General features: G+C 37.2%; 1 protein-coding gene and 3 pseudogenes across 3 annotated transcripts; 2 read left to right on the top strand and 2 right to left on the bottom strand.

Moving 5' to 3' along the window:
• The first annotated feature begins 30,606 nt into the window (after positions 1-30,606).
• LOC141673719 (phytochrome C-like) lies at positions 30,607-40,774 on the top strand (annotated as a pseudogene).
• A 469-nt stretch (positions 40,775-41,243) lies between these two features.
• Positions 41,244-42,965, top strand: LOC141673718 (inactive TPR repeat-containing thioredoxin TTL3-like; annotated as a pseudogene).
• A 3,467-nt stretch (positions 42,966-46,432) lies between these two features.
• LOC141670496 (uncharacterized) lies at positions 46,433-52,807 on the bottom strand (annotated as a pseudogene).
• Positions 52,808-54,305: 1,498 nt separating this feature from the next.
• LOC141670495 (nuclear intron maturase 1, mitochondrial) lies at positions 54,306-57,856 on the bottom strand. Of its 3 annotated transcripts, XM_074476373.1 has the most exons (4): positions 55,576-57,856; positions 55,372-55,479; positions 55,013-55,172; positions 54,306-54,817 (listed from the first exon to the last, which is right to left on the bottom strand). In XM_074476373.1, the coding sequence occupies exon 1, from the start codon at positions 57,781-57,783 to the stop codon at positions 55,666-55,668; it is 2,118 nt and encodes a 705-aa protein (XP_074332474.1). In that variant the 5' UTR covers positions 57,784-57,856; the 3' UTR covers positions 54,306-54,817; positions 55,013-55,172; positions 55,372-55,479; positions 55,576-55,665. The 3 variants fall into 3 exon arrangements, with proteins under 3 accessions (XP_074332474.1, XP_074332475.1, XP_074332476.1); XM_074476374.1 differs by lacking the exon at positions 55,372-55,479; XM_074476375.1 differs by lacking the exons at positions 55,013-55,172; positions 55,372-55,479.
• Between the last annotated feature and the right edge of the window lie 14,233 nt (positions 57,857-72,089).

Raw genomic sequence — 72,089 nt, 5'->3', positions numbered from 1 at the left:
TGGGATGCGTGCAATATCTCCACCAGGATAAAACAGCTCGGAGTTAATGTTAACAGCAGCAACAAAACCTCCACCCCGACTAGCACCTCAGTCGCCGGAGAGAATGTAGTGTAGTGTGTAAAATACATTCACTTTAGCCTCTATTTATGGGAAAGAAAAAGTGAAACTGCCCACACAATTAATGTATGAATTAAATTGCTCCATTAATAAATAAAATCAAAACTGATCAGATTTTGAATTTAAAAATATTTGTAACAGCTTTTCATTTAACACCCACATTATTATCATATTTAAATTTTAATTGAATATATTAGTTACATATCAGATTATATTCATGTCCAGGTTCAATGAATTAGACTAAGCCTACTAACAAAGTGACTTAGCCCAATTCAGTATCGAACCCAGCCCAACAATTGTAATAATAATCCAGTCTTCTAATAAATAAATTTGAATTAAAATTAATTCTCAAATAAATAAAATCCTCGCCCGGGTAGCCTCCCATACGCGAGACGCCGAGACATTCGTCCAAATCGCCCTTCGACCCGACTCGGTGCGGTGCGTGGCGTGTGTGTGTGTGTGAAACACACAACAACACAATGGATCATCACACAACAACACAATGGATCATCACACACCTTAGTAGTTGTATACTACTCATGTGTGTGATACCATATAAAGCACACAACTCTCTTTATTTATTTCAATGTGGGACAAAAATATTCTCAAAATTTCAAGCTTTTTCTAGCTACTTTCAACTCTCATTTCATATGGATTTCAATAAGAAAATTCTTAAAACCATACATGAAAATTTAAGTTTAAATATCATTGAACAATTTCCAATCATTAGATTTTTAGATTAATATCAAGAACATAATTAAAATTAACCTCTGAAATCCTAATTTTCTAACAATCCCCCACAAATCCATACAGCAATGCGATTAATTTTCCATCATGACTTATTTTTCAGAGTAGGTACTCTTCCGGGTTTGAACCCTCCTAAATCATCTACTTCAATGGCTATCGGATTCAGATGGAATGTTTCACCTTAAATCTTAATCTGTTTAGTATAACCATATCATATAGACGACGACAAGTCAAAGGCTATGGTGCCAATCTACGGCTTTGAGACATTAATGGTCATATCTCGATCTGTTCGTCAAATACTTCTAGGATTAACCCTGTAATAACCCCCAAATTTTGAACTTTTTGTAACCCTTGTGAATAGTATTTTAGTTGAATGAGAAAATTTTTCATGTCATACTATGTAGGGATTCTGTTATGGATATTCTGAGATTTTATTAGTACTCTACATGGTATATAAGTGTATGTAAAGATCATCAGAATCCAATTCCGAACACTTTGATTTTTCCCGGAAATCCATTAGATACGGAAAGAATTGAGTATAAGGTAACAGGATAAAAAGGATTTAAATTAAAGGATTATAAGAGAGGATCATAAAAGGAATATAATATATTGAGAAAGGTTAAGGGAACCTAAGTAATAAGATCCCGGGTATGATCCCTCAAACGATAAACGAAAATGAAAGTTAAGCGAACCGTATAACAGATCAGCGCTCATTAGGCAAACAATTAGGAAGTTAATCAAAGAGATTAGTGGGGATGATGTCACCCAACCAATGAGAAGAGGACAAGGAGGGAAAGATGACATCATAGCATGACATAAGCATGACATGGGAAGGAAGGAAATGTGGTGGATTATTAACCACACAAAATCAAGGGCAAATAGGTAATTTACCAAAACAAAAACAAAACTACAACCAACCAAGCCAAATAATTCATTCTTCATCAAAACAAAAAAAAACCAAGGCATTATTTCTTCATTGCTCTCGGCTTTTACTATTGTAAAGGAAGAAGAAATTCAAAACTCAAGATCAAGGCTTCCTAAATTGGTAAGATAATTCCCTAGTATTCCTTATGCATAGTTATGGCTATATTATGAGTTTAAGCCACCAATTCATTCTCTATCTTCTCCAAGAAATCAATGAAGAAGACAATGAATAGTGATTTCAAGAATTTTAACTTGATTTTCTTGTTTTTCCTTTAAGATCCAAGCTTTCCTAAGACTCCTCAAGGCTTCCTAAGGCTTCCTAGCTACTCACACCACTTCAAGGAAGGTATACCATCTCCAAATCCTAGCTTTAATTTGTATATTAGGTTGATTATGGTTGTGAGGGTAAAGAGTAGCTTGAAACTTGTTTGTTTAAGAGTTTGGGTTGGAATGGTGGTGATTGATTTGTTGAAATCTTAAGATTTGGTTAAAGAATGTAGTATAGTTTAAATTCAAGTTTCAGGAGTAAGTAAATGGATTATAATGAGTTGGTTTGGTGCTGTTGTAATGTATTTTGGATGGAGTTTTGATTGGGTTGTGAATTGGGGTTGAATTGTGGTTGTTTTGAGTTGGTTTAAATTTGGGAAATCGCGTAAACATAGCCGTCGTAATGTCCGATTTACTTTAGACTGCTTTTGTTCATAACATTAGGACCCGAGAACCCCCTGCTATATGTTGACCATTGCCATTTTTAGATAGTTCATGTTACGAGCTTCGTTTTGATATGTAGTTCGTTTGATTCCGATGCACGGTTTAGGAGAAACGACCGTTTTAAGTAACGGCGTTTCGCGAACAAAATATTTCCCCTCGCCTTACTTTGAAACATAGGTTAAAGACGAAAAAGGGTTAATTAATGTATGAAACAATTATGGTAAGAGTGTTAGGCAGTTGGTAAGACACTCGCGAAGGAATCGCCTTAAAACTCGTAATGGTTAATTTATTAAAAATGGTGGAGCCGAGGGTACTCGAGTGACTTAAGAGAATCAGTAAACGCAAAACAAGCGTTAGAGTCTAAGTTAGTTAAAGTATAGATTTACAAGTGACTTTGGTTTAATTCCAACTTACTTGTTGTTTATAGGTTACCAAACTCGTCCCGAGCCTTTTATCACCCCCAGTAGCTCAGGCAAGTTTTCTATCCGTTATACTGTTGTTGTGATGTATATATGTATATGCATTGTCTTGTGATAAATGCATATTTGTTAATTAGCAAATTCTTGCGATATATTGTGGCATGTGATATGGTATATATGCATGCCTGTTTCGTATTCTTGATTATATATATGTTGGTTCAATGCTTACAGTTGCATAATACCTATGCTAGAGATAAGCGGTATTGAGTTTACCCTTAGTATAGGGGATCAAAAGGTGAACATATTTCTAAACCGAGAGTCGATGTTCCCGAGTATAATATATACTTAATATATATATGGTTATAGTTTTCAAAACTATTAATCGAATAAGGTTTATTCGATAACTTTATTTTATTTAATGAATATTATTTTGAATATTCATTCGAGGACTTATGACTCCGCTTATTTAATCTAATGAATATTATTTTGAATATTCATTCGAGGACTTATGACTCTGCTTATTTTATTTAATGAACATTATTTTGAATATTCATTCAGGACTTATGACTCCGCTTATTTTATTTAATGAATATTATTTTGAATATTCATTCGAGGACTTATGAATCCCCTCATTTTATTAAATAATATTCTTTATTTTATTAAAGAATAATGTTTCGATAATCAAACTTATTTTCGATTATTCAAATAAAGATCGTACTTTCGTATAAGTATATCTTTGGTTATTTATTATTCATTTCAAGTATGAGTTTTAAAACTTCTACTTCAATTATTTTTATAGAGATTATCCTTTATGGGAATATTATTTAAATAATAATATTCAGATATTTTCTAATATATCGGGACTGATTTACTTCATTAAATCAGCATTACTCCAAACACTCTTTAAAGTGTTTTCGAGTCTTCAAAATGATTTTTAAAAGTTAGAGCGGATCCCAAAACTCATTTTTATATTTAAGATCTTCCTTTTAAAAAGGGGATTTAAATACTCGCTCAAAACCTGAGGGATCCGGCTCTATGGTGTATTTTATATTCGCAACAAGGTTGCAGTTTTGGTAAATGAATTGATTACTTACCCAACGTTCGGGAAGTAAGTCCATCTATCGAGTCGGCATAAGCAACATGGGCTCAGTGGGCGTCTATGATAGTGTAAGTGGCTCAGTGGGAGTCCATCAAATGCATAAGTGGCTGAGTGGCAGTCCAGCATAAGGTCCTATTGCGACCAGGGTGATGACCAGTCGGGAATTCGTCCATCTACTAGTAGAAAAGGTTACTTATTGGTATCTTTGCCTGATCAGCAAGATATCGGGTTTATGCCACAATTCTTTTTCCCTTCCAAAAATTCATTGGATGTTACAAACTCTGTTCATACTTTACATGACAGAGGTTTTCAGGGACTGTATAAGGAAGATGTATATGTGGATATATATATATATATATCGGAACTTAATGAAGTATATCATAACTTCATTTCCTTCAATACTACTTCAAAGATTTAATCTATTCAAATCTGTCTTGTAGTCTCATCTATATGATGAACTGTTGAAAGCTCGTTATACTTTGAACAGTGGTAGTTCAAGTAACTTTATAATTGATATAAGTATAGTGAAGTATTTGGTAACTTCATCCCTTGTTTTTACTTATATCTAGTAAGTAATTATCTTACGCATGATAAAAGATTCTAGTAGGTATCCATTTAGATACTTGTATTATTGTTATCACTATATATTATCTTGCGAGCTGTAAGGCTCACTCTTGCTTTATTTCTTCATCACACAACAACAGTTAGGAAAGATGACCAGACTCCAGCAGACCCAGCGCAAGCGCGTGGGAAGCGTCCCGCGTCTTCCCGTTGATGTTGTAGCTGCCATAGCTGCAGAGGTAGATCTATTGGTAGATCAGGCATTCTACTTTTGAGAATCAATTATGTATAATTATAACTTGTGGCAGATAATGGCAATTAACTGTAAATTTATCAAGTAATCATTTTGGGTTGTAATAACTTTTAATTGTGGATTCAAGGACTTGTGCTTAATCCAATTTCATCTCTGAGACTATAACGGGTTGTGGTGTGTGTTAGTGGGGGGGTCACAACATAAGGTTATTTATTATTAATCAAGTGAAGTGATATTGTGGAAAGAAAGACCGTGACGACCCGGATCCCTGACCCCGGATCTGGGGGTGTTACAGAAATGGTATCAGAGCTAAGCGTTATAAACCTCAGAGATGATGCGACGATATAATAACAAACTCACAAAGATAATAAGAACTCTTGCCAAGTTCATGATCGGACTACTTAAAGTAGTGCTGACAGTTAAAAACCTTACGGGAACCCTTATAAGTATCATAATAGTAACTTAGCTCATTTAATGTGTAGGCGCCTGAAATAGAGGACCCTGAGATGTTCGAGCGTGAGCATGATGAGGCACTGCTAGATGTTGAGGATCAAGAGGAGCCTGAGATGGAGGAGGATGAGGAGGACCCCTCAGAGGAGTCAGAGACGGAGGTCATTGCTATTTCAGATGAGGAGGACCCCTCAGAGGAGTCAGAGACAGAGGTCATTGCTATTCCAGATGAGGAGGACCCGGATGACGTCCCAGTAGCTGAGGAGCGTGTCAGACTTATGGTAGTGTATGCTAGTACCCCTTTACCCACACTTCCGGTGGTCAGAGCTCCTACCCCTCCACCACTATCTTGGATCCCCTATGATGACAGCTCAGAGACCCATACTTCCGAGCCTAGGCAGACTGACGAGGCACCCCCAGCGGCTCCGGATTCACCACCTCTTGACCCTGCCCACAGGCAGTCTTTGTTAGCCCACGGCTATGTTCAGGATGTACTGAGGACCCGAGTGGCTGTTGCTGAGGCCCGACTGGATGAGGCCAGGAGGGAGTTGGATGCGGAGAGGGCGGGTAGGCGTACCCGAGCTTATGAGACTAGGGCTTCTATACCCCGATCCTTGAGGAGGGAGCTTACGGGGATAGAGCTCACGTCCCGAGCGAGGCTCAGATCGCTCCAGGGGGACAGGCATGGTAGGATCTCCAGGCGGCAGGCCGACTATATCTTCCGTCGTGCGATGGAAAGGGTATGGGAGCTAACCCGCTCCGGTGTGTGATTCAGGACTGACGATGGGATAGTCTAGTTGTCTAGTTAGCCGAGGCCTTAGTAAGAGCCAATTTTCCGGGATAGTTGACTTGTATATTGCATCCCTTTTTCTGACTAGACAGATAGACTCTTGTGTATCACTTTTGGGACAGATGGCTGTAGCACTGTTGTACTTTTGACCAGATCAGACTATGTATTTCTCGCATTATGTATATATTTGTTTCCTTTCGGTTCAGTTCCTTAGTGACGAGATCACTGTTTTTATCATTATTATTACTGCACTTCGTATTAGAACTGTCATAAAATAATAGAATTACGATATACGTTCTCCTCATTATAAGAGTTGTGCAAGGCACAATGTTGTATATGATTGTGACCTAACGTTGAATTTCCTAATAATATTTTTTTATCAGAATCATGCCGCCAAGAAAGATTGGAACTAGGGCGAACCCTGGATCTGAGGACCAGGGAAGCCATAACCAGGATGATAGGAACCAGGAACACAGTGAAGAGGAAGACGAGGATTATGTGGAACAGGATGATTCCCTGTATGAAGAGGAAGAGGAAACATATGATGTTGAGGGATTTGAGATAGAGGCTGAAGAAGGAGAAACTGAGGTTGAGCAACCAGTACCAAACCCAGGCATGGATCCCATGGGCCAGTTCATGCAACTCCTAAGGCAGAACTTGGAACGTCAACCCAACCCACCCCCTCAAGGAAATAACAATGTTGTGGCAAACTCTTTCAGGGCTTTTAAGTCCCTTAAGCCCCCTGAGTTCCACGGATCAGCCGACCCAGTTGAGGCAAGGGCATGGTTAAAGGAAATGGAGAAATCCTTTGAGATTCTGAGTATCGATGAGGCACAGAAGACTGTATTTGCTACCTACCTTCTGAAAGGAGAGGCTAACTACTGGTGGGAGGCCAAGAAAAACATGGAGACAGATGCTATTATAACCTGGGAGAGATTCAGTCAGTTGTTTCTGGGAAAGTATTTCCCGAGGTTTATGGAAAACCAGATGGAGCTCAAGTTCTTGGAGCTAAAGCAGAATAACTTATCAGTAGCAGAGTACGAAGCGAAATTTACTGAGTTATCAAGGTTTGTGCCGGAGTTTGTGAGCACCGAGGAAAAGAAAGCTAGGAGGTTTCAGCAGGGACTGAAACCGTGGATTCAGAATAGGGTGGCAATCCTTGAGCTTACGGATTATGCCACTCTAGTGCAAAATGTAACGATTGTAGAAGCCGGAAGTGAACAGATGCAGAAGGAAAGAGAGAAGAAGGGAATAAAGAGGAAAAGTATGAGCATGGGTGGAGGTGGAGGTTCCGCAGGAAGAAGCTTCCCAACTAGATTTAATCGAGGGGCAGTGTCCCTACCGGGAAAGAACACTGGGTTTAAGCGGCCAATGAGCGTGAGTGTGAGCCAGAGCGGCCAGAAGTCAAGAATGTCCTATTCCAACCACCACTTGTCATCAGTGTGGACGCCCGGGTCATTGGAAGAGGGAATGCCCAATGAACAAACCCGCAGCTTCGGGAGCAAGCAGGGTTGCCTCCAATAAGCCACATACTGCAAGGACTTTCAACATGACAGTCCAGGATGCTATGAAAGATTTAGATGTGATAGCAGGTACCCTTTCTCTAAATTCAGTCAGTGCAAATGTTTTATTTGATTCGGGAGCAACTAAATCTTTTATATCAAGGGACTTTGCGCGTAAATTAAGACTTAAGGCTGAACCCTTGATAGAACCCTTACAAGTAGAAATAGCCAATCATGAGATTATTCCTGTTAATCAGATTCACCCCGCCTGTGAGATAGGCATAGGGGAGCAATCTTTTAGTGTTGATCTGATTCCTTTTAAATTAGGGGAGTTTGATGTAATTTTGGGAATGGACTGGCTATCTAGCAATGATGCTCAGATAGACTGTAAAGGGAAGAAAGTTAAGTTAAATATCCCAGGGAAGAAAGAAGTTATATTTAGAGGAAAGAGGCAGACGCAGAAATTTTTGACTATGGCCCAGGCCAGAAGGATGCTACGAAAAGGAAATGAGGCCTACCTAGCCTATGTGGTGGACACGCAGAAGGAGGTGCCCAACTTACAAGATATTCCAGTAGTCAGCGAATTTGAAGATGTATTCCCACAAGACCTTCCGGGATTACCACCCGATAGAGTGATTGAATTTGCTATTGAATTGGCCCCTGGGACGGCGCCAGTTTCAAAAGCACCTTACCGGTTAGCCCCGTTAGAAATGAAGGAATTAGCTATCCAATTGCAGGAACTCTTGGATAAGGGTATGATAAGACCCAGTGTGTCTCCGTGGGGAGCACCAGTTTTTTTTGTTAAGAAGAAAGATGGGAGCATGAGGCTGTGCATCGACTATCGAGAGTTGAACAAGCTAACCATAAAGAACAGGTACCCATTACCTAGAATAGACGATCTGTTCGACCAGCTAAAGGATGCTATTTATTTTTCCAAGATCGACCTGAGAACTGGATATCACCAACTAAAGATTAAACCCGAAGATATTTCCAAGACAGCGTTCTGTACCAGATATGGGCATTATGAGTTCTTGGTAATGTCCTTTGGATTAACCAACGCCCCAGCAGCTTTCATGGACTTAATGAACAGAGTATTTAAGAAGTACTTGGACAAGTGTGTGATAGTTTTTATCGATGATATTTTGATCTACTCAAGGACTGAGGCAGAACATGCAGAGCATTTGAGGATAGCTCTCGGAATACTCAGAGAGGAACAGTTATTTGCCAAATTCTCGAAGTGTGAATTCTGGCGGAATGAAGTACAGTTTCTAGGACATGTGATCAATAAAGAAGGAGTATTGGTCGACCCCTCCAAGATAGAGGCGGTCTCAAATTGGGAAAGGCCAACCACACCCACAGAGGTAAGGAGTTCATAGGATTGGCCGGCTACTATCGTAGATTTGTACAGGACTTTGCGAAGATCGCAGCCCCTTTGACACGACTTACTCGTAAGACAGAGAAGTTTGAATGGACGGAGAAATGCGAGAACAGTTTTCAGGAATTAAAGAAAAGGTTGGTAACGGCCCCGGTGTTGGCATTGCCGGACGGAAAAGGAGATTTTGTGATATATAGTGACGCGTCGCACAAGGGATTAGGGTGTGTGCTTATGCAGCACGTTAAAGTGATTGCGTATGCGTCGAGATAACTGAAGGAATACGAGATTAGATATCCTACTCATGACCTTGAGCTCGCGGCAATAGTATTTGCCTTAAAAATTTGGAGGCATTACTTGTATGGAGAGAAGTGCGAGATTTTCACAGACCATAAGAGCCTCAAGTACATATTTACGCAGAAAGAGCTCAACATGCGCCAGAGGAGATGGTTAGAACTAATCAAGGACTATAATTGTGAGATTCTCTATCATCCAGGGAAAGCCAATGTGGTGGCTGATGCCCTTAGTAGAAAGGAAAGACTCAGAATGATAACGACTTCGGAAGAATTGATAAGGGATTTTGAGAGAATGGAAATAGAAGTAAAGGTAACCGGAACCGGAACTGAAAAGCTGTTTGAGATATCAATGCAGCCAGAGTTATTAGAAAAGATTAGATTATGCCAAGAAAGAATAATGAACGAGGGCAGAGAGTCAATGACTGGAAAGGAGGCCCATACGGAGAAAGATGATAAAGGGATAATGAGGTACTCTTACCGGATTTGGGTTCCGAACGTTCAAGAGCTTAAAGATGAGATTTTGGATGAAAGCCATAGTTCAAGGTATTCCATTCACCCGGGAAGTACCAAGATGTATAGGGATTTGAAGGAATATTACTGGTGGCCCAACATGAAGAGGGACGTAGCAGAATGGGTAAACAAATGTTTGACTTGCCCAAGGGTAAAGGCAGAGCACCAGAGACCCAGTGGACTTTTACGACCCCTGGAGATTCCCGAGTGGAAATGGGAACAGATAGCGATGGATTTTGTTGTAGGCTTGCCAAGGACGAAAGCCAATCATGATGCCATATGGGTAATTATAGACCGACTGACAAAGTCAGCTCATTTCATTCCTATCAATGAGAGATACACAGTCAATAGACTGGTGGACATTTACCTTAAGGAAATAGTGACGCGACATGGAGTCCCAGCGTCCATTGTCTCAGACCGAGACCCCAGGTTCAACTCCAGATTTTGGAGGAGCTTTCAGGAATGTGCGGGGACCAAGTTAAATATGAGTATCGCGTACAATCTCCAGACGGATGGGCAGAGTGAAAGGACCATCCAGACACTAGAGGATATGTTGAGAGTCTGTGCAATAGACCTTAAAGGAAGTTGGGATGACCACTTACCGTTGATCGAGTTTTCTTATAATAATAGCTTTCATGCTAGCATCGGAATGCCGCCTTATGAGGCCCTGTACGGAAGAAGGTGTCGATCTCCCTTATACTGGGATGAAGTGGGGGAGCGGAAGATGCTCGAACCCGAAGTGGTCCAAAGGACCAAAGATATAGTGGATCTTATCAGAGGGCGACTTGTAGCAGCCCAAGACAGACAGAAGAAATATGCAGACCTAGCCCGAAAGGACAAGGAATATGAAGTAGGGGACTTAGTACTGCTGAAAGTATCCCCTTGGAAGGGATTAATGAGGTTCGGAAAGAAAGGAAAACTAAGCCCAAGATACATTGGACCTTTTGAGATATTAAGACGGATTGGAAAGTTAGCTTACGAGCTAGCCTTACCCCCTAAATTGCAACAAGTTCATAATGTGTTCCATGTGTCAATGCTAAGGAAGTATCATCGGGATGCCAGACACATAGTGGAGTACGAGCAGGTGGATATGCAACCAGATCTGACTTACATGGAGAAGCCAGTAAGGATTATAGATAAGAAGGAGCAGGTGCTTCGGAACAAAGTGATCAAGCTAGTCAGAGTACTATGGCAGAATCATAATGTGGAAGAATCAACTTGGGAACTAGAGAGCGCAATGCTAGAAAAGTACCCCCATTTATTTTCTATTTGATTCAGGGACGGAATCCTTTTAAGGAGGGGAGACTGTAATAACCCCCAAAATTTTGAACTTTTTGTAACCTTTGTGAACAGTGTTTTAGCTGAATGAGAAAATTTTTCATGCCATACTATGTAGGGGTTCTGTTATGGATATTCTGAGATTTTATTAGTACTCTACATGGTATATAAGTTTATGTAAAGATCATCAGAATCCAATTCCGAACACTTTGATTTTTTCCGGAAATCCATTAGATACGGAAAAAATTGAGTATAAGGTAACAGGATAAAAAGGATTTAAATTAAAGGATTATAAGAGAGGATCATAAAAGGAATATAATATATTGAGAAAGGTTAAGGGAACCTAAGTAATAAGATCCCGGGTACGATCCCTCAAACGATAAACGAAAACGAAAGTTAAGCGAACCGTATAACAGATCAGCGCTCATTAGGCAAACAATTAGGAAGTTAATCAAAGAGATTAGTGGGGATGATGTCACCCAACCAATGAGAAGAGGACAAGGAGGGAAAGATGACATCATAGCATGACATAAGCATGACATGGGAAGGAAGGAAATGTGGTGGATTATTAACCACACAAAATCAAGGGCAAATAGGTAATTTACCAAAACAAAAACAAAACTACAACCAACCAAGCCAAATAATTCATTCTTCATCAAAAAAAAAACCAAGGCATTATTTCTTCATTGCTCTCGGCTTTTACTATTGCAAAGGAAGAAGAAATTCAAAACTCAAGATCAAGGCTTCCTAAATTGGTAAGATAATTCCCTAGTATTCCTTATGCATAGTTATGGCTATATTATGAGTTTAAGCCACCAATTCATTCTCTATCTTCTCCAAGAAATCAATCAAGAAGACAATGAATAGTGACTTCAAGAATTTTAACTTGATTTTCTTGTTTTTCCTTTAAGATCCAAGCTTTCCTAAGACTCCTCAAGGCTTCCTAAGGCTTCCTAGCTACTCACACCACTTCAAGGAAGGTATACCATCTCCAAACCCTAGCTTTAATTTGTATATTAGGTTGATTATGGTTGTGAGGGTAAAGAGTAGCTTGAAACTTGTTTGTTTAAGAGTTTGGGTTGGAATGGTGGTGATTGATTTGTTAAAATCTTAAGATTTGGTTAAAGAATGTAGTATAGTTTAAATTCAAGTTTTAGGAGTAAGTAAATGGATTATAATGAGTTGGTTTGGGGCTGTTGTAATGTATTTTGGATGGAGTTTTGATTGGGTTGTGAATTGGGGTTGAATTGTGGTTGTTTTGAGTTGGTTTAAATTTGGGAAATCGCGTAAACATAGCCGTCGTAATGTCCGATTTACTTTAGACTGCTATTGTTCATAACATTAGTACCCGAGAACCCCCTGCTAGATGTTGACCATTGCCATGTTTAGATAGTTCATGTTACGAGCTTCGTTTTGATATGTAGTTCGTTTGATTCCGATGCACGGTTTAGGAGAAACGACCGTTTTAAGTAACGGCATTTCGCGAACAAAACATTTCCCCTTACCTTACTTTGAAACATAGGTTAAAGACCAAAAAGGGTTAATTAATGTATGAAACAATTATGGTAAGAGTGTTAGGCAGTTGGTAAGACACTCTCGAAGGAATCGCCTTAAAACTCGTAATGGTTAATTTATTAAAAATGGTGGAGCCGAGGGTACTCGAGTGACTTAAGAGAATCAGTAAGCGCAAAACAAGCGTTAGAGTCTAAGTTAGTTAAAGTATAGATTTACAAGTGACTTTCGTTTAATTCCAACTTACTTGTTGTTTATAGGTTACCAAACTCGTCCCGAGCCTTTTATCACCCCCAGTCGCTCAGGCAAGTTTTCTATCCGTTATACTGTTGTTGTGATGTATATATGTATATGCATTGTCTTGTGATAAATGCATATTGGTTAATTAGCAAATTCTTGCGATATATTGTAGCATGTGATATGGTATATATGCATGCCTATTTCGTATTCTTGATTATATATATGTTGGTTCAATGCTTACAGTTGCATAATACCTATGCTAGAGATAAGCGGTATTGAGTTTACCTTTAGTATAGGGGATCAAAAGGTGAACATATTTCTAAACCGGGAGTCGATGTTCCCGAGTATAATATATACTTAATATATATATATGGTTATAGTTTTCAAAACTATTAATCGAATAAGGTTTATTCGATAACTTTATTTTATTTAATGAATATTATTTTGAATATTCATTCGAGGACTTATGACTCCGCTTATTTAATCTAATGAATATTATTTTGAATATTCATTCGAGGACTTATGACTCTGCTTATTTTATTTAATGAACATTATTTTGAATATTCATTCAGGACTTATGACTCCGCTTATTTTATTTAATGAATATTATTTTGAATATTCATTCGAGGACTTATGACTCCGCTCATTTTATTAAATAATATTCTTTATTTTATTAAAGAATAATGTTTCGATAATCAAACTTATTTTCGATTATTCAAATAAAGATCATACTTTCGTATAAGTATATCTTTGGTTATTTATTATTCATTTCAAGTATGAGTTTTAAAACTTCTACTTCAATTATTTTTATAGAGATTATCCTTTATGGGAATATTATTTAAATAATAATATTCAGATATTTTCTAATATATCGGGACTGATTTACTTCATTAAATCAGCATTACTCCAAACACTATTTAAAGTGTTTTCGAGTCTTCAAAATGATTTTTAAAAGTTAGAGCGGATCCCAAAACTCATTTTTATATTTAAGATCTTCCTTTTAAAAAGGGGATTTAAATACTCGCTCAAAACCTGAGGGATCCGGCTCTATGGTGTATTTTATATTCGCAACAAGGTTGCAGTTTTGGTAAATGAATTGATTACTTACCCAATGTTCGGGAAGTAAGTCCATCTATCGAGTCGGCATAAGCAACATGGGCTCAGTGGGTGTCCATGATAGTGTAAGTGGCTCAGTGGGAGTCCATCAAATGCATAAGTGGCTGAGTGGCAGTCCAGCATAAGGTCCTATTGCGACCAGGGTGATGACCAGTGGGGAATTCGTCCATCTACTAGTAGAAAAGGTTACTTATTGGTATCTTTGCCTGATCAGCAAGATATCGGGTTTATGCCACAATTCTTTTTCCCTTCCAAAAATTCATTGGATGTTACAAACTCTGTTCATACTTTACATGACAGAGGTTTTCAGGGACTGTATAAGGAAGATGTATATGTGGATATATATATATCGGAACTTAATGAAGTATATCATAACTTCATTTCCTTCAATACTACTTCAAAGATTTAATCTATTCAAATCTGTCTTGTAGTCTCATCTATATGATGAACTGTTGAAAGCTCGTTATACTTTGAACAGTGGTAGTTCAAGTAACTTTATAATTGATATAAGTATAGTGAAGTATTTGGTAACTTCATCCCTTGTTTTTACTTATATCTAGTAAGTAATTATCTTATGCATGATAAAAGATTCTAGTAGGTATCCATTTAGATACTTGTATTATTGTTATCACTATATATTATCTTGCGAGCTGTAAGGCTCACTCTTGCTTTATTTCTTCATCACACAACAACAGTTAGGAAAGATGGCCAGACTCCAGCAGACCCAACGCAAGCGCGTGGGAAGCGTCCCGCGTCTTCCCGTTGATGTTGTAGCTGCTATAGCTGCAGAGGTAGATCTATTGGTAGATCAGGCATTCTACTTTTGAGAATCAATTATGTATAATTATAACTTGTGGCAGATAATGGCAATTAACTGTAAATTTATCAAGTAATCATTTTGGGTTGTAATAACTTTTAATTGTGGATTCAAGGACTTGTGCTTATTCCAATTTCATCTCTGAGACTATAACGGGTTGTGGTGTGTGTTAGTGGGGGGTCACAACATAAGGTTATTTATTATTAATCAAGTGAAGTGATATTGTGGAAAGAAAGACCGTGACGACCCGGATCCCTGACCCTGGATCTGGGGGTGTTACAAACCCTATCCTCTAATTGCGACCACACAATTACATTCGCTTCGCTGGGCATCTCCCAAGATATACTGCCTCTATCTCGTCAAATGACTTAACCCCATTCAGAGTTTTAACACTCTTGATTTTCTAGCAGTGTCAGTACCTTCTAGGTTTATAGGGGATATACTCAGATACTATAGTATCATCTATGTAGCAAAGGTACTACCAATTCATCCTTACAGCTTGTTATTACCCATTGAATACATTTCGAGGGATCTCCTCTCATGTATATTGGGTTCCCACTGTTGATGAATTATGATGGGTTGACAGTCCCATCCCCAACCTTGACTTCAGGACCACTGCAGGCTCCAGTCCTTTAGTAAGAGGATCAGCTATATTATTATGAGTTTATATGAACTCTATAGCTATGATCCTATCAGTCACTAAACCACTTATAGACTTGAGTCTAACTTGGATGTGTCTCTTAGTTTTAAAATTATGCTTTTTACTGCTAATCTTGTCGATGGTTGTTCGACTATCACAGTGAATAGCAATAACAGGAAGCGGTCTTCTTACTACAGGTATCGCAGACATAAGTCTGTGTAACTATTCAGCCTCCGTCCCTGTGACATCAAGTGCACACAACTCAGCCTCAAAAGTAGACCGAGTAACTATAGGCGGTCTGTTTGACTTCCAGGATATTGCTCCACCAGCCAAGGTGAACACGTATCCAGTCACTCCATTGGAACCAGACTTCTTAGCTATCCAACTTGCATCACTGTACCCTTCAAGCACACCAGGAAATCTCATGTAGTGTAAACTAAGGTACATTGTGTCTTTTAGATATCTAAGTACTCTATCAAGAGCATCCCAATGAGTTCTTTTTGGACAGCTTGTATATCTAGCCAACTTAGACACAGAATATGAAATATCTGGTCTAGTACAGTTAGCAAGATTCTGCAAGCTCCCAATAATATGAGAATACCTTAATTGAAACACAGGCACTCCTGAAGTATTATTTACAAGGGCACCTTTAGAATCATAGGGTGTATTAGCGATTCTACACTGTGAATAACCATATTTCTCAAATATAGATTTCTCTATATAATGAGATTGAGTCAAGGTTATTCCTTCAGTGGACTGAATCAGTTTGATTCCAAGAATCACACTTGCCTCACCCATATCCTTCATTTCAAAATGCCTTTTCAAGAATTCTTTAGTCTCGTTAATAATCTCAATATTGGTTCCAAACAGTAAAATGCCATCCACATATAGGCACAAAATAACACACTCATTACCTTTAACTTTAGTGTAGACACACTTATCACTTTCATTAATCTTATAACTAAAAGGCAATACAGTTTTATCAAACTTTTTATGCCAATCTCTGGGAGCTTGTTTCAAGCCATAGATGGACTTGATCAACTTACATACTTTCCTTTCATTTCCAGATGTAACAAATCCCTCAGGCTGATCCATATAAATCTTTTCTTCAAGTTCACCATGAAGAAAAGCTGTCTTTACATCCATTTGATGGATGATAAGACCATGAACTGAAGCCAATGCTATAAGCATTCGGATTGTCACCATTCTTGCAACCGGAGAGTATGTATCAAAGTAATCAATTCCTTCCTTTTGCTTAAAACCCTTAGCTACCAGTCTAGCTTTGTACTTGTCTATTGAGCCGTCAGAGTTGAACTTCCTTTTAAAGACCCATTTGCACCCAATAGTAGAACACCCAGAAGGGAGATCAACCGACTCTCATGTTCCATTAGAAACAATTGAGTCAATTTCACTCTTCACAGCGCCCTTACAGTGCCTTGACTCAGAAGAATCCATAGCTTGTCGGAAAGTTAAAGGTTCGTCCTTGATATTGTAAGTGACGAAATCACCTCCAAAATCCTTTACTACCTTTGCACGCTTACTTCTCCTTGGTTCCTCTACTTCCTTAGGAATAGAGCTACTAATAGGTTCCGCCCCCACATTTGTCATCTTTTCCACATGATCAGGAATAGAACTCGATGTGTGAGTAGGATCTTCCTCAGAAGTCGTTTCAGGTATTCCAGTCTTCATAGGGTAGACATCCTCAAAGAATGTAGCATCTCAAAATTCAACTATCGTGTTTGCCACTATGCCATCTATGTCAGATTTTAATACTAAAAATCTCATAGCTGTAGTGGTCTCAAGATAGCCCAGAAAGATACAGTCAACAGTTTTCAGACCTAGTTTCTTTCTCTTGTGTTCAAGAACAAGTACCTTAGCAAGGCACCCCCACACATGAAGATACTTAAGACTAGTCATCCTGCCTTTCCATAACCAAGGGTGTTTTATCCATGTGTTTCAGAGGGACTCTATTCAAAATATGGCAAGCCGTATTTAGACCCTCTCCCCACATATATTTAGGCAACCCAGAGTTAATCAGCATACTATTAATTATGTCTTTAAATGTTCTGTTCTTTCGTTCAGCAACCCCATTAGACTCAGGTGTATGGTGGAGTAACTTCATGAACTATGCCATTGTTTACTCAAAATTCATTAAAAGCGTTACTCGTATACTCACCACTTCTGTCAGATCTCAATCGTTTAAGTAACTTACTAGTTTGTTTTTCTATTTCAGTTTTATATATAATGAATTTACTAAGTGCTACATCCTTATGTCATAACAATATCTACTACTATCATTTATAAAATTAATGAAGTATCTAAACTGGTCCTTGGTCAATAAACCACCAAATTCACAAATATCAGTGTGTACTAAATCTAACAAGTCTGAATCCCTAACAATGTTATGAAAAGGTTTCCTTATTTGTTTAGCAGACACACATACTTGACATTTAGAATTATTTTCAAAGGTATATTTTGGAATCAACTCTAAGTTCATCATATTCTTAAGAGCACCAAAGTTTAAGTGACCTAGTCTAGCATGCCATATATCTGAGGATTCAACATAGTTAACAGAAGGAATAATATAATTATTCAAATTCCCCAAAACGGGTTCAACATTAATAACAAATAAACCATTTGACAAGTAACCCTTGCCAAAAAATGTACCAGTATGAATAAGAACTACTTTATTACACTTGAAAAAAAATTCAAAACCACTAGAAACTAAACAGCTTCCACTTATTATATTTCTACGCATGTCGAGAACATGATGCACTCTAGTCAGAGATAGTATACGTACTGAAGGGAACTTCAGATCCATATTTCCAACTCTATGTCCTTGAGCAGCACTAGCATTCCCCATCTTCACAGTCAGGCTATGACTCTGTTGATAATACAAATAAACTAATATCAGCACAAATATGTACATTAGCTCCAGTATCTATCAACCATTCATTTGACAGATAGGTAGAAAATATTACAGGGTTGTAGGATACATAGCGGTCAACATTGGTTTCAGAAGCCGTAGCCTCACCAACGACCATGTTCACTACAGGCCCACTTGCGATTCCAAGCACAGCATTCGCTTGCGCTACCTCGGTTTTCTTCGCTTTCTTCGTAGGGCAGTCCTTACTCCAGTGCCCAACCTGCCCACAAGACCAGCATGGTTTGTTTGCCTTGGGTTTCTTGGCCTTGTCCTTTCACTCTTAGATTTATTACTATTAGCTTTCTTAGCAAAATCCTTCCTCTTCTGTCCTACAGTTGCTATGTTTACCTTCGAGGTACCGTGCTCAGTTGGCATCACATGTCCCTGTTTGGACTTGTGTTGTTCTTGGATCGAGATGTCCAACATAAGGTTGGTCCAGGTGATCTCTCCTTTATGTCTCTTCAGGGAGAGAGAGAACTCTTCCCAAGACTTCAGGAGCTTTTCAATCACACTCATCACCTTGAACTTCTCCGGGAGGTCCATTTCAGAGTCCTTCAAAGTATGCATTATCATCTCGAACTCATGCACCTGCTCAGTCATGGACTTATTGTCCACCAGCTTGATCTCGAGGAACCTTTCCACAAAATACTTTTCTAGACCTTGTGAGTTAGTATTATGTGTCTGGTCCAGCTTCTCCCAAAAGAGTTCTGCGGAGTAGGCATTAGAAGAATAGACATCAAACAAAGTGTTTGTTAGAGCCGCCAGAATGGCCGCCCTAGCCACTCCATCCTTCTCAGCCCACTTCGCAAAAGCCTTAACTGTATCAGCCTTCTCTTGATCCACTACTGGTTTCTCATATTCCACAACCGGCCACAGACCCTTTATAGTCAGCCACAACTTCATCCTTTTCTTCCAGCGAGAAAAGCTAACGCCACCGTTGAATTTCTCCGGTAAACCGGTTTGTTCAACAACTTGTGGGAAACTATAGGTGGTCCAGTCAGTGGCCCCAGCAGTTGCACCTGAACCGCTACCACCACCAACAATAACCTCACTTTCATTAACCATTATGCTAAATTCTAAATAACTAATATTCTCTTCAAGAATGTTGTAAATATCACTAACAAATATAGCAACATAGAGGCAAATATATAAAAAATTTAGCAAGTCCAGGCCAAGACCAGAGTTAACAAAACAAAACATTCATGTAAACAAAATCAGTGACTGAAATAACGAAGAGAAAAATGAAGATGTACCTGAAACCATAGCTTTCAATAATGACTGAAAATAATGGTTGTGCACATATACAGAACGCCAAGAAAAGAAGATCATAGCTGAGTCACCAGGCCTTGCTCGAAGCCCTGGCTGCTCTTGGAGAGAATATTGCCCCCTACCTGCTGTGTTAGGATGCGTGCAATATCTCCACCAGGATAAAACAGCTCGGAGTTAATATTAACAGCAGCAACAAAACCTCCACCTCGACTAGCACCTCAGTCGCCGGAAAACTAACTAACAGCACTTCGAACTTGTGTTTTTGGGAGAGAAATGCAGAGAGGGAGAAGAGAATGTAGTGTGTAAAATACATTCACTTTAGCCTCTATTTATAGGAGAGGAAAAGTGAAACTGCCCACACAATTAATGTATGAATTAAACTGCTCCATTAATAAATAAAATCAAAACTGATCAGATTTTGAATTTAAAAATATTTGTAACAGCTTTTCATTTAACACCCACATTATTATCAGATTTAAATTTTAATTGAATATATCAGTTACAGATCAAATTATATTCATGTCCAGGTTCAATGAATTAACAAAGTGACTTAGCCCAATTCAGTATCGAACCTAGCCCAACAATTGTAATAATAATCCAGTCTTCTGATTAATAAATTTGAATTAAAAATAATTTTCAAATAAATAAAATCCTCGCCCAGGTCACCTCGCGTACGCAAAACACAGAGACATTCGCCCATCGACCTGGTCCGATGCATGGCGGCGCGGGGCTGGTCGCGCGAAGCACACAACAACACAATGGACCATCACACACCTTAGTAGTTGTATATTATTCTTGTATGTGATACCATATAAAGCACACAACTCCCTTTATTTATTTCAATGTGGGACAAAAACATTCTCAAAATTCCAAGCTTTTTCTAGCTACTTTCAACTCTCATTTCATATGGATTTCATTAAGAAAATTCTTAAAACCATACATGAAAATTTAAGTTCAAATATCATTGAACAATTTCCAATCATTAGATTTTAGGAGTAACATCAAGAACATAATTAAAATTAAGCTCTGAAATCCTAATTTTCTAATAGTATTAGTCTTCAGACGCTGGAATCTGTTAGGCACAAAATGCGCGCTAATAATTCACGCAAGTATACGCGTTCGCAAGTAATATATAATAATTTCTAGTTCGTTTCCACAAAGACTCAGACTAATTATATTAAATTATACTTACTCACCAATGTATGATTACTTCTCAATGTCAAGACAATAACACTTAGATTTGATTAACTAATTATTAACTATAATTAACTACGAGAATTAAACACTTAATTGACACTTGAATTAGCAATATTAAACATACGTGAGATCATAACTTCATTACTACTTTCTTCAATAGTTATTGTTATTACCCTTAGCATGTAACGGTGATGATATTAATCGAACAACACGAAACTGATAAAAGACAACTTTCGTTGTACTAATACCATTCTACCAAACATCCACAATTAAAATAGAAGTTGAATAGGCATCAATTATGTTGAGACCCTATATGTCTACAGAATTTGACAACATAACGATTTAAGCACAAGTTATTCCTTATGATTACACAGGGAAAGTAAAACGGTTAGAGTTATCCACTAATCATGCATACACATACATGAACCTATGCTAGCATGGCAAGTTCTAAATCTCAAGATCCACCGTCACTTCACAAGAGATTAACACCCTATCTTATATGTTCGTGACGCATATAAGATGAATAAGCACAACCAATACTAGATATCACACTACAAGAAATTTGCAATCAGACAACACCTATGAAACAACGGTTGACAAAAAAACTGTTGCCCCAAATTCGTAGACAACTGTGAATTTCCTTTCCTCGAAAAACTGTTGTTGGAGTACATGTAGAACAACGGTTATAGCTGTTTTTTGAAAGACTTGTCTCTGTGGCATCCTCTTACCGAGATAGACAACAGTTCGGATTCTGCACTGTTGTCATAAATCTTTCACATAACAGTCAAAAACCGTTGTTAATAAGCTAACTTATGGTAGTGTGAGACTACAGTTTTTGGCCTTATGTTGTGTAATTTAGACAAGTGTTTATTATAACACTTATCTTATTGAACATCAAACAATGGTTTTTACATACCATTATTAAAAGGAAAGCTCACAGACAATGGTTATTAGTAGTGTTGGGTAAATGAGGTTCAAACAACCGGTCTTATGTCTTGTTGTCTGAACACCTTATTTAGATGATTGTTTTACACATTGTGATAGTAACCGTTGTCTGTTGAGTAATGGTAAAAAAAAATTGACTTGCATATATGCAAGTCCCCACAAAACAGAACCAAAAACATTTAACCAAGAAATTTCCAAACCATGAATCATTCGACCAACAAACTAACAATCAAAAAATCATGAACCAAATCAAAAACCAAAAATACTACCTCAAATGGACGAGTTCAACTATTAAACTAAAAGTTTGGCGATAAATACATACAAATCAAAGTGTACTCTCTTTATAGTAATACAAAGCTGCAAAATGCAATCTCCATTTCATGGAGACCGCATTTTGCAGCTCTTGCATTACTATAATGAGAGTAAACCTGGACACGTATACATTCATCAACAAACTAAATATTTTTACAAATTTACAAGTTCATCTATGAATTGAAAAATACACAAATTAATCACAATGCCATAATACTACAAGTCCAGTGAAGAGCCTCCGGTAATTGGTTTGAGGTAATTATCATCATCACTGGTAACAAAAACTCTAGTTTACCAAATAAATGCTATAACAGAAACTTAGCATTCCAATAACCTGGGAAGAAGCTATAGGAGCAGTCTCCCTCATATTGATTGCCTTTGTTCGTGAAGTTGCTGAAGACCGAACAACCATAAAACCTCCACCACCAATCCCACTAGCCATTGCATTAACAACACCTAGGCATAAAGCAGTTGCTACTGCAGCATCAACAGCATGTCCACCCTGTCCAAGAATCGACACTCCAGTTTTTGAACACCGCGCATCATCAGCAGTAACAACTGCTTTATCCGATTCAACAACTTCACCATTTTCAAATGACAGACCCTCATTACCATACTTTCCGCCTCCCTTAGTTATTCCAAATTCCAAGTAGCCAGTTAAAGTCAGGTCGGCAACTACATCAAATAGAATGATTAGTCCTTCCAACTACATCAAGATTCCAACTATGCTAGTGCCAGATAGTTCAAATCTTTTCATCTTATGTTTTTCTTAATATGATCAATGATTGACTATCTAAAATTGGAACATAACAAATGAATTAAACAAGTCTAATCTAAGCAGTTCTTGAAACCTGAAGACTTCGATTTTTGTCTTGAAGAAGGACTAATACACATAACAATTTACAAAACTGAAAAAAATAAGTTACACATCTATCGAACAAATTTATATAAGATCCTACATTGAAAAATATAATAAATTAACAACAGGATAGAGCCAAAAAGCTAAGATAAGATATGCTAAATAACTTACTTATGAACGGTATCTTTGAATTTCTCCTCGTCCAAGAATTGCTGTATCAGGAAAACTAGTTCCCGACTCAAAGACGACATTGTACCTGCTCCCGGGATCCGGAGATACTCTAGCAGAATGTAAGACTAAATTGTAGTGTCAGGTGTATTTATCTCGCATTTCAAATACAACCTTTATGTTTTGTTAAATAGGAATATGGGCTGACTACTCTCATAGCATAGCATAGAAATTGTCAAGTGTCGATGTAAGTCAAGGTGTTTTGTACAATGTCCTCTGTGATTTATATTTCATCCTCTAGTCCCATCACTGCTGCTACCTGTTGTAGCTCAGCTTCCAGGATCGAAAAAACAAATACGAAATTTAGTCACTTTTTCATATGATTCATATTTAAGTAGAAAACAACAGACTCCGGTATTCGACCTTTAGTCTTACTTATAACAACTACTAGCTTATAGCCTGCTCCAAACTATCACTAAACTCCAACAATTAATCTCATCGTAACAAACAAATAAACAATACCAACTAACCACAATCAGAATCTACCTTACCAAGAAGAAAGACACAAACTTTCCTACAAAATGAGCCTGTAAGCAACCCAAGATTTATCAAAAAAGCATTAAACAGAAAAACAAACAAAACCCATTAACACTAACTAAAATGGGTCATCAAAGAATCAATCTTTATCTCATTTCCACATACCAAAAAAAAAATTATTTGCTCTAAATTAGCAAGAAACAATAAAAGCCCATTTCAGATCCACACCCAATAATTAAAATTGCATGTAAAATAAAGATAAGGATTTGAAAAAAGAAGCTTACCTAGGAGCACCAAAAGTAACAGAGATGGGGTCTTTACTTTCTAAAGCACTTGTTTCATTTATTTAATAGGAGCCCCAAATCGGAGCCATAGACATGTCCAGTGGAGAGAAAGAATTTCGGAGTCCTGAAACACCAAAAATTCATGCTTTCATAGAGAGAGTGGGAGAGAGGGAAAGAGAGCATCGATAGAGAAAAGACAGCGGCAGAGAGAGAAGTATTATTGAGGAGTTTTTTATTTTAGGGGGAAAATGACCGCCCAACAATTCACTATAGAAGCCCATCACTATGTTATAATTGAAGATGAGGACTGAGATTGAAAGTAAAAGGGGGAGATATTTTATCAGATTTAGAAGTAAAGGGGGGGGGAATTTTGTGAAGGGGGAAATGATTGAGTGACCGAGGGAAAGATAATATGGGTACAGAATTATTAAAAAAATAAATTTTAAATAATTATTTTTTAAGTAATTATTTTTTCATTTAACTAAGAATTAAATGAAAGTGAGTATAATTTTTTTTATTTTTTTATTTATTTTTATAATGATTAGTGTCAAAATATTTTAATATTTCTATTTATATCATGCAAGATGAATTTTAATTTTTTTAACAATTTTTTCATATGACTAAAATCGATATATCTTAACATCGGTATGATTGGATCGTTGAAAAAATTATTTTAAAAAATTAATTTTATAAATCGGGAACGAGTCTCATTTCGGGACTAGTACTTCTACTAGATTCTTCTAATCCTGACATGCAAGATGGATTTCAAATTTGTTAAAAAAAAATTCATATCACTAAAATTGATATATCTTAACATCCGTATGGTTCGATCGTCGAAAAAATCATTTCAAAAATTAATCTTGTAAATCAGGAACGAGTCTCGTTATCGTGAACGAGACTCGTTCCCGATTTACAAGATTAATTTTTAAAATAATTTTTTCGACGATCCGACCGTACGGATGTTAAGATATATCATTTTTAGTCATATGAAAAAATTATTAAAAAATTTGAAATTCATCTTGCACGTCAGGATTAGAAAAATCCGGTAAAAGTACCCCTCCCGACAACGAGACTCGTTCCCGATTTACAAGATTGATTTTTAAAATGATTTTTTCGACGATCCGACCGTACGGATGTTAAGATATATCGATTTTAGTCATATAAAAAATTTATTAAAAAATTTGAAATTCATCTTGCACGTCAGGATTAGAAAAATCCGATAAAAGTACCCCTCCCGACAACGAGACTCGTTCCCGATTTACAAGATTGATTTTTAAAATGATTGTTTCGACGATCCGACCGTACGGATGTTAAGATATATCGATTTTAGTCATATGAAAAAATTATTAAAAAATTTGAAATTCATCTTGCACGTCAGGATTAGAAAAATTCGGTAAAAGTACCCCTCCCGACAACGGGACTCGTTCCCGATATACAAGATTGATTTTTAAAATGATTTTTTCGACGATCCGACCGTACGGATGTTAAGATATATCGATTTTAGTCATATGAAAAAATTATTAAAAAATTTAAAATTCATCTTGCACGTCAGGATTAGAAAAATCCGATAAAAGTACCCCTCCCGACAACGAGACTCGTTCCCGATTTACAAGATTGATTTTTAAAATGATTTTTTCGACGATCCGACCGTACGGATGTTAAGATATATCAATTTTAGTCATATGAAAAAATTATTAAAAAATTTAAAATTCATCTTGCACGTCAGGATTAGAAAAATCCGGTAAAAGCACAACTCCCTAAAACAAGATTCGTTGCTGATTAACGAAATGATTTTTTAAAATGATTTTTTACACGATCCAACCGTACGGATATTAAAATATATTGATTTTAGCCATGTAAAAAAATAATTAAAAATTTCAAAATTTATCTTGCTTGACTTTATAAGAAAAATGAGGTAAAGGTACAACTCTGTAAAACAAGATTCATTGTTGATTGACAACATAGTTTTTTAAAATGATTTTTTGGACGATCCAACCGGACGGATGTTAAAATATATTTATTTTATCCATTTAAAAAAATAATAAAAAATTATTAATAAATTTAAAATTCATCTTGCATGTCAGGATTAGAAAATTCTAATAAAAGTATCACTCTCAACAACGAGACTCGTTCCGGATTCACAAGATTAATTTTTAAAATATTTTTTTCAACCATCCAACCGTACGGATGTTAAGATATATCAATTTTAGTCTTATGAAAAAATTATCAACAAATTTAAAATTCATCTTGCATGTCAGGATTAGAAAATTCTAGTAAAACTTACATTCCCGACAACGAGACTCGTTCCCGATTCACAAGATTATTTTTTAAATTGGTTTTTTCGAAGATCCAACCGTACGGATGTTAAGATATATCAATTTTAGTCAAAAAAAAATTATTAACAAATTTGAAATTAATCTTGCATGTCAGGATTAGAAAAATCCAGTAAAACTACGATAAATATATTTAAAATACGACAAATATAATTAAACTACGACAAATATAATTAAGTATAATATGATAAATATATAATACGATAAATATAATTAAAATATTTAAAAAAATTATAAATTAAAATATTTATTAAATTATTTTCCCATTATCACTCAATTTTTCCATTCCCTCCAATGAAATTTCATTTCCTCCTTCCTCCAAATTTCATTCCCCCCCTATCTCTCCCTTTTTTCCTTTAATTCATTTTTTGTGTGATCCCCCAATTTCCCTTTCCCTTTACCATCTTATCTCTGACCGCCTTCATCTCCCTCATTGTTCCTCTGCCACTCTTCTATCTCCGGTTTCTTACCTTTTTATTTTCAAAATCACATCGATTAAGCCCAGCCCATTCCCTACTCTCACCAACCTGACCCGAAATCCCCTCTCAGTCTCTTCCATTTCACCCCAACTCGAAACCCTCGAAACCGCCGCAATCGCCGTCATTGGAACCAGCTCCGTCGCCTCCGTCGCCGCCATTGTCGTCATTGGAACCAGCCCCGAGTTTGAGAGTCGTGGTTAGGATTTTGGGGATTTTGTTAGGGTTTTGTGATTTGGAGGAGTGGAAGGATGTTAAATTAGGGTTCAAGATGCTCATTAAATTCTTCATTGATAGACGTCCCAAGGTATTTATATCTTCACAATTGCAATTTGTATTTTTTCAATTTGCTCTGTTAAGCTCAAATGAAATGAAATATGGTATCATGATTGATGTTTTTTAGCTTTAATTCTAATGTCTTTTGTTAGGCAATTGTAGTTTTTTAGTTGCATTTAGTTTAATTTGTTACAAATGTTAGCTGTGGAGGACTGGAGGTGCAGATATGAAGAGGCTGAGAAAGAAGCTGAGAAAGGCTTGACACTTCTGCTAGAGTGGGGAAGTCCATGGGACAAGAGAATGTCATGGGAAGGATGGATTGCTTGGGCTAGAGTTTTGTTGATGAAGGCCAAGAAGAAATCTTGGCCACAGACTTCTTGGTGTATACTCAATTTGGGCCTTGTCAGGTAAAAGCCTGTAACTGCTCCTGTTAAATTGTTGTAATTCTAATAATCTAAGAGATGCAAGATTTAATGTAAGCTAGTCTGCAAGAACATTATAAACTATTGTCAACTTATAACTTAGTATATTTGCATATTTTGATTATGTGTTTCCTTGTTCCAAATTCTGATACATTATGTTTAGCTTCTTTGAATTGAAAATATATGATTGTCGTTGCGTCGGTCTTAAATTTGATCTCTCTCTCTCTCTCTGGGTAAAACTTGGGTGGTCTATTTTAATGGCAGAAATGTGCTGCTAGAGTTGTGTTGAATTAAAATAAAAACTGCGATACATGCTGCGAGTTGGGTTCTTTTTTTTATGTTAAATCATATTTGAGTCGTGAATAGTATAAAAGGAGCATGCACTGATTGTAATTATATGCTGGTTATTTTTTTCTGTTGTAGGTTCTTAAATGTGCTCAAGATTGTGTTGTGAATGTTGAAAATGATGGGTGATTTATCAGCCGCAAAATCATCAAATTTATTGCATTGTGTGCTTGCCACTAACCATTAGTTTTGATATTCAAGTTTGGTTATAGGCATAGCAGAACACATATAATATTAATCTATATTTCTCTGAATAATAGCACAATTTAGTTGGTAATCATCTTACACATACTTATGTCAAGCCATGTGTTGTGTGTGTGCTCACAACCACTGCTAAAAAAGGGACTGGGGAACCTAAATAATTCCTGCAATATGCTGTAGAATTGTGCGTACTGATTCCATGAAGAACACCAGCTGCTGCAACACAGAACTTCCATCCTGATCTGCTATTAGGAGAATGAGGGTTTGGGAGGGTGTACAAAGGACAGATAACACGCACCAGTAAAGTAATTATTTTGTTTCTTCTTCCTCCATCTGTGCACCAATTTTTTTCAATCTTAACTCTGCTTTTGGTTGTGTCCTTCAGATTGTCGCAGTGAAGCAACTTGACATAAATGGATATCAAGGAAATCGAGAGTTCCTAGCAGAGATTTTGACACTTAGTATTGTTCACCATCCAAACCTTGTCAATCTTGTGGGATATTGTGCTGATGGCCAACAAAGAATCTTAGTCTACGAATACATGCCAAATGGTTCCTTAGTAAATCACCTTGTAGGTAAGATTCTGAACTTGGATTGCATTTATTTGAATTGCGTCTCTATTTAATAAGCACTGATCCATTCTGTAATCTTCATTTTGTATTGAACACGTTCTTAGACTCGTAGATTATCAATTCATCCTTATTATATATTTACATGATTTGTTACACAACTTTATGTTTTTTATTTATTATTTGCAGAGTTCAGCATTGCAGCTATACAATGGTTATAAAGCATCTGAATTGAAATATTCAGATGGTTAGAGATTGGAAGTAATGGTCAAGACTTAAAGTTTCCCCCTGCTAAGAGAGCTGGTAGAATCAAAGGTGGGCAATAGCTAAGGACTAGCCAAGGTGACAGAGCCCCATATAAATCAGTTTTATATTACGAGAAGTGGAAAGCTGCTTCTGAAGTTAGTAACATTCTATTTATTGATGAAGCTTATTATGGAGCCAGTTTAATGCATTTTAAAGAACTTGACCTAATTGGCGTGAAAGTGAATTTTACTCGTAACTATCAACTTGTTGGTGAATTTTAATGAAACTTTGTTATACTTGTAATTCTTGTAGAGAACCTTTGTATTGTAAATTTAATTTCAATTGTGAAATAACAATTGAATTATCATTATATAATTTTATTTTAAAATTGGTTTATTTTAAATAATGAGATTAATTTTATAAACAATTGTGTGAAAGTCACTTAAAAAATGATAAAAACCGTTGTATGTCTCACTGCACATATTTTTTTTAAAAAAAACTGTTGTCTTTTGATATTCTTTGCAACAGTTTAAATTTTTTTCACTATTGTCTTTTAAAAAAATATTCAGAAAAGAAGTTTATAAACTGTTGTTTATGATAATATTAAATAAGGTAACAACAATGGTTTTTCTACAAAACCATTGTTGTTAAGTTAGGTAGACAACAGTTGAATAAAGAAACAGTTGTTTTAATAAAGTTCCAACAATGGTTAATAAAGAGTAACTGTTGTGCCTTATTGATTGTAACCAGTATTGAAAAACGTTGTTGAATCTCCCTTATTACAACTATATTAACAACCGTTGTCCAACCTTCGATCACACGAGTGTTGGATAGACAATGGAAATTCTACCTGTCAGACAACGAAAAAAAACAGTTGTATGATTGCAAAAATGTTGTAATGTCATACAATCATCACACACTAAGGTATTAAACAACTAACTAAAGAATTCCATAGTAAATCCGTTACGACCCCATGATCACGATTAGCCCATGATTGAACTCATCGTCACCATGGGTTCATATGAAAACATGATAATAACACACAAGAATAACTAATAAAACTACTTATATAAAACCAGAGTACGTCACAAGAGTAATAAGGTTTAAAGCAAAGAAAACTAGCATCCACTGATACAACGAATAAAAGAATCATAAGAAAACTATGCTTCCTCTTCTTCGTTGCGATGTGCTAAAACGGTCTTCTTCCTTCTCTCCTTGCTCCTTGATTGATACCACAATTCAACACACGTGAAACGTCTCTGAAAACTACTTATATAGAAGCCCCACAAGACCCAGCCATCTCAGAAGTCAGAAGTCCAACAGAACAAGAACTCTAAAAATCAGTATTAAAAATTACGCCCCTGAGCGGCCGCCCAACAATCCTGAGCGGGCGCTCAACTTCCTAAGCGGCCGCCCAACCAGGCTGAGCGGGCGCCCAGCACCTCACTGGAAAATTTATTATTTTGCTCCCGTTTTATGTTGCGTTCTACTCCTAACTTCCCACTTGCAATGCCAAGCACATACTAAGGCTTATTCTTGATGAAATCTCTCCACAAATGCAAGTAATACCCTGAAATGCACAAACACTAGAAAAACGCATCACATACACAAAATACTTGATTTCAAGACATCAATTCAAGCCATTATAAGACGCTCTAAGTGGTATAAAATGTCACTTATCAGAATTATCAGAATCATGTACTTATCAGAATCATGTGACACTCTTCACGTAAATAGCACTAACATATGTACGCCTTTATCTTTTTATAGATTGATTGATTGTCGAGAGCGAGTTACAAAGAGGGCACGGGATCGATCTTACAGTTCTTTTATATTTCAAAATTACCATAGCTCTGGAATGAAAAAATCCCACACTCTTCAAGGAGCATGCCACTTTTCGTACTTCGTAGGAATCCACTAGCATAAGATTATTATGCATAGGATTTAAGGTTACAGGATATGTATATGACGTAAAATTATCTATAATCATGAATATAAGCTACATCAATTCGCATTTAATAATATTATATATAAGCTATTCTATGCAATTTTACATAGAATTGATGTGGGATTAGTCATAGATTTGGAGCCAGTAGATCCGTCTGACACACCAGTGACAATGGCTGGATCCTTGGTATCTTATAAGCTTGGCAGGCTATGACCGAGTGATGGTGTACGAATTTCATGATGATGAGCATGGGGAAGTTGTTGCTGAGTCCCGCAGGCCAGATTTGGAACCCTGTCTTGGTTTGCACTACCCGGCTATAGATATACCACAAGCTTCAAGATTTCTCTTCATGAAAAACAAGGTTAGGATGATATGTGATTGTTTGTCTCTGTCTGTTAAAGTAGTACAAGACAAGAAATTGAAGCTGCCATTGAGTCTTTCTGCATCCACGCTTAGATTTCCTCACGGCTGTCATGGTCAATACATGGCCAATATGGGTTCCATTACGTCACTCGTTATGTCTGTTACCATCAATGAAGATTGTGATGATGGCGGTAGTGATCAGCAAAAGGGAAGAAAGTTGTGGGGTTTAGTTATTTGCCATCACACAAGCCCTAGGTTTGTTGCATTCCCGTTTAGGTATGCTTGTGAGTTCTTGCTTCAAGTCTTTGGTGTTCAGGTCAGCAAAGAAGTGGAGTTGGCTGCTCAACTAAGAGAGAAAGATATCTTGCAAACACAAACCGTGTTTTGCAGCATGCTTCTGAGAGATGCTCATGTTGGAATTGTGGCTCAATCACCTAATGTGATGGATCTTGTTAAGTGTGATGGTAAAAACAAAATTTGGTCACATGGGATCACTCCTACTGAGGTACAAATCAGTGATATAGCTGGATGGCTTCTCAAATATCACAAAGAAACAACAGGCTTAAGTACTGACAGTCTTTTAAAGGCTGGCTACCCAGGTGCTTCTAGTCTTCGTGATGCTGTGTGCGGAATGGCTGCTACACAAATAACTTTCACGGATTTTCTGTTTTGGTTCAGGTCCCATACAGCAAAAAAAATCCAGTGGGGTGGTGCAAAACATGTTCCTGGTGATAGCGATGATACAAGAAGAATGCACCCGAGGTCATCATTCTACGCATACCTTGAGGTTGTTAAAAACCGTAGCCTTCCTTGGGAAGACGTGGAGATGGATGCAATCCATTCTTTACAATGCATATTGAGAGAATCATTGCAGGATGAGACTGCAGATGAGTCTAAAATGATTGTGGATATTCCATCAGTCGATACTAGCATGCAAGGAGTGAGTGAGCTCCATATCTTAGCCAGTGAGATGGTTCGTCTTATTGAGACGGCTTCAGCTTCAATTTTTACAGTTGATCACTCTGGTGTAGTAAATGGGTGGAATACCAAAGTAGCTGAGCTGACTGTGTTGGATGTGCAACAAGCTATTGGTATGCAATTAACAGATATTATTGCAGAAGAATGTACTGAAGCGGTGAAAAATGTTCTCGTATCTGCTTTACAAGGTAGTGTTCTATGCTTATAAGTTAATAATTTGTTATTTTATTTGTGACAATATTTTTTGGAACCGGGACGGCTTATTTAATACAAGATATCTGTTATTTTGATTATTTTTAATAAGTATCAGTTTCTTGGTTAGTCTAATTTCATTATTCCACCAACTCTCCCCACCCCCTTTCTGGAAAAAAATTGGAGTAGCCAGAAAACGAGAACAAGTATCTAATTCTACGACTTTGGACTAGTTGTATACATGACCTTCTACTGTGCCAAAATATATTTTTTTTCCTTCCAAGTGCTGTTCTTAGTAGGTGCATATTAAAGCAATTTTCGCATCTTATAGCTCAATCCCCTGGAATGTATCTAATTACTTATTTTCAATCAGGCTAGGGTTATGTAGCTAACAAATTTTAGGCTCATGCAACTCCATAGAGATATTGTAGTTGGTTTCTTTTTAATTTTAGAATATTATGCAAAATTTCCATCTGATATGACAATACAATGGCAGGCAGCGAGGAGAGGAATCTCGAAATTAAACTTAAATGATTTGGGCCCAAAGGAGATACTGATATGATTATCTTGGTTATAAATGCTTGTTGTAGTAAAGATATGAAGGGAAGTATTGTAGGTGTTTGCTTTCTCGGACAAGATGTTACAGGTAACAAATTGATTATGAATAAATATGCAAAAATCCAAGGTGACTATGTTGATATCGTGCGGAGCCCCTGTGGTCTTATTCCTCCTATATTTATGATGGATGATTCCGGCCGCTGTTTAGAGTGGAGTCGTACAATGAAAAATTTGACAGGTTTAAAAAGAGAGGAAGCCATCGACAGAATGGCGAATGCTTCTTGGAGAAGTTTTTACTAATAAAAATTATGGTTGTCGTATCAAAGATGAAGTCACACTTACCAAGCTAAGAATATTCCTTAGTGGTGCAAGTGCGGACCAGGTTGCAGATAAGTTGTTGTTCAGGTTTTATAATCAGCAAGGTAATGATATCGAATCATTACTTACCGCAAGCAAAAGGACCGATGCGGAAGGGAGAGTAACCGGTGTTTTGTGTTTTTTGCATGTTGCAAGTCCAGAACTTCAGTATGTGATGCAGGTCCAAAAAATATCTGAACAAGTTGCAGCAAATAGCCTTAAACGATTAACTTATATTCGTCATGAAATCAGAAATCCTTTAAACGGTGTAAAGTACATTCAGAATCTGATGAGCTCTTCTAATTTGACCCAAGATCAAAGTGCGCTTCTGAAGATGAGTATATTATGCTAGAACCAGTTATCCACAATTATTGATGATACAGATATTGGGAGTATCAAAGAATGGTATGTTTATCAATTCTGTTTCTGTCTTGTTGAAATAATAATTATTAATAGTTGTTGTTGATAGACATACTTGGTGCCGAGGGTGTGCCATTGCATGTCCTAACATCACAGGGCACCCCAAAAAATGTAGATGCCTATATTTGTTTTCCTAAAAATCTGTTAAGTACATACATTTTCTTTACTGACATGTACATGTCTTATTGATGTGTTTAAGCTCTAATTGCCGAGGAAAGAGAAGAAAAAGAGTTTTTGCTAAAATATAAGTCAAAGGTTTCAACTTTTGATGTCCCTTTACTACCACAATTTACAAGAAAATACAAGTACAATTCATTCCCCTCAACAATTTCAAAGTGTTCTAGGTTCGCCACTGGTAGTAGTAGTTAAGTGCAGACAACTACTTCGTACTAATTTTGATTCATATGAAAACCATTTTCAGTTACAAGGAATTGGGTTCAACAGAATTCAATCTCAAGGATGTACTGGATGTTGTTGTAAATCAAGTTATGATACTGAGTCGTGAGCGAGAGGTCCAGATCACATGCGATGCACCAGCTGAAGTAGCATCCATGTACTTGTATGGGGATAATGCAAGGCTTCAGCAAGTTCTCTCATAATTATTAACAAAAGCTCTTATCTTTACTCCTGCATTTGAAGGATCTACAGTTCTGCTGAGACTAATTCCGAAAAAGAAACGTATAGGGGTCCAAAATACAGATTGTCCATTTGAAATTTCGGTAGTTCTCCCCGCCCCCCTCTTTATTATTTTTTTGCTAATTGGTGATTCTCTTTTATGCTCCATGTTTTTAAATATTCTCGTTAGCAAGTAGCAGTACTGTCTGATGCATAAGAATAGCGAATTGCACAAGAAAATGGTAAAATAAACTCCCTTGAAACATCCATAATTTAGTGCCTTCTAGATTGCCAATGTGGCCTAATTAGAGATATAATGTGGCTAAAGCTTTTCAGCAAAATAATCAAAATTTACAGTACATGTTAAGACCATTATTTAAAGGCTTGATGCATGTCATTTGCGTTTGAAATTTTTGTAATAAAAGAACTTTGGTTGTTAAGTAATTCTGGCTAATCAGGCATATAGTGTACGACAACAAGGATATGAAGAAGTTATCACGTGTAGTATGTCATTGGTCTCGAGTGACACACAAGAGATCAAAGAAAGCAAAGCCCTTGCATTGTCGTGCTGCTTCAGTTTCAAATTTCTTGGCACTAGATTTGGTCAAACAAACATTCAAATAATGTCTGTTTCTTGTCTGGGTTCGTCAAAAAGTTTTATTTTTCTTTAAAATCATAGTTCACTATTTTATGCAACTCCCTATTTTTTCAGGTTTTTATTACCTGCAAAGCAAGACTTGCATATATTATGTTCAATTTTCAAAGTTAGAATGTATTATCTCTTAAGTGTGTAGATGATGGCAGCAGCAGTTGCATGTGCTTGAATTTAAAGCATGGGCACTAATGTTGCATGACCCAGCTTCATTTTGATCACAACGTTGAGTCAGGCTAATTATGACAATAGAAATAAGTTACTGGAGAAGCCTAATGATCTACAGGCAAGGCTTGCCGCGTCACATTCTGATTTTCCACGAAATACTCCCAGACCATATGAGTCAGCAATCAGATTAATGTGCAACATTCTAGATTATGCTCAAGGAAATTTTAGCTAAAGATGTACAATAATTTGCACAGATAAAAAGTAGACAGTTACCTTCCCTTTTCCTACCGACTTTTAGCAATCTGCCTGCAGTTATTCCTTTATAGGATTCCCTTCTTACCAGTATTTCCAATATATGAGGATAATGCTTTATCAATTATGACGATCAATATGAAATTGCATTTGTATCGTGTGTTCTTCTCGTTCTACTAATCCTAATGTTTCTTGTAACTTTGAACATTGATGCTTATTATTATGAATATTTTGCAAAATAATGTTGATGTTTGTTATTGTTGTCCTCGTAGTTCTAAATATTATTGTTGATACTACATCGTGTGTTCTTTTCGTTCACTTATCCTAATGTTTTTTGTAGATTGAACCTTGATGCTTATTATTTTTATCCTTATAGTGTTAAATATTAAGTTGAAACCAGAATCTCTGATCTTATGGTATACCTCGCAGGATTATGCAGCCAACTCAAGGTATACCAGAAGTTTTATGTCAAGTTCTATCTATTTATGTAATGTAATATTAGGCAAATATTCTAATTGATATACAGCTGTATTATAGGCTTAACTGTAGGATTTTTACTTGGTGATCAATCAACCAAGCTTGTATATATTTTTAACATAATCTCAATGAGAAGGCAGAGGTTTTCTCCATATCGAATTCTCTCTATAAGATTTGTTATGGTATCAGAGCCTTGCGCTCTTTAGTTACAACACATATATTGTTTCTTCACAATCGGCATGACTGGCAAAGATGAAACACCTTCAAAGGAAACGCCTTCAAAAGGCAAATCATCTTATGATCTTGCGGCTAATGACATGCCAGGAAACTTGATCACCCAAACACAGTTGAAGGGCGATAATTTTAATGAATGGATGCGAGCAATCAGGACATCTTTACGTGCAAAGAAAAAGATTGGTTTCATTGACGGCATCATAACCCAACCATCCGAGGAATCTGATGAATATGAAGATTGGATTAGCGTTAATTCAATGCTTGTCTCCTGGATTATGAACACTATTGATTCGAAGCTACGATCCACGATCTCATACCGTGAATCAGCACGCGACCTGTGGATTGACATTCAAGAACGCTTTAATATCTCAAATGGTCCACGTATTCAACAACTCAAGGCTGAATTGCATACTTGTAAACAGGTTCAAGGTATGTCTATTGAAGATTATTACGCTAAACTGAAGAAACTTTGGGAAGCATTGGCTGAAGTTGACCCTATTCCTACATGTGAATGTGGTAAGTGCACATGTAAAATTGCTACGAAGCTTCAGAAGCGAGAAGAAAATGCAAAAGTCCATCAGTTTTTTATGGGTGTTGATGATGGGTTGTATGAAACAGTACGTTCGACTTTGCTGGCAGCGGATGATGTAGGAGGCATAAACAAAATTTACTCTTCTTTGATTCGAGAAGAACGATTACGCATGGGTACTAAAATCAATTCAGAACGTGCTGAAGTAATGAGTTTTGCAGTAAAATCTGGTGGGAATATAGGCCGCAATGAACCCCGGCTTGAACCCAAGGAAGCTTCTCGTTCTTGCACGCACTGTAAGCGAACTGGGCATGAAATTTATTCGTGTTTTCAACTCCATGGCTATCCAGAGTGGTGGCCTGATCGTTCCAAGGCACCTGGACGCGGGTCTGGACGTGGTCGTGGCAACCAACGTTCTGTTCCTGTTACTCGGCAAGGAAGAGGAAGTTTCAATCCCCGTGCCAATGTTGCTTCTAATTCCCTGCATCCATTTGCACACGAGTCAACATCTAAGCCAGCTTTAGGAGAGCTTGACAAGTCTGGTCTTATTGGTTTGACAGAGGATCAATGGCAAGTTCTGAAATCCGTGTTTCAGGGAAAATCACAATCTACTCCGAGCATGACAGGTAATTTTAATGTTAAATGGATTATAGACACCGGAGCTTCCAATCATATGACAGGCAACCTGTCCTTGTTAAATGATATTCGTGAGATCCAGAGTCATATTAGTCTTCCAAATGGTGCTCAAGCTACAGCCATGAAGTCTGGGACGGTTACTTTGGCTCCTAATTTGATTTTATACAATGTCTTATACGTCCCAAACTTTACATGTAATTTGATTTTAGTATCACAACTGTTATGCGAGAACAAATGCACTGTCCAATTCACCAATGTTTTGTGTGTGATTCAGGACCACTTTTCGAGGATGCTGATTGGAGCGGATGAACAACATGGGGGGCTCTACTATTACTGTGGATCAGTCAAAGCTACTGCATATAAGGTTGATGTTGTGGACTCTTTTAATTTATGGCACCAGCGTTTGGGACATCCATCAATAAAGGTTCTTGAGAAGATCCCTCATGTTAAGTCAAGTAATGTTAAAACTAGTGTAAATAAAGTGTGCGACGTATGTGTTCGTGCCAAGCATTCTCGAACAAGATTTCACATTAGCGAGCATAAAGCAATCAGTTCTTTTGATCTTATTCATTGTGATTTATGGGGACCATATCGTACACCGTCTTCATGTGGTGCAAAATATTTTTTAACCATTGTTGATGATTATTCTCGTGCGGTTTGGATTTTTTTGTTAGTTGATAAAACGAAGGTGAAATTGACTTTGATTCAATTTTTTGCTATGATCAAGCGACAATTTAACAAGCTGGTTAAAATAGTGCGCAGTGATAATGGTACTGAATTTCAACCACTACAAACATTTTTTAAAGATCATGGTATTCTGTACGAAACATCTTGTGTTGGCACTCCTCAACAAAATGGGAGAGTTGAATGCAAACATCAACATATCTTAAATGTAGCTCGGGCATTGAGATTTCAAGGGAAATTACCTATAAAATTTTGGGGTGTATGCATTTTGACTGCTGGTTATTTAATTAATCGCACTCCTGCTCTCGTATTAGATGACAAGACTCCCTATGAACTTTTATAAGAAAAACCTCCTTCTTATGATTCTTTGAGAGTATTTGGGTGTCTTTGTTATGGTCATAATCAGAATCATAAGGGTGATAAGTTTTCTAGTAGAAGTCGTCGTTGTGTATTTTTGGGTTATCCTTATGGAAAGAAAGGATGGCAATTATTTGACTTGGAATCTGGAGAGTATTTTATTTCTCGTGATGTTATATTTGCAGAGCATGAATTTCCCTATTTAACTGAGGAGCATACAACTTCCAGTTCCACAGAATGGTCTCCTTACCTTGCTGATGGCAATGAACTTTTAAGTTCAGAAAATCAAGTGTTGTCTAAACCCTCAGATATTGCCTGTGGAGATGATGTTAAGGTTACTTGCGAAAATAATAATGAGGTTGAAAATGAATCTAGCTCAACTATGAACGACAAAGGGGGATCTGATTCACCTGATGATGCAGAAACATCACAATTGGGACGTGGTCATCGTCAAAAACAACCGTCCATTCTTCTTCGAGATTTTGTCACTCACACAGTACATAGTATGAGCCCTTCCACTCCTGCTACACCCTCTTCATCGCATTCCTCAGGTACTCCTTATCCCATATCATGTTTCATAAACTGTGATAGATTTTCCGTACAACATAGAGCTTTTCTTGGTGCTGTGACAACAGGTGTTGAACCAAGAAATTTCTATGATGCGGTTAAACATCCTCACTGGCGCCGGGCCATGCAGGAAGAAATGCATGCGCTCGAAACAAACAAAACATGGTCCTTGGAGCCTTTGCCATCTGATAAGAAAGCACTTGGAAGTCAATGGGTATATCGGATTAAATATCGGTCAGATGGTTCCATTGAACGTTACAAGGCTCGTTTAGTGATTCTTGGCAATCATCAAGTAAAGGATGTTGATTATAAGGAAATTTTTGCTCCAGTTGCTAAGATGGTGACGGTGCGTACTATTCTTGCAGTTGCAGCCGCTCGTAATTGGGAACTTCATCAAATGGATGTTAACAACGCGTTTCTCCATGGTGATTTAGAGGAAGTCGTTTATATGCGCCCTCCTCCAGGATTTCGCACCAATCCTCCTGGGCTCGTTTGTCGTCTTCGCAAATCAATTTATGGTTTGCGTCAGGCCTCTCGTTGTTGGTTCACCAAACCTTCCTCAGCTCTTAAGGACTACGGTTTTGTTCAATCTTATGCCGATTATTGTTTGTTTACTCTTCATAGAGGAACTACTTCATTGCATTTACTTGTATATGTGGATGATCTCGTGATAGCTGGCAATGACTCTGCTGCTATTCAAGAAATGAAAAATTACTTGAGCTCTTGCTTTCGGATGAAAGATCTTGGTCTTCTTAAAATACTTTCTTGGGATAGAAGTAGCTCGTAGTCCTGCTGGAATTTATTTGTGTCAACGCAAATATGCGTTGGATATTATTGTTGAAGTTGGCATGTTAGGGGCCAAACCAGCTACATTTCCCATTGAGCAGAATCATCGTCTCGCCTTAACAACCAGTCCGTTACTATCTGATCCGTTGCCCTATAGGTGACTTGTTGGTCGTCTAATTTACTTGGCTGTGACGCGTCCCGACCTCTCATACTCAGTACACACTTTGGCTCAATTCATGCAATTTCCTCGCGTTGATCATTGGGAGACAGCTCTACATGTTCGATATTTAAAGGGTCATCCCGGTCAAGGAATTTTACTACGTTCTGACTCCGATTTATGCCTATATGCCTGGTGTGATTCTGATTAGGCAAGTTGTCCTATGACTAGACGTTCTCTTACTGGTTGGTTTATCACTCTTGGTCAGTCTCCAATATCATGGAAGACTAAGAAACAATATACGGTCTCTCGCTCTTCTGCTAAAGCCGAATATCGTTCTATGGCAACTACTACATCGGAGCTTAAATGGTTAAAATCATTACTCTCTAGTCTTGGGATCAAGCATTCTACACCTATCAAGTTATATTGTGACAGTCAAGCCGCTCTGCATATTGCAGCAAATCCGGTGTTTCATGAGCGAACTAAACATATAGAAATAGACTGCCATTTTGTACGAGATGCTATTCTTGATGGCTTGATTCAACCATCATATGTTCCTACTCGTACTCAACTCGCAGACATATTTACCAAAGCACTAGGAGGACCTCATCATGGCTCTTTTCTGAGCAAGTTGGGCATCCATGATTTGCATGCTCCAACTTGAGGAGGGGTGTCAAGTTCTATCTATTTATGTAATGTAATATTAGGCAAATATTAGGCAAATATTCTAATTGATATACATATTAGGCAAATATTCTAATTGATATACAGCTGTATTATAGGCTTAACTGTAGGATTTTTACTTGGTGATCAATCAACCAAGCTTGTATATATTCAGACATAATCTCAATGAGAAGGCAGAGGTTTTCTCCATATCGAATTCTCTCTCTAAGATTTGTTACTTTAATTCAAGAGATGTTTCATCATACCAAGAATTCATCGAGGGAAGGTCTTGGTCTGTATATAAACTATAAGTTGGTAAAGATTATGAACGGAACTGTGCAGTATCTCCGAGAGGCAGAGAGGCCATCTTTCATCATCCTTGTTGAATTCCCATTAGCTAAAACAGCTCAACGATTTATGAAAGCGCCAGTCAGCAAGAAAGCAAAAAAACAAAAGACATAACTGAGCTTTACAAATGGAAGAAATACTGATTCTGATTCAGTATTCTTGTACAGAAACTTGGATAGGAGTTTTTACTTGATTTACATGAAATGAATCAAACAGATGTAGAGAAGGCAAAGGAAAAATCTGTAATGAACCCAGTTCAAGCAAAATATTTGATAATGTATTTGAGAAAGAAGCGTAAATAGAAACTCATCAACAAGTCAACAAGAGATAAAAGAGAGATCAATAACACAAGTCCAGGGGTAAACAAGGAACATCAAATAAAATCTGGGGCATATCAGTAAATGCAGGACGTAAGGGTACAAAGGAGGAGTCAGGGGAACATTAGGGTTATTCGGAATTGTGTAATTGTTTCTTATTTTCTTGGGAGAGAATTGGCCTCTCGAAAGCCAACTGTTGTATTGATACTGATTGAGTGTTATAACTAGTCAGTTCATAACAAGTGGTATCAGAGCATTAATCGTAAATGGGGCCGCCTATGGTGACTAAAAGGGTTAAACAACTTGAAGAGAAGTTTACGGATCTGGAGAACGAGATTTCGGAGATGGTGTCTAAGGCCATAGATAGAGCAGTAGAAGTGATGCATCATTCGCTTTCAGAGATGTTCAGGAACGTTGATAAAGCTGGTGATTCTCAGACAAGGGAGCTGCCGTCAAATCAAGTAAGTCAATCTTTGGATACTCCTCCTACCCATGCTTTAGTTGTTGATAAACTAGATAAACTGGGTGAGTTGAGAAAACAGTTGGTGATGAGGATTTAGAGCAACTACAAGTGTTAACACCTACAAAATATGTCCTTCAAGTGTTTGATTTAAGTTTCCAAACGGATTTTATTGGTTTCACTGTTGAATCAAGTAAAAAAACTATTAATAGAGAATTTGTGTATCTTTTTACCGGGTATAAATCGATTCCAGCTTATAAGCTTCATGAGAATAAATATAGTAAGTATCATATGGAAAGGAGATATAAGGAAATGAGTAATGTTCAGTTTCATGAAAATAAATGGCTTGATAACGTTACCCCTTATGGAAAATCTTATCCAAATACTGTGATGGGGAATTTAGTGAAGAAACAGGAAGACGTGACTCAAAAACCAACTTCTTTATGTAGATCTTTGTCAACGAGAATAAATCTGGAGCAACTGAAGATTAGGGGAAATGAGGATTATGAGAATGGAAATTTCGAAGAAGCAGTACCTTTGTATGATGTTGCTATAACTATTGATCCAAAAAAGGTTGCATATAGGAGCAACAAAAGTGCCATGTTGACGGTACCGGGGAGGCTTCTTGAGGATATTTTCGAATGCAGGGAAGCAATTAAAATTGAACCTCATTATCAAAGAGCTCATAAACGTTTAGCAGCCCTAAACCTCAGATTAGGAGAGGCGGAAAAGGCAATGTATCATTTCAAATATGCAGGTGCAGAAGCTGACCCAGATGTTTTGACTGAAATAAGAAATGTGCAAGTTCATCTCAACAGGTGCACTAATACTAAAAGGAAACACAATTGGAATGGTTTGCTAAAAGAAAGCAATCTTGTTATATCTGTCGGTGCAGATACTGCACCATTGATATTTGCTCTAAAAGCAGAGGCCTTACTAAAGCTGAATAGACACCAAAAAGCTGATAAAGTCTTGAGAAAGGGTCCTAATTTCAATGTCGACGAAATTACAAAATATTTTGGTCTTATTGGTCGGGAAAGTTTATTCGTAATCCGGGCTCAGGTGTAAATGACAACTGGCAGATTTGAAGATGTTGTTGCTACTGCAGCTCAACGAGCCACAAGGCTTGATGTAAACAATAATAAAGCAAACACAATTAGTAGAAAAACTATAGCAGTGGCAGCAGCGAGGTCCAAAGGAAATGAACTCTTAAAAGCATCACGACACACATAAGCATGTAATGCATATAGGGAGGGATTTGTTTATGATCCTTACAACGCCATCTTGTTGAGCAACAGAGCTGCCTCTAGATCAAAACTTGAACAGTTTGAGAAAGCAATTCAGCCCTCAGGGACCGGCCTTCATATAACAACGCTATGCTAAGAAGAGCGTATTGTTATGCCAAGTGTGGAAAATTAGAAGTTTTGTTACAAGATTACGAGATATTATATAAAAAAATCCTGATAATGAGGAGGAGGCCAAGGCCATAAAGGATCTTCAGACCAACCTCAAGAGACAATCTGTATAACGTCTGGGAAACTTACGTCTGTAATATATCATATTTATAATAAATTATATGTCAATGTGTCATTTATGTGGAATTAACTGTCAAACCCTAATTGTTGTGTGTTACGTGGATTCTGTGTCGTCCTGGTATTTTTAAGATAATTTTCAGATATTTATAGCTTTCATTTCAAAAGTTTTACGACCCGAATCATGATTTCAAAGCAGGTATTTCAAATAAAATAATGGGCCTTATTTTTCATCAAACAGCTTTTACCATCGCAATATTCTGAACATCTAGGCATTTTAAAAAATTTCTCATTTTACGAAAAATGACTTTTCCGGGCCCCATTGGGTGTTAAAAACCCCACAAAAATCACATTTTTATTTTTATAAAATTATAGGACTTTCATTTATATTATTTCTTTGTATTTTTGCATTATTCACAATTTTTGGGAAATTTTGGCAAATATATTGTATATATAAAACATTTATAAATTAAATTTTAATACTCAAAAATTATAAAATTAGGGGGTTATTAATTTTAAAAAGTGTAGAATTAGGGCCTTAATTTTAATTAGGAGTATTAATTTTACTACTATAAATAGCCTAATTTTTATTTAGTTATTATTAATTAATTAATTAATTAAAAATCAGAAAATTAGAAAATTCTCTACAGTCGGGTTAGGGTTTGCAATTCAGGTCAAGAATTCGAGCAGTGATTCCGATCAGTTTTCGGCATCGTTTACAATCATGTAAGTACTCAAAACGAAGCTCTTGAGTTGTTCTTTCGGTTTGTATTATCAATTTCATGTTTAAATCAGTATATTTTGATTTCGATTCTAGGGTTCATAACTGCGATTTGGGGTTTTTATTTCTAGGGGTTGTTGAATGATTTTGATGGCTGATATAGTTTTTCTGTGTTGTAAGCAATCGATTGGTACTAATTAATTGAACAAACAATACTTGAATCGATGAATTCGATTTCTAGGGTTTATGCTTGATTTTTAAAACATAGCTTCGTGATTTCTGTGAATATTTGGTTCTTAAGATGTTAGGGGTTTGATTATACAGTTCATAGGTTTTGATTTGCACTATAGAACATTGAAATTCATGTACAGAATTGAAAGTTAGGATTTTGGCCGGAGTTTGGGTCGGTGTTCAATCGATTTTGGCCGGAGAAATTGTTACTGGGATGATTTTGATGAACGGATTGTTGGACTAAATTGTGGGTGTGATTTGCAATGAAAGCCCCTCAAAAATCACCTCAAACGGTGAAGAATTGAGGCTTATCGGAACATGGCCGGAGTTCGGGGAACTCGCCGGATTCTGGAAATTTTCCGGCCGGTTCATCCTGACCCGGATTGTTCTTGATAACCCGATTTCAACCCGGTTTTAAACCTGGTTTTGATCTTTTATTGTCAGAGTTCATTTTCTGACAACTGTTTCTGGAAATTTATTTTTATTTTTATTTTTATTAATTTTAAAAATCAGTTTTATTTATTTTATAAATTGATTAATTAATTATTTATTAATTGATTTATATTATAAATATTTCTGAAATATTTTCTAAAAATCAGATTTAATTATTTTCTTAATTATTTATTATTTATTTATTTTATTTTAATTATTTAAAAATAATTAATTATTTTGATAATTTATCAAATAATTTTCAATAATTCATAATAAATTTATTTTAATTCCAAAAAATTATAGAAAAATTATTTTTAGCTTTGATTTTCTTAAATAATTATTTAAAAATTATTTTAGGGTTTAAAAATTTGTAATAATTATTTTTATTGAATAATAAATTGATTTATATGTATTTAATTGATATTAAATAGACCGTTAGTCCGATTCGAATGAAACGAAAGCCCTCTGACTCAGAAAGATGAATTTTTATCATTAAAAATAATATTAAAACCTAATTTCTTCTAAAAATTAGTTGACCTTATTATTTATTTGATTATCAGTCGAATTGTGTGCCGAGACGAGTCCGAAAAATTCCAGAAATATAGGAAACGAGTCAGATAATGATCAGTTAAGCGAACAACGAGTTAGTTTTGATTCTAAAAAGTATTTTAACTATAAAAATGATTATGTGCTTATGTGTATTATGTGGTTAATCGAGTCTTACTTGTTAATATATAATATACGAGTCAGTCATAAGCGCATGGGTAGATAATAGGAACGATGTGAAGTCGGGTTGAGACGCAATTGAAGTACGAGATGTTTAAATCATTCTCTTTCTCTAACAGAAGCTAAGCCAGCAAGGCAGGTTGATTCGGTGATAGACGAAGGTGATATATTAAAGTGAGTCGCGCAGAAGGCAAGTTTTTCCCCTATTTTAATTTCAGAATAGTGATATTTCTTCAGATTCACATTACGCTTGCACTCTTTTGATTCTTGTTTCTATTTCATTTCAATTATTGATTTATCATTTTCCTTTGAATTCCTAATTCCTATTCCAATTGTTATTCACATATATTGATATATTCCGGTGTTTGGAATATATCAAAGCATACTGATTGTTCCGGTTGCTACTCCAAGGACTGGATAATGATACTTTTGGGATTAAGTTTTACTTAATCCTAAGGACCGGGACATAACTTGATCCTTGAGATGGGCTGTAGTTCCTGGGTGCCCGATTAGAACTATATAGTGATATATAGATCTGCACTGTATCATGGCTGATCAGCAGGGTATAGATGTGAACTTGTATCCAGTTTAGTTCGTTTGTACTCGCCAACAATGGCCTTCTTTCTATTCTCGGGGGTTATATCTTTACAGATATACCCAGGTTACCGATTTATTTAAACTGCTTTAACACTGTTTATATTTTGCAGACTTGTTGAGCAATTTTTGGCTCACCCCTTTTTGTTGTTATTCGCCTTATTGCTTCCAGTTAAGAAGGAATATGAAAACCATCAGGACTCGAGTGGTAAAGAAGCGGGTCAAGCCTCGGGATCCTCTCATACCCAAGGTGTTGATCCTAATCCAGGAAGAAAGTTTTGAGTTGCCCGAACAGGTGGAGTGTAGATAGTTAGTGTGTGTGTTTGAATAAAAGATGAAATTAGTTTAAAACTGGTTAGACAATGGTTTGTAATTAAGAGAGTTTGTAAGATTTTGACTTTTGGTTTGTAATTAAGTAGTTAGTGGTTCTTGTTTTCATACTTCAACCTAAAAAGATCCTGGTTAGTATTTAAGGGGTTTAGATTCATTTCTTTATTATTTGTTAATCAGATTTTACAGTTTGGTGATTAGCTAGTAACCCCCAGACTTATACCCCGGGTTTGGAGGTCGTTACAGGTTTGAAATAGTTAACTTTGGTATTTTTCCCCTCAATATTTATGTGAGGAGTGCCTTTACCAGTAAACTTTTTTGATAAAGAAGTTGTTCAAACAATTTCCACTAAGCGAAAATTACAAACCTGCTTAAAGGTGATTGGGAAAGAATAGTGAAGATTTCATACGCTTCCCCACTCTCCTCTAATGTTTTCATAACAATAAACCGGTATATCGGTGTACATATTCACTGCGTCATGGCTGCTATTTCAGGTGCATGAGAATTTCAAAGGATTTAAACGATTGTTAGGTTTTCTAAAGAGTGATCTTTCTATTTTATGCCATAATGTATGATTACCTCTAAGTTAACATATGTACCATTTACAACCAAGGGCATTCTCTGATATTTAAAAAATACTGAACTGCATGGATAGTTGGGTATGATGTATAAAGTAACATACCATCTTCGGGCACCACTTCATGCTTTTCCTCTAAACATGCCATTAAACGTCTTAAAGGCTGCATTGCAGTCTCTTTGCACACCAACCGAATATCTGATCCTTAATAGCCTTCAGTCCTCTCGACCATTAGATCATATGGAAGCTTGTCCGCATCAGGTGCAGGAGGCAATAATTCCTCAAACATGGATCTTCTTGCTTCTGGTTCAGGAAGTGGTACAAGGATCTTGCAATAAATAAGACATGTTAGATATAGAAAGTACATTGAATTCTAAGCAATCTTATAATGGTGATGTCACATCACATGCTGTTTTGTTCATTAAACACGTTAAAACAAAACCTTTCTTCACTGAGCTACTTAAATATTAGAATTTTGCTACCGGTGCTCATTTTCTAATAGTCCCCATTTTTATTTTTACTTGATGTGAAAATAGAGGAAAGGCAACAAAAGAGCAGCACACCCCTAAATCTTGAAAACGTGCAAGTGAAGATGGATTTGACAATAAAAGGTTGCAAGCTTGCGAAGTTTTGAAAAACATAATTAATTTTTCATGTTTTTGCTGGCATAAAAGTCGATTGCAATGACCCAAAGCCAGCAGCAAATTACTGAAGATTCATGTAATTAGATAAAATATGCTGAACGCAGGAAAGTTCACGCCAAGAAAGTCTTCGTCTATGCAAACCCCGTTCCTGTTATTGAAAGATCAGCACTATTTTTCTCTGTGGTTGTAGAATGAACAAATATCTCTTATAGCTAACTCAATCTTCCAACCTTTGAATACATGAAACACTTTTAAATAAATTTACAATTCAAATAACTAGTTAACTATGAGATATCATTAGCGAACTAAAATAATACCCGCTTCTCAAGACGCCGTAGCAGAGCAGCATCTAGTTCCCATGGGAGGTTCGTTGCAGCCAAAACAAAGACAAGCTCATCTGTTTTTGTTAAGCCATCCATCTGCAATCCAGTTTACATATTAATAATGCAAGGTAAAGTAACAATACAGATGTCATTATAAAGGATACTGAAATTCGTAAAATATGGTACTTCATTATTCCTGTAAAATAGGAGAATTTTGCTATTGCCAAGAGCTCGCAAAATACCAAATGCTTATTGAAATACGCAAAGCAACTTGAGATGGATGTTTGCATATCAGTGCTAAATTGATTGTCGACCGGTGTTTGAGATGTTGATTACGCAGCAGATTAAGTGGGACTGTCACATAAACAGCCCAATTTTATGTATAGTAGGTTACAGAAATTTTGTAATCCGTTGGCTAATATTAAGCACTTTAGATCATTTTATTCACGTCTGCTGAGTTATTACCTTTGCATCAGTAGGTCTCAAGAGTTTTATGAAATAGCAGTTTACAATATTTTAAGACAATATTACATACCTTTATGGGCCATCTGGACTATCCCTCTCCTATTTCATATCATCATATCCCTAATTATAATATCATCATATCCCTCTCCTATTTCATTAATAAAAATAGTTCTTATATCTTGCAAGACTCTTGAACTTGGCTTTAAATCCGTCACGGTAATCCATTTAAATGTTCATAAAGACCGTTGAGAAAGCTTCAGCATATATAAACTTATATCGGTATATGTAATAGTTTATCTATCAACACTTGTGAAAATATTAATATATTAATCTGGTGGAGTAATGATATTATCAATGACATATTAACAGTAATTAGGCAAGTTTCCATAGTTATATATATAAATATCAAGGAGAATATTAATAGTACATAAAATGTAGCTCTCGAAGAAAAGAAAATAACCTGTATGAGTAGCTCCGTTTTCAGTCGCCTACTCGCTTCATGCTCACTCCGTGCTTCGCCTCGTTGAGTAATAATGGCATCAATCTCATCAAGGAATATTGTGGAAGGTGCATGATGCCTAGCAAACTCAAAGAGCACTTTGACCAACTTTTCAGAATCACCTATCAGGCAATACAAAGATAAGAATCAGGATAAAACTGTTGTAATATAGTATTCTGAAATTGAGATGTTCATCCAACAACTCAGGGAAAGAATATAATAATTAATTGAAAAATATAGAGAAGTCAGTCTCTATGTAGCGAAAGGCACATGACACTGACAAAGTGTCAACTACTGCTACCAAGACTTATTCTGTATTCATATCATGATATCAGTGCCATAATTAACACATTATTAAAAAAAAATCTTTCTGGTTTTTCCTTAAATATTCATACCGAATATATTTTCAAAATTCTTTACAATGAAAAGGGAACTATTTTAGCAAGATCCTTTCACTGGAACTACAATTTAGTGAAAAGTGCAATGTCTGATATCGGGATAATAACTTGGCCAATTAGTTTTCCCCGGGAGAACCTTAATTGCCTACAAAATCAAGTAGGAGTTAGAAATATTAAATGTATCCATTAATTGTATATCTTATCCCTGTTGCATACATGCTGAAAACCCAACTCGATATACTACATCTGTGGTGGCAAACAAGCCTTACAAGCAAATAGCCAAATAAAGTAAAATTAGAAGACAGATAATTCTGTAAAATGTAGATGGACAAAACTGTGCCTAAACTTATACAGTTAAAGTTATGGTCCAGAACCCAGTTCTAATACTTTGCAACATACCGCGCCATTTGCTGACTATAGATGAGGCTGAAATATTGAAAAATGTAGTGTTGCACTCAGTTGCAACAGCCTTTGCAAGCATCGTCTGCAATGTAGAAATTATCATTAGCTTATCCACCTAAGTGCATGATCTAAGGTACTGCAAACAGTTAATTACTTTACAGTATACAGTCCTGAAGGAGTGCTTTGGGAGCGAATTAACGTAATAATATAGTAGCTTGTCAGTTGAACATCAAGATGTTCTCCTAACAAAATAACATATGTGTATGTATGGGACTTGAGGCAACTTATTTGTTAATGAAATGGTTCTCTTGCCTTGTAAGTTCTTCAGCTAACCAGATTTTGCAACTTTAGCACAATGTAGGGATCTTTAAATTCAATTACCCAAAAATTAGTGTCAAATGTAAAAGCAAGACAACATTACCTCTGACAATTGTTATTTTAGGCAAGAGGCAAACAGAGGCTTAAAAAATTCTATAAATCCTAGGCACCTGCGAGGCGTGCCCCTCTTTAAACACAGGCACGAGAGTTACAATACATAATATATTTATGTGTATATAAATAAAACCAGAACTTGATAACTATGAAATGTAGCACATTATTAAGTTAGTTAAGACTTGAACTTGAAGCCTAAACACAACTTAAATGAGAGGAAAATGTAATTAAAAAACAAATGTGCTCATAGGAAATTAATTACTTTTCCTGATACGATATTAAGAATTCTAGTGACATTTATAGTATTTCTAAACAAGAAGAGCCCAAGGAGTTGGCCTAAAAGTTGTGAAGTGTTTACGTTTACACTTACAAAATTCTAATGACATTTATATTTAAAAAAAGTGTTTCCATTGTTTGAGGATAAGGTAATCAATCTCTGTGATTGGTAAAAATTTCCACGGGGCTACTTACCAAATCACAGGCAGTCAATTTACCTGGTGTTGGATATAAAAGGGTAGTTCACTCCTCAGATTAACTTGTAATAGTTCCCCATCAAAAGAAAACAAAGACAGAACATAATCTAACTACCAATATACAAGGTAAACACATATCAATAATAATATAGAAAATAGCTATTCCGTATCAACCATCTCAGCATTTATGATTAAAAACAAGAAAAAAGGAATGATACAAACCTTCCCTGTACCTGGAGGACCAAAAAGGAGAATACCTTTCCATGGTGATAATAGACCAGTAAAGTACCTAAAACAAAAGAGACCACTAGAACTTTAATAATACAGAACAGCAGTAATTTACAAATACTCAACTAGCTTCTTTAGGTGAAACAATCAACCATTTAAGAGTCAAGAAGGTGATTCTGCATGTAATCGCGAGTCGTGAATAAAGTGACATATATAAAACTTAATTACCAGGTAAGTAAAGTATGAGATGTTTCTATAAAGTTTCCGGTATACTATATATATTAGTTTATGACACTGATAAAGTTTAAGTGGCAAGGTGATGAATCATGATCAAGCTACGTCATGAAGTCACGGCTACGAAGTCGACATGCAAACCATGTGCTTATGATCAAAGAAAGAGATCAAAAATTTTTTCATAATACCTTAATCCTTGTTGCTTACATAGTTTTCTATGTATACTGGGAGGAGGGGAGCGAGGAGTCAAACATATGAGCTTGTCACTAGAATTATTTTTAAACAAAATGGCGAATTAACAAAGACTTTTTGTTTTTCGTTTTTAGGATAGTTGAAATAAATTTACTTCCATAGGAGAGCAGCTTTTGCTCTGCTCACGCAGTCCTTGATATGAACGAGAATTTTTTTTATTAAATAGAAACAAATAAGATAAGTTTTTTAAGGGAAGATTCTGACTCATAAATGTATAATGAGATGCCAAGTCAAATCAACTCTCATATAGCAATTGCGGAAAAAATTACCTAATCCAACAAGCCCGGTGTTGGCAGTTGGCACACAACTCACTTGGGGTATTAAATTGGCATGACAACTGCTTCTTTAAGCAGGCGCTTTGCATTCTCTAACCCTTTTATGCTTTCCCATTTAACATCTGGATTACCGCATATGATATCCCTGTAAAGACAACACAAAGTATCATATATAGCTTTCAAGTTGAGACCTTTTCCCATGATAAATATGATTCCCTGTCTGTGCAACAACTAATGTCCCTACAAGGCACCGCGAAAGCTTTTATGCCTAGCCCCAAAAAACCAGACTGCTTACTCCTCCTATCCTCTATTCTCTGTTCTTATTCAAAATAAAAGTATCAAAACCAATGACTAACCCAAACCAAAAAAATCAGAGGACTCTTCTGATTAAACAAAAATATGTAAATGTCAGCAAAGTTTTTCTTAACTGCGACTCACCTACTTAAACTCTCAGCTAAAGTACGCATTTCTGCAGATTCAAAAGGAGGTAGCAAAGGTTTTTGCCTGAGAATTTCGACAAACATGTTAGCAGCTCATGCCAAGTCAAACAGCTGTCGGTTTAAAAGAAAAACCACCCCAGGTAGCAGTGGTATGCCTTATTAGTAATAAAGATTGCAGATTTGCAGGTATATACAAACAAGTGTGTATAATTAGCCGAGGCTGATATAATGTGTTGGAGAAGGTACATATAAATTTAAGGAATGAGGTAACAGATCTTACGGCCGTTCATCAATTCTCGCAGATAAATGTCCATTATTATTCAGCGAGGACGCTCTATCCTGAAAGAACATCAAATGTTTATCAGTTTTTACCAAACAGTTTTACCTCCTTTACTTAAGAAAAACCAACACAAACTACCTGATTTCTATACTGCTCGTAAACAGCCATATCAGATGTGTTCTTCACACGTCCATTTCCATTCAACGCTCCACTCCCATTTGTAACAGTTGCACCATTGGCATGTCCATTTGCATCATAAAACATCTTAAAATCCTAAAATTAGAAAGAAAAAACATACATATATAAATACATAATATAGGTAAGCTCTAAAAACATCAACATTCTATTAAATAAATATATGTTTCAACCAGAGATCACTTCTTAACCGACTAGCACGACATCCTATACATAACAATATAACATGTCGTTTTCAACTCGAGGCCTCGAGCAGACTAAAAAATAACACTAAGGTTTAATATTTGCCTCTGATGAAATCGACACAATAACACATAAACGGAGTAATTATTTTTATTGTATTACGAATAAACTAGAATTGCAACTACTTAAGCGTAACAGGCTACATTTCAGCAGCGGAACAGATTAATTATTTAATAAAATTATATAAATATATATATATGATAAACATCTGAATCTGATTAACTATATAAACTAAACAACAACCGGAGTCAGGAGTAAATGTTCAATGAGAGAGAGAGAGAGAGAGAGAGAGAGAGAGAGAGAGGTATTACCGTGAATGACCAGCGAGTAATGGAAGGTTCGTCCGCCATCTCTGTAAAATCTAATCAAGCACAGTTGATCGTTGAGGGAGAGTCCGGAGAGATTATATGTTATACAGGGGGGTAGCATGTGTGTTTTAACTCTAGCTATGAAGATGCACTAAAAGAATCTACTCTACCAACAAAACAAAGCTGAGAATTTGACCAGCTTCGCTTTTCTAAAATTTTAATGATATTCACTTTTTCTTAAAAAAAAATTAAAAAAAGGAAATCTTGTCAAAATCTTATGAAAATTAAGATTATTGAGTTCAAACATGAATATAAAAATTCCCGATTTTAACGATTAATTCCTTATTAATATTTTATAAAATACATGATCTATCCCATTTTTAAAATTCGATTAATTCTTACGTGTTTTTCTTGATCGGTATTATTGAAAATAAACTATTCAATATAAAATATAATTTAAATAAATATAAATTATGTTATATGATAAATATATGGTACTTTATAAATTACTAATAAAATAAGAATTTTGAATTAAATTTAATTAAAATATTATCCAATTTTTCTCCGATTAATTCTAAATAATTAATTATAAATAAATAACTTAAATCTCTTCGGTTACCGAATTCATATAACATTGACTTCTAAGATATGTACAGTTTCACTCTTTTCTAAAGTTTCTGCCTTTCTGGCATCAACTTGCTGGATAGATGATTGAACAAAATTCTTAAATAATATTTTAAAAATTCGTAGCTAAGGGTCATACAAAAAATCAAGAGGCGTTAAATTTGAGATGTGAAATATGTCAAAATGAATGAATACAAGATTATTTACCCTGCTCATTTGATAAAAAAAATAATCAGCATGATAGAAACATCTCTGAGAACAATGATAATAATGAATACATTACTTTTTGGCACATTTTTAATACTCCTTTAAAATATAACTCTACAATATTTTTTAAAAAAAAAATTTCTAAATAAAAATTTCATGTTTAAAATTTTTTTAAAAAAAACAATATTAAACTATACTTTATAGATGCCTCGAAATACGTGCACTGTTCTCGAAATACGTGCAAACAGTACACGTGTGAAAATAAACGGGACGAAGGGAGTAATACTTTGGTTTGTACTGTCATTTTTTTGCTTGAACAAAGTCAGCTGTTGCATAATTTGTACTGTCATTTTTTTCCTTGAACAAAGGCAGTTGTTGCATAAAGTCTTGTTTTCTTTACTTTTGGCTTTGCATTCCTAGGACATCACGACATTCTTATGACAAACTAACTGCAGGGACTTGCCGGAGAATTGGAGGATCAAAACAGGTCAAACTGAGGATAGTGTAAGCTTGCATGGTGATTGTTGCAACTTGACAGCCTAAGCTTGGTAACTATTTTCAATGCTTCCTTAACAACCAAACTCATGCACTTTTAAACTGGTTGATGCCGCGTATATTTGCAGTATAGATTTATGTAGATGTAAATAATGTAAATCTCTTAGTATATTACTTCCGGCACACTTTGCTATTATTTTTATTCCTACACTGTCTTGCAAACTTGTTTCCTTTTTTTAACCACCAATCAAAATCATGATAATCAGCTAAATGTAAATTAAAGCTTAATAACATATTAGAATGCAAAGGTTACCATTCTACCTTATATTTAGCAACAAGAACATAGTAGTGGTAGCACGAATCACGTGCTGCTCTGATCATGATAACCAGCTTTCTTTTTCTATAACTGGTTTTTCCAGAATCATTCATAGAGTAAATGAGAAGAGTGCCCGTAAAGTGTCTATTTATAATTCAGCTATGTTATCTATACATGAAAATTACCATTACGGTGGATACCATGTCAAAATCATCAAACTTCATGTACATTGTGCCATCATGTACATTGTGCCAATCCTGAAGTTGTGTTAGTCTTCTCCCTGTCCGTATACAGACTTGCAACTTGAATGTCTTCATATTCAACTGAGATCCAGTAGGAAACAATTTTAACTTTTTACCAATCACCGGATCTACTCAAGGCAGACTAAACTGAGACCAGTCAGATTCTCTGCTGAAGCTTTTTTGGAACTTGGAAGCTCAGCCTTCATGTTGTTGATTGTTCCATAGGACGAGCTTTTCTAGGGCAATCCTTCGCACTAGTTGACTGCAAATACAAAGTGAAAACCTTAGATTCGTAAAAGTTGATCTAATTATTTCATTTGCCGCTAGATCTCACACTATCACATATCCTCATTGCAATCCTAATCTGGAAGACTGGAATACCCCCTTCTACTAATATTCATTACTCAATATCTCATTGTGAATTATATTTATTTTGGTAGATAGATTTTTTACATACAGTATACGGGAGGGGGAGGAGACAACTGAATCCTAGAACTCCTCTAGTGATTGCCCAGCCTACTATAGCCTCTAGCACTAGAAGAACTTTTTCCAGCACTTGGGGATCACTTGATTGGTTGATATTTCATTGTGAACTTAAATACAGCAGTGGTAGAGATCTGCAAAAACAGAGATTACCATGTCTATAATAAATACACTCGCAAGAGATCATATTGAATTTATTTTTCTACATACATAAAAATTATTATATGGGCCATATACTTCAAAGTTTCTGCGCTAATTTCAATTTCGTGCAGAACTCTAACTACTTCTGATATAACTTTGTACTTTAAGATCTTCTGGAAAATGAAATTTTACCAAAGGGGCAGTGCTCCGGTGGTATCATACACTCTCCATCAAGTGGGAAATTGAGGTTTCAGGCCTCTGTGGAGACAAGTGTGCATAAATATAGCAATAGAGATCCTCCTAAAACCCGCCGGCATTTTAATTAATAAACTGTCACATATTCCCATTAAAAAAGGAGCGTGTGCATTTAAGTGAGAGATGCTTTAGAAGAAGTACCTCAGTGTCTTTCAGTTCCATGGAGATGGAGCATGCTAATGATACGTTTAGGATTATTTTTTGCTGCCAATCAACCTTTTCTCAACAAAACTAGACTTCTAATGATAGCGCAACGTCCTTGGAAGCATTATTAGTGTCTTTCTCGGAAGAAGACTGGTAGCTTCGCACTCCAAGAGTTTTATAGTCCCAGACAATCTCAGATATCTCGTCTTGAGGCAATGTTAAACCTTGTTTTTTGATTGATCTTTGCAGTTCGCAGAAAAATTTCGGATTTTGCAAGTTGATATACTCGTGTATTACTCGCTCATGGTCTGGAATCCAGTTTCTAGGAAATACAGTGTAATCACATGATGGAATTGAAGACATGTGAGAAAACTGAACTCCTTCTATGGCATCAACTAGCCCCATTCTCAGAAGATCTGAATATTCTGGAGCAGAGTTGTTAGTACTTTCTACCAAGGGCCGGCTAAGATTACGTGACGCAATCTTGTACACCTTGGCACGAGATTTCAGCCTATACCTTGCCGCATATAATTTAGCAAGAGAACTTCGAATCACATAAGCACAAAAACCCACAATTTTCTTCCGGTTATCTGCATATCTAAACCAATCCGCCATGGTCTCGAGAAACTTATTCATTTGAGCATTGGTGTGAGCCTGGCCTGAATAAAGCATTGGAGTGCAAGGCAGTGGTTCAGGATCCCTGTCACCCTTAACAAACTTAAGCCGTCTGAATTGCTTAATGCAATTTGGTAAGCTAGCCGTTACAGAAAGCAACGTTCCTACACCTTTCTCATTCACAATATTACCACCAGTTGCTGTGTAGCGTAGAGTTGGGTAAATTACTCGTCTAGATATAATATGATCCAAGAACTCAACACCCCTGGTTACATGTTCAATCTCCAGCCTTGAATTATCTAACCTTATACCAAAATTACTGTCACAAAATTCAATTATTTCTTTCCGAGTTTCAACTGCATCTTCTCTCGGTCCCCTAATTCCAATCAAAAAGTGACCCCCAAATCGAATATAATCCATTTTTCTTGATTTCTCCTTCCCACTAGCTGGAACAAACTCCGGCCAAGAAGGGTTATGAGAACCATCATTAACAGAATCTTTCCATATCGAATCTAACCTAGATGGGTGAAAAAATTGTAATAATTTATCTTCCATCATATGATCTAATTCATTAAGACATATATTTGCAAGCAATGGACTAAGAATTCCACAACCACCATAATTAGGTACCTTAGTCGCTTCCTCTGGCGCAAAATCAAAGAATGTCCTCAACCAATAAGGATCAGGTTTCGGCTCATTCTCATTCAGAATCTTTTTTCTCGTTGACCCCTTTTTCTTCTCTTGTCTATTCTTCTTATCAAACTCACCCCTACCATCATCAGCACATTGAATTCCATTCCTCACTCGCAACCCAGATTTAATCAACCTAATTACTTTCTTATCCTTAACTACATTTCCAACAAAACGCATCACAATATTCGTATCTACATCATCAAAAAACTGAGTTAAATCACCTTTCAAAAACCAAAGATACCCCGAGAAATTACTCCTAATCGTCCTAATAACCGAATGTGCATTCCTACCAGGCCGAAAAGCATGCGACTTTGGCGAAAACCTCGGCTCAAATATCGGTTCAAGAATCATCAACAGCGCCTCCTGAACAACCCGGTCCTGAAATGTGGGTGTAGGATCACTCAAAATCGCCTCAAGTTTCCGTCTTGAAATATTTGTCAACACGGGTTTTTCATTAGGACTACGTAAATACACACCCTCCCCAATCTTCTTATTCCACAGAAACTGACTATGAATCACCGCATTACGTAACGAAAGAAGATCAGAAAGGACATTAAAATGTATGGCATTACGGGGCGGAAATGAGCCCGTCACGTGAGCACAAGTGCGTTGATAAGCTAACACCCAAAGATCAAGTTTTGATAAATATCCAGTTATATTTGTGAAGGGTTTAGGTGGGGTTGGGTTTTGCGTGTTGTGGTGATGCGAAAAGGATCGGACCCAGAGGTCTGAGAGGACTTGGATGGGGTCTTCTTTGAGGAGATTGTAGGGGTCTTGTTGGGGAGGTGGAGGGTGAGGTTTAGGTGGGTGGGGGCGGTTGTGGTGGGTTGTGGAGTGGGACAATGAGCGGAGAGGGGAGATGCGCGCAAGGTGTTTGATGTTTTGCCTAAGTGGCATTTTTGGTTTTCTTGTAGGAAGAGAGTGCAAGAGTGAGATTGGTGGTTTGTGGTTTGGGTGGGACTTTGTAAAAATTCAAATGTGGGGGATTTATATAAGGGTACGCAGGTGAGGTGTATCATTTCCCTTTTATTGTTTCATTACTGTCATAAGAGTCATAGTCATGGCTCCTGTGTTGATCTGAAATATATATTTTAATTTTGTTTGTTAAAAATGTTTTCTCAATTTTTTTTCTAAATTGACAAATATATCTATACTATTATATTAAAGACAAAATATAATAAATTTGGTTATTCATTTTTTTCAGCAATCTAGAGCCGTCAGATCAAATTGATAAGGAACATTAAATATAATTTTAAAAATTATTATTCAAGGGATATAAGATCGCATCATATAACCAACATATTATTAAAATTAAAATTTATAATATATAATGATAAAAACATGGTTTCGTTTGGTTGGTTGGTTAACACAGTACGCTAACACCTTCCAAAATAAAACTTAAACAAAAATAATTTTGTTAAAAAAAATTAATCAATTATCTAATATAACTACAAAATCAATGAATTATTATCCACCCTTAATATATAATTCTACTCAACTTCTTTCTTGCCTTTTTTGTTTTTTGGTTAGTGATAGGGATAAATAAATTATGATTGTATAATTAAATACTGCATTAATTGTACAAGCTGTGGGCTGCTAGGCCCAATAATAAGATGTATAATATTCAGACCAGAAAGGTTAAGCCTGACGGACCAGATCAGGCCTGGTGGAATAATAAAGGCCCAAAAAGCCCTGATTATTAATTAATTTCGTAATTAATTAATAAGGGAGAAATCAGATGTTGAAAAGAGTCCCGATGAGGATATAAATCCTTAGAGATTAGCCTCAAGGGGACCTAAAAGGATAAGGAATCAGCTTCCTACTTCCTAGGACTCCTAAGTCTATCCTAATTCAGAGGCTTATCCACCAAGTCTCCTATACCAAGTCCAATTCAAGGACTCCCGCATCTATATAAGGGGTCTCACCCCCACCAATCAGAACTACGTTTTTTGACTTGATCCTTGGCAATCAGCAAGGTACGTAGGCATCTTGTTAAGGCAGATTGAGTCACGAAATACAAGAGCAGTCAAATCGAGCCTTGGAGCTCACGTTCCTTAGTATTAAATACAGCAATTATATATAGTAGTTTTAATCCATAACATTTGGCGCCGTCTGTGGGAACAGCGCAACAACAACCATGGCGAGAACACGGAGAACAACCAGCACTCTGGAGGAGGGAACACCATCAGGGACAACCCAGGTGATTTCATCAACCGTGGAGGTTCCTCCCCATTCAACTTATGCATCTACTCAGGGGGAAGCCCAGACAGGGGCAACTCATCCTCAGCCACAAGGGACAACTCCCCCGATTATTCAAGGTACGAATCCTCAAGTTCAACAAATACATATACCTGTGAATTCTCGACCCGTCGGGTATGAATATTCAACTATTGTTACTACTAACCCCCCTTATGGGATGCCCCTTCACCCTGAGGTTGGAGGAAGTGGATATGCTGGGCGAAGCGAAGCACGAGGGCGGTCGCCCCCCTATATACGAGGTTTGGATCCTATCCCTGAGGATCGGGAATTTTCTGGTCCATACACTGAGAGAGACTCCGAATCTTCGGATGATGAAGTGGCCCCGAGAAGGAGGCGTCCTGGAAAAGAGCCAATGGCCGATGGAAGGCAACGCCCCCAAAGCACCCCAGGGGCGAATCCCCAAGAAGTGCAGGAAAAGATCAGGGCTCATGAGGCTGAAATCCAAAGGCTGAGACGTGATTTGGAGGCTCACCAAGCCACCAGATCCCACATACCTCCTAGGGGGAGAAATCTTCCTCCTATTATAGACCTGGATGGTCCGGTAAGAAGAAGGGCTGCTGTCCCAAGAACTGATCCTAGCAATCTCCTTCCCCTTGGAGATCCTGATGATCCAACTCCACCCTTCACAGAAGAGATCATGAATGCCCATGTCTCAAGGAAATTCAAGATGCCCACCATCAAAGCCTATGATGGCACGGGAGACCCCGCTAATCATGTTAGGACATTCTCTAATGCACTGCTGCTGCAACCCGTGAATGATGCTATAAAATGTCGGGCCTTCCCTCAAACCCTGTCGGGTATGGCTCAAAGATGGTACAGTCGCCTACCCCCAAATTCTATTGGATCATTCAGAGAACTAAGTCAGGCTTTTATTAAGCAATTCATCAGTGGAAGGGTCCATGAGAAAAGTTCAGCATCTCTTATGAGTCTTGTGCAAGGAGCTAAGGAATCCTTAAGAGATTACCTGAATCGTTTTACAAAGGAGGCTTTAAAAGTCCCAGATCTTGATGATAAGGTAGCCATGATAGCATTGCAACAAGGAACTAGGGACGAGTTTTTTAAGATGTCTTTGGCCAAACGACCCCCTGAGAGCATGTTGCAGCTCCAAGAGAGGGCAGGGAAGTATATCAAGGTTGAAGAAAGTATGAGAAAGACCGTAGTAAGTAATGAGCCCACTGGAGGCAAGAAACGAAAAACTGATTTGGAGTATATCGCTAAGGACAAATATCCTAGAACCGAACAAAACCCTGATTCAACCCCCAAGAAGGGAGGACCTGGGCAAAAGTTCACTGAATACGCTAAGCTGAACGCTCCCAGAAGTCAGATTTTGATGGAGATTGAGAAAGACAGAGATATTCGCTGGCCTAAGCCCTTGAAGGCTGATCCCGCCAAGCTAGATAGGGGCAAGTATTGCAGGTTTCACAAAGATGTTGGCCATGACACCGATGAGTGTAGGCAATTGAAAGATGAAATTGAGTTTTTGATTCGAAAAGGAAGATTGAATAAGTATACTGGAGATGGAGGGGACAGAAATAATAATGGAAGGAAGAACTTTGAAGATCGTAGGAGGGACCAAGATGATCAGGGGCGGAATCCCCAACCTAGAGGACCAGTTATAAACACCATTTATGGAGGGCCGAGACCTCAAGGGCCTGTGATAAACACGATCTTTGGAGGTCCAACTGCTGCTGGATTGTCCAAAAATTCCAGAAAGGCATATACTAGAGAGGTTATGCATATTGTTGGAGAAGCCCCGAAGAGGGCCAGGACAGAAGTAACATTGGCTTTTGATGATTCCGACCTAGAGGGTGTGAAGTTTCCCCATGACGACCCGCTGGTCATAACACCAATAATAGGAAATAGCCCGGTTAAGAGGGTCCTTATGGATAATGGTGCTTCTGTGGATATCTTGCTCCACGACACCTTTCTAAGGATGGGGTATAACGACTCCCAGTTAACACCAACTGACATGCCGATATATGGATTTGCTGGAGTAGAATGTCTTATGGAAGGGATAATCAAGTTGCCAACCACCATAGGTACGGAGCCAAGGCAAGCAACGCAGATGCTGGATTTCGTAGTGGTAAAGGCTAGTTCAACTTATAATGCTATCATGGGGAGAACAGGGATACATGCCTTCAAGGCAGTCCCCTCTTCCTACCATTCAGTCATGAAGTTTCCCACCCGAAACGGGATTGGAGAAGAGAGAGGAGATCAAAAAATGGCTAGAAGCTGTTATGTGGCCTCTTTGAGGGCAGACGGAGTCGGGGGGCAGGTTCTTCCTATTGAAGATATGGATGTTCGAGAAAATGATGAGAATAGAGGAAGGCCAGCAGAAGAATTGGTTTCGGTTCCTTTAGATCCCAAGAATCCTGAGAGGATGACTTTCATTGGAGCCACATTAGAGGAGCCCCTTAGAGGGAAGTTAGTGAAATTTTTGCAAGAAAATAGTGATGTGTTTGCATGGTCAGCAGCTGATATACCAGGCATAGACCCGGAGTTAATTACTCACAAGCTAAACGTGGATCCAAGTCGGAAGACAGTGAAACAAAAGAAAAGAAATTTTGCCCCGGAAAGACAAGAGGCTATAAAGCAGGAAGTGGAAAAGCTCTTAGAGGCTGGTTTCATTGAGGAGATTCAATTTCCGGAGTGGTTAGCAAACCTTGTAATGGTGAAGAAGGCTAATGAAAAGTGGAGGATGTGTATAGACTTCACCGATCTGAATGATGCATGCCCCAAAGACTGTTTTCCGCTGCCTAGAATTGATACTTTGATTGATGCCACCGCTGGACATGAGATGCTGAGTTTCATGGATGGGTTTAGCGGATACAACCAGATCAAGATGCATAAGGATGACATTCCAAAGGTATCATTTATCACTGACTTTGGTGTTTATTGTTATCTTGTTATGGCGTTTGGTCTCAAGAATGCAGGAGCCACCTATCAAAGGTTGGTGAATAAAATTTTTAAAGATCTTATTGGGAAGACTATGGAAGTCTATGTTGATGACATGCTAGTCAAGAGTCTAGTAAAGACTGATCATATAACCCATTTGAGGGAAGCTTTTGAGGTCCTGAGGTACCACAAGATGATGTTGAATCCCACGAAGTGTGCTTTCGGAGTAGGATCTGGAAAATTCTTGGGATTGATGGTCTCAAAGAGGGGAATTGAGGCTAACCCCGATAAAATAAAGGCAATCCTGGACATGGAACCCCCAAAAACTGTCAAGGATGTTCAGAAACTCACAGGAAGGGTTGCTGCGCTAGGACGATTCATCTCCAAGTCAGGAGACAAGTGCTTGTCATTCTTCAAGTCATTAAAGAACATTAAAGACTTTGTATGGAGTGAGGAAAATCAGAAGGCATTTGAAGAGTTAAAGAAGTATATGGGCCAGGCCCCGTTGTTGGCCAAGCCAGTTCTGAGTGAAGTTTTATTCTTGTACTTGGCTGTTTCAGAAAGCGCCTTGAGCGCGGTGTTGGTTAAGGAGGAACTGAAAGTTCAGAAACCCGTATACTATGTCAGCAAAATTTTGCATGATGCTGAGTTGAATTATTCAGCCATTGAGAAATTCGCTTTAGCCTTGGTAATGGCTTCAAGAAAGCTGCGTCCTTATTTTCAAGCTCACCAAATTGAAGTGCTAACAAATCAGCCACTGAGAAATATCATTCACAGTCCCAAGGCAAGTGGGAGACTGATTAAGTGGGCAATAGAGTTGGGAGAGTTCGATCTCAAGTATAAGCCACGTACGGCCATAAAAGCCCAGGCACTAGCTGACTTCGTGGTGGAATGTACCATACCCAACCAAGAAGTCGGGGGGCAGGAAGATACCATACCTCAAGACAAGGGAGTCGACAATGGGGACAAGGAGAAAGAATATTGGGTTCTCTATTTTGATGGAGCATCAAAAACAAATTCCAGTGGAGCAGGGTTGGTTTTGCAAAGCCCTGATGGATTCTTAATTGAGTATGCCATGAAGCTAGACTTCCCAACCACAAACAATGAGGCAGAGTATGAAGCCCTGATTGCTGGCCTTGGTCTAGCTGGGACACTTAGAGTCAAAAACTTAAAGGTCCGTGGAGACTCGAAGCTGATCATATCCCAGGTAAAGGGAGAATTTGAGGCAAGAGATGATACGATGGCTAAGTATGCTCGCCTAGTAAGGGCTGTGATGACCCAATTTAATGAATGCCATGTTGAACACATTCCAAGGGAAGAAAATGCTAAAGCAGATGCGCTATCAAAGTTTGCTTCATCTGAGATTGAAGAGAGTTCAGGGAGTGTGTACTTCCGTGTTTTGAAGACACGAAGCATAGATGTTAAGCTTGTGGCTCCCGTAGGCTTGGGGACGTCATGGATTGATCCCATCAAGGCTCACATTCAGACCGGTTGGTTGCCAAATGATGCAACTGAAGCACGGAAGTTAACTGTTCGGGCACTAAGGTACTCTTTGATAGATGGGATTCTTTACAAAAGATCTTTCGTGGTTCCCTACTTGAGGTGTCTCAGGCCCGATGAGGCACGCTTGGCTCTTGAAGAAGTACATGAAGGTATTTGTGGACAACACTTGGGGGGCAGGGCCTTGGCTCATAAGATAACCCGTTTAGGCTTCTATTGGCCAGAAATGATGGCTGATGCCAAAGAATATGTAAAGAAGTGTGATCGCTGTCAGAAACATGCACCAGTGGCCAGACAACCCCCCGAGATGCTGACATCCATCAACTCACCTATTCCCTTTGCTATGTGGGGGATGGATATTCTAGGGCCTTTTCCTATGGCCACAGCACAAAGGAAGTTTCTGATTGTAGCCATTGATTATTTCACTAAGTGGATTGAAGCCAAGCCCTTGGCCAAAATCACAACTAAACAGGTTGCACAATTCCTGTGGGAAAACATTATGTGCCGATATGGAATTCCCCGTATCCTCGTCACTGACAATGGAACACAATTCAACAACGAGGAATTCAAGAAGTATTGCGGAGAAAATGAAATTGAGTTACGGTTCACCTCTGTGGCTCACCCGCAAGCCAATGGGCAAGCGGAGGTAGCAAATCGGATAATCCTGGATGGACTAAAGAAGAGAATCGAAAAGTCAAGAAATAATTGGGTGGATGAGATACTTCCCATATTATGGGCCTATAGAACTACCTGTAGAGTCACGACAAATGCAACTCCTTTCATGTTGGCATATGGGGCAGAAGCAGTAGTTCCCGTGGAGATATCACATTCCTCTCCAAGGATTCAGGCTTTTGATGAAAAAGAAAATGAGGAAGGGCAGAAGTTAGCCCTGGATTTAATCGATGAAGTGCGAGATAAAGCACACGCAAAGATAGTAGAATATCAGAAAAAGGCTTCATTTTACTATAACCTAAGGGTTAAAGAGAGGTTTTTCAAACAAGGTGACCTAGTCTTGAGAAAAATAGAGGCTTCTGGTGTCGGACAGAAAGGAAAGCTTGCCCCAAATTGGGAAGGGCCGTATAGAGTCAAGAGCGTTCAGGGTAGAGGAACCTACAAGCTGGAGACTATGGATGGTTTTGAAGTCCCGAGAACCTGGCACGCACAAAACCTGAAGGTTTACTACGTGTAAGATGGTCGAAGTACGATTCTCACTTGTCATTATGACAAGTAGGTTTAAAAGCACCTTGAAGCTTTGTTTGCATAGTATTTTTCTTTTTTAGCTATTATAGATCAGGGTCGAACCCATATTATGTAAGGTTTTGGAAAACCAGACTTGAAATTGAAGAGTTCAAAATTATTTCAACCTATGGATGTTTGAGTTGTGATAATACTTGTGTGGCCCATTAAGCCAAGTTTGAATATTAAAGTATCGGAAAAATGAAGGAGAGAATGCAAATAAGGAAAGTAGCATAGCCCCGCAGGGTAATAAGTTTTAATACAAACAAAAGTCCAGACATAAATTAAGGATAAAATTACAAAATAGAAAAACTACTCCTCCATGCGGGAGCCTTCATTCTCTTTCTCCTTATCAGCGCCTTCAGCGTCCTTCGCAGGAGAAGCGGGAGGAGAAGCAGTGTTAGGATCCAAGATGCGGTCATCTGGCTGAGGAGAGTCGAAGAGGGCGTCTATGCTGTCCTCTGACTCAGCCTGCTCAGGACTTATAAAGTCCTTAGGGTCGACTAAGCCCGGGTACTTCTCAGAAACAGCCTTCACGGCCGCATCCCATCCCTGAGTGAACTGTAGGGAGTAAAGACCCTCATCATGAATCTCCATGAGATTCCTAAACTTGTCAGAATCCATGTAGTCATCAATGAGCTTATCCTTATCGCTCCTAAGTTTCACCAGCTCGGAATGAGCCTTAGCCAGCTCCTCTTTCTTCGTGTCCAGCTTCTTCTCCAGGACCTTGGCTCTCTCCTCCCACTTCTTCATCTCCTTCTCAAAAACATCAGAGTTACCCTTCCAAGATCTAGCCTGATGGAGGGCCGCCTGGAAGTAGGTATTACTCTGCAAAGAAATATGTATGAGTTAGCACAAGTTCGTTGGAATACAAGAAAGTTGGGATTCAAAGAAGGAGAGAAAGAAAATTACCGCAGCTTGGGCTTGAGAACCCAGAAGCTCAATAGTCTCAATATCACTCCCCGTAACAATGTCAGTAAAGTCATGGGGAGTGACGGAGTGATAAGACCAATCTTTAGCGTGTTTGGTGGATCCAACCACCGTATCGCTCCTCCTAAAGCCCCAGTTAGGCCTGAAGGAATGTGCCTTAAGTGGAGGATCCACATCGTCCCCCAGCTCGACCACCGGGACGTGGGGCTTAAGAAAAGAAGGACCGTCAGGTTTGCTCCTAGGGTCCCTGTTTAGCTTGGCCCTTTTCTGACGGCCTGACTCCCCCTCCTTAGGCCTGTTAACATTATTGATGGCCTCGCAAGCTGAAAGGAAAAGTAGAAGGAACATTAAAATCCAGAAAAAAAAGAAAAAGTGCGATTAAAGAGAAGGAAAAATAATTACGCAGGTATAAATTTACCCTTATCACTGGCCTGGGAGAGACCAACTTTCTTCAAGGAAAACTCCTCTAAAAGGGTCCAGGTATCCGTTTTCCCATCATCTGAAATTAAGGCCTGGTAGGCCACCTCCTCCTCATCAGTCAATCTGATACTACCAGGACTACCATCTGATACCTTGCAAAATGGCCTACGGAAGAGTGTGGCCCAATCACCCCCAGCCCAGGTCAGCCTCACAAACTCATCCCTCCATTTAGGGTTGTTCTCGACTATAGAGTTACTATCAAAGATATGGGGAACTTTGGGTCGTTGGCGAATTAAAACCCATCCCGGTTGACTCATGGAGCTATTATAGAATTGGAAAACTTTCCTAAAGACAGCTACGGAAAGAGGGAAGTTATTCCTGAGACAAAGGACCATAAAACAGATAATATTCCTCCAGGCGTTGGGAGGGAGTTGACAAGGGTTGATTTGTACATCGGCTAATAAACGAGGAATAAATTCGTGGAATGGGAACCTAAGACCTGCGGTCAGGGCTCCTCGATTAATGAACAGGGTATCCCCCTCCCAATTACAAGTCCTATCCCCAGGGGCGGCTGGAGTGATCCTAAGGTGGGGTGGAAGTCTGTACAGGGTATTCATAGACTCTATCCTACCATCTAACTCATGAAAAGTGTTACCATGATTATACGAATCTAACTCAGACAGAGAAGGATATTCATCACCTCTCGAGTTAATCATATCAATGAGGGAAGTATATGGAGATTGAATTTGGATGTTTGTACCTCTCTTAGAGACATTCATCTTCTGCAAACGAGCTAGGTCACGGTCCGCCATTAATATGCTTCGGTTGAAGGCTTGAAACCCAGAAATACTTGAGAATGGAGGAGCTGCGGTGGCTTTGGTCGCCGGAAATCGCCTTCAAAAGGGAGAACTTTAGAGAAAAATGTGAGATGAAATGAGAAGTGGGAAGTGAAGTGAGGATTCTCACTCCACACTACACTTATATAGGCGAAAAGCTCGGAATACGAGGCGTTTTTAGGCCCATTTAGCCAGGCCCAACCTAAAGGCCCATCTACAAGAATTATCAGGAACAATCTAGAAGCTCCTGTGGAATTTAAAAAGTCAAAAATCGACCAGAACCTTAATATGGTTCGATCAGAGTCCTGATCGATGCAAAAGAGAGTCCTGATCGATATCTTATTCGAGCAGGAGGGAAGAAATCCCCTAAGTTCGATCAGAGTCCTGATCGATGCAGAAGAGAGTCCTGATCGATATCTTATTCGAACAGGAGGGAAGAAATCCCCTAAGATCGATCAGAGTCCTGATCGAGACAGAAGAGAGTCTTGATCGATATGCTATTCGAACAGGAGGGAAGAAATCCCCTAAGATCGATCAGAGTCCTGATCGACACAGAAGAGAGTCTTGATCGATATCTTATTCGAACAGGAGGGAAGAAATCCCCTAAGATCGACCAGAGTCCTGATCGACGGAGAACAGAGTCCTGATCGATATTCCATTCGATCAGAATGGTCGAGAGCCATTTAATTCGTTCAGAGTCCTGATCGAAATCGATCAGGAATCCTGATCGATTAAGCCCGTGTAGCAATCGACTAGGGTGTCACTTTGAAGGCCAATTCGGTCAGAATCCTGATCGAAATCGATCAGGAATCCTGTCGACCAGAGTGTAAGATCCTGAGCTAATTCGATCAGGATCCTGATCGATTTTGGCTGCATCCTGATCGATTTCGAATGCATTCTGATCGATTTTAAGCCAGAAAATTAGGATAAATCCCAGAAATTAAGGGAAAAATCCAGAAAAATTAGGATAAATCCCAGAAATTAAGGGAAAAATCCAGAAAATTAGGATAAATCCCAGAAATTAAGGGAAAAATCCAGAAAAATTAGGATAAATCCCAGAAATTAAGGGAAAAATCCAGAAATTAAGGAAAAATCCCAGAAAAATTAGGGAAAATCCCAGAAAGGTTAGGGAAAATTCCAGAAATTAGGGAAAAATCCCGGAAATAAAGGAAAAATTCCTGGAAATCAAAATAATTCCTAAATAAAAGGAAAAAATTCGTTGTAAACGTGTAGGTCGCTCCACACTTTACGAAAAAACGAAACCCTGTAAGGGAACAAATAGACTTAACTTCTGCGAAACCTATTCAATGTTTCCCAAAAGTTGGGGGGCAAATGATAGGGATAAATAAATTATGATTGTATAATTAAATACTGCATTAATTGTACAAGCTGTGGGCTGCTAGGCCCAATAATAAGATGTATAATATTCAGACCAGAAAGGTTAAGCCTGACGGACCAGATCAGGCCTGGTGGAATAATAAAGGCCCAAAAAGCCCTGATTATTAATTAATTTCGTAATTAATTAATAAGGGAGAAATCAGATGTTGAAAAGAGTCCCGATGAGGATATAAATCCTTAGAGATTAGCCTCAAGGGGACCTAAAAGGATAAGGAATCAGCTTCCTACTTCCTAGGACTCCTAAGTCTATCCTAATTCAGAGGCTTATCCACCAAGTCTCCTATACCAAGTCCAATTCAAGGACTCCCACATCTATATAAGGGGTCTCACCCCCACCAATCAGAACTACGTTTTTTGACTTGATCCTTGGCAATCAGCAAGGTACGTAGGCATCTTGTTAAGGCAGATTGAGTCACGAAATACAAGAGCAGTCAAATCGAGTCTTGGAGCTCACGTTCCTTAGTATTAAATACAGCAATTATATATAGTAGTTTTAATCCATAACAGTTAGTATCTTCTTGAAAAATAGTTAACACAACTTTCAAAAATATTATTAATATTAAAAATAAGAAAAATCATGTATCTTTGACTCTTCTAAAATTAATTCAAATTATAATTTTCTCTGAGTCGGAGACCAAATAATCGCATAATCAATTAATTCTTAATAGTTAATACACATCAGATGATCTCATATACTGTATTTAAAAATTAAATTAAAAATACATGAAACAAAACATGCATCCTCGAAAAATGTATGTTTTCGAAGTATAAAGAAAATTTGAATTTAGATTTTATACATTAAAATTTTAGTTATAAAATAAAGAATTTATGCCGTAAGTATTAAAATATGAGTAGTCATATCATATTTCTAATGATTTTAATAATATAGTATTGATATGTGATGATCACATTTCTAATGATTTTAATAATATAGTATTGATATGTGATGGTATTATTAAATTTTATAATAAATATGTAAGAACCGTTATATTCAATATGAATAATTCTAAATCTTAATATTTTAAATATTCAAATTTGAATTCGTCAAAAGTATAATATAAAAAATATATGTATTATTAATTTCAATAATACATAATTAATATATTTTATTTAATTATCTTTTATATTTTTTTATTTTTACAAAAATTATTATATAAATAATAATATTATATTATAATCTACCCGTGCATCGCACGAGTTATAGGGTAGTAATTATATAATACCAAAAGATAAAAATGGCGTACTTAGCGGATTTACTCAAATATGTAGTATATTTTTATTGTTATAGTGATAATTTTTAAAATAATTTATGTAATTACAAAAATAACCCTCATGCATTTATATTTAAAAAAATTTATATTCTCCCAAGTCACGTGAACACCAACCTCATAGCAAAAAAAGTTTGAACCCTAACATAATTGGGTTGGGTTCCTCAAAGCGGATGCATCCTCTTCTTTCTTATTCTTCGTTCAGCCGCCGAGACTTTCATCGGTTTTCACCGGAAGCTCAACTATGTTTCTTTTCTTCCATTTTGCTCTCATTTTTCAGTAATCCTCCTCCCCGGGCAAGTATTTCTGCCTTTTTTAATTCTGGCGCATTCATTCTTACTGATTAATAAAGAAAATTGAACCATCGAGAAAAAGTAAATTTGTAGATCTTATGTTGTGTTTGATTGGAATGAATTAAATGGAATGGAATGAGATTTTAAATGGAAGATGATCAAATTTATAAAATTTTCATTTTTTCACTCATTTCATTTATAACTACCTACATTATAATTAAACACCTCTAATTTGATATGAAATGCTTCATTCCTTATTAATCCTATTTTCTTCACAATTCTTATCATAACAATTTTGTTTATCTAACTATTTTTCTCCAACTCTCATTTAATTCCGTTAATTATATTCATTCAATTTCATTCATCACAACCAAACACAACTTTAATATCTCAGCAATACAGAATCATCCAACAAATGGGCACATAGTTTTGAGAGCCAAAAACGAATGAAATAAGAAAGGCAAATATATATGCATGGAGTATGGCTTACGTTACGAAAGGTACTAGCTAGCTACCCAAATTGCAAGTAGAACTGATAAAAAGGGTCCATGAATCCAGGGCATTCTCACCTGCCCTCATTGGTGCCCCCTCCCATTTTTTTCGCCCTTGATTTCAGACTTCAAGTAGCCAGCTACTTACGTGCACACACCCACAGACATCCGACTCTTTATTCGACTTAAATCTTACTATTTTTAAATGCTCAAGTCTAAACTTGCACCAAACATATATACCTAGCCGTTCCTTTTAATTTCATTTAACTCTTCAATTTACTTGATTTACATGTGCTCTGGACTTGTCAAAATAGTCCTTGTAGTTGTACCATTATTAATTAACACCAAATTATTGTCAATTATGAGATATAAGTGCACCTTTTAGTACATATGCTTACCAGTAAATTAATCAAAACAGAGTTAAACACACACACACCTTACACATGCTAACACATCTACAATTTACCTTCAAAACTTTTTATTCACCAAACAGAAGAAAGATGACTGCTTGATCAGATGTTTACATATGAAAGTAAATTATACAATTCTCCATTCAAACGCAAACAAAGGTTGCGTTTCACGTCCCATCTACACTTAATCAAAACTTACTATCACAACTATTGTTCTTTAAGGAATTTCAGATACCATTTTTCCATGTTTCTTGAGATCAAGAAACCCAGAATAATCAAGAAAAAAAACTGTATGCTTACGTAAATACGTACGTAAGCAGCAACTAGGGTTTTTGGGAGGAGTGCTGACAGAAAAAAGTGATTGAATTAGGAAAATCATTATGGCAAGGAGAAGAACCAGAAGGAGGAACAAAGCCCTTTGGAAGCATAGTTGAGAAAGCCCTTGTATCTATATCTATATAACTCCCTCTCTTCTTCATCATTCTTTTCTTGTTCTTGTATTGTTGTGCTTCTTTGCTCTTCAACAAATATGGGATTGTGTTCTTGATGTGGAACACTTGGTAATATGCAGCACTTTCCGGCGCCAGAATGGGTTGATCTTCCGGTGAAGAAGAAGAAGAAGAAGAGGGGACGGTAAATAATAGGAGTGATAGTGCAAGGAAGAGAATGGAGAAGATTTTGAAACGGAGGCTAGGTTTTGAGAAAGACATTTAGAGCTAGTGATCGATCTTCAAGAAGAAAAAGAGTTTTCTGGTAGACGTATACAAAATAAGTAAATGTGTAAGGTTTTATGTATGATATTTTGAGAGGAAAACAAATTAACAGAAGAAATTACACAATGCGCACGTATATAGCCATGTACTGTAGGTGCAAATGTAGGTTTTATACAAACTTCATAGGCGTCCTTTTTGTAGCTGCGTTGTGCCAACCGCCAAGGTGTACATACAGTATACTACTTTTGTATAAAATATTTTCGCACTATTATTTTTATATTTTTTTAAATTAAATGTTTATAAAATAGAAACTTTTAAAGATTGCTAGGGACTTGTAAAATTGTCGATTTTATTTCAGAAGCTAACTTAACTGCACATAACCGACCACTCTATAACCGACCACTCTGTCAAGAAGATGGTCGGTTTTATGAAGAAGATGGTCGGTTATGTGGTTAGGTGGTCGGTTTTCTTGGAATTGTAATGGTAAAAAATGTTGACTGAAACTTATAACCGACCGTGGTCAAATGTGCACAATGGTCGGTTTTATTTTAGAA

The sequence above is a fragment of the Apium graveolens genome, chromosome 7, assembly GCF_009905375.1.
Source record: "Apium graveolens cultivar Ventura chromosome 7, ASM990537v1, whole genome shotgun sequence".
Classification (NCBI taxonomy): Eukaryota; Viridiplantae; Streptophyta; class Magnoliopsida; order Apiales; family Apiaceae; genus Apium; species Apium graveolens.
The sequence above is the reverse complement of the archived record's forward strand: the minus strand, read 5'-3'. Positions and strand labels throughout refer to the sequence as shown.

Excerpts from the sequence above, each read along its gene's own strand:
- LOC141670495 (XM_074476373.1), bottom strand. The coding sequence starts at position 57,783 with ATGCCACTTAGGCAAAACATCAAACACCTTGCGCGCATCTCCCCTCTC.